The following is a 72,089-nucleotide window of genomic DNA, read 5'->3' as shown; positions in this document are numbered from 1 at the left end:
AATGCGAGGGTCTTGGCAAGAGGCGTGGAGTTAAAAGATAAAGAATCACACACAAAGTGGGAGTTGTCACAGCTGCTCTTTGCCGATGACACTGTGCTCTTGGGAGATTCTGAAGAGAAGTTGCAGAGATTGGTGGATGAATTTGGTAGGGTGTGCAAAAGAAGAAAATTAAAGGTGAATACAGGAAAGAGTAAGGTTATGAGGATAACAAAAAGATTAGGTGATGAAAGATTGAATATCAGATTGGAGGGAGAGAGTATGGAGGAGGTGAACGTATTCAGATATTTGGGAGTGGACGTGTCAGCGGATGGGTCTATGAAAGATGAGGTGAATCATAGAATTGATGAGGGAAAAAGAGTGAGTGGTGCACTTAGGAGTCTGTGGAGACAAAGACCTTTGTCCTTGGAGGCAAAGAGGGGAATGTATGAGAGTATAGTTTTACCAACGCTCTTATATGGGTGTGAAGCGTGGGTGATGAGTGTTGCAGCGAGGAGAAGGCTGGAGGCAGTGGAGATGTCATGTCTGAGGGCAATGTGTGGTGTGAATATAATGCAGAGAATTCGTAGTTTGGAAGTTAGGAGGAGGTGCGGGATTACCAAAACTGTTGTCCAGAGGGCTGAGGAAGGGTTGTTGAGGTGGTTCGGACATGTAGAGAGAATGGAGCGAAACAGAATGACTTCAAGAGTGTATCAGTCTGTAGTGGAAGGAAGGCGGGGTAGGGGTCGGCCTAGGAAGGGTTGGAGGGAGGGGGTAAAGGAGGTTTTGTGTGCGAGGGGCTTGGACTTCCAGCAGGCATGCGTGAGCGTGTTTGATAGGAGTGAATGGAGACAAATGGTTTTTAATACTTGACGTGCTGTTGGAGTGTGAGCAAAGTAACATTTATGAAGGGATTCAGGGAAACCGGCAGGCCGGACTTGAGTCCTGGAGATGGGAAGTACAGTGCCTGCACTCTGAAGGAGGGGTGTTAATGTTGCAGTTTAAAAACTGTAGTGTAAAGCACCCTTCTGGCAAGACAGTGATGGAGTGAATGATGGTGAAAGTTTTTCTTTTTCGGGCCACCCTGCCTTGGTGGGAATCGGCCGGTGTGATAATAAAAAAAAAAAAAAAAAAATATATATATATATATATGTATATGTATATATATATATATATATATATATATATACATACATATATATACATATATATACATATATATATATATACATTATATATATATATATATATATATATATATATATATATATATATATATATATATATATATATTATTTTTTTTTTATCCCCCCAAATTTAATTCAATCTTTTTTTTCTTTTTTTTCCTCCCTTTCTTTAATTTACATCCTTTTCTTTTACCCCACCATTTCCCTCCTTTCCCAGAATCTCCCGCTTGTCATCGCAAGCGGGTGTGCCCCCCTTTTTGTTGATTCTTTTCGCCCTCTTAAAATATTTTTTCCCTTCCCCCTCTTAAAAATTTTTAAAACAACCCCGCTATCTGGTTTTCCCCCCCTCTAACCCCTCACTATCTCTTCCCTTTTTTACTACCTTTCCCCCTTTTCCCCTCCCCCCATTTCTGCCGCCCCAAAATAAATGCACCGACCTCTTCCCTTTCTAAATACTGTTCTTTTATGTTTCCTGTAAAAACCGGTCCCCCCCTACCTTTCTAAAGCCTCCTTTTATCTGCTATCTATTTTTTCTCTTAATTCTTTCAATTTTAACTCTCCCTACATTTGGGACACTCAACAACTTATCCCCATAATTTTGCCTTCCTTTTTCCCCTTTTTCCTTTTCAAAAAACTATGCATCCTCTGCCAATCCCCGGTACCCCCCCATACTTTTTAAATTTGTCCCAAAATTCCCCCAACACTTCCCAATGGGCCTTTCCCTTTTTCCACTGCCCCTAATTCCCCCCAAACTTCTTCTCCCCCTACAGATGTTTTCCTTTATACTTTCCCCATCTTCATCCATTTTAAAAATTCCTCAAAATTTTCCTTCCTTTCCCATTAACTCTCCCTTTTAACTCTCCCCTCCTATTTTTTTTCGACAAATCCCTTTTTTCTCTGGCTTTTAACTTTTAACTCCTCCAAAACTTTTTTTTATTTTCAACAAAATTTGGTAAAATTCCCCTCTCTTTTTCTCTCTTTTTAATTGCCACTTTAACTTCCTCTTTTTTTTTATATCCCCTCCTTATCCTTCTACTTTTTAAAACTTCTCTATGTAATTTTCTCCTTTTTTTTTTCATCATTCCTTCCTCTTCCCCCCTTCCCCCCCTTTTGTAAACCCCTTTGCTAAACCCCAAAACTAATTTTTTCCTATTTTTTGTTCCATCTCTCAGGCCCTCTTTCCCCTGGCTTTTTCCCCCTCTTTTATTTTTAAAAATTCCCCCTTTTCTTCCCTTCCTTTCCTTTTCCCCCTTCCTTTTTCTCTCGTATAGCTACAACTAAAAATGTCTGAAAATCTGTGGCCCCCCTTAAACTGTCATCTGAATCTTAAAGTCACCAATCATAATCCAAACACTGTCTTTCCCTTACATCTTATTTATTTTTTTTTTAAAAAATATTTTTTAAAAACCCCCCAAAATTCAATCAAAATCCCTCTTTTTAAACCCCACCTCCTAAGTTTCTCTCTTTAAATTCGCCCCCCAAAATTTACTAAAAACCCATATTCACATCTCCCTCTTTCTCCGAATTTTTTATCCGCTTTATTTTAAAAATTTAAATCACTATTCTTGGAATTTTCACATTTTTTTCTTTTCCCCAACGATCATTTAACTACCCTTCCTGCTCTAACTCTCTCGTACTCGTTTCCCAACCCCCCTCTCTCCCCCCCCTTCGCTTTGTTTGAAAGGGGGCATCCCTTTTCATTCAAAAATCGCAATTCTGTTTTTTGTCATCCCATCCCCCGCCTTTCAACAATTTTTAAAATTTTCTTTTCTCTTTTGTAATTGTATCGGGGGGAAAGGTTTCAACATTTCCCATTTTATTTTCTTACCTGGTTTTCAAAAAATTCTTTTTCCCCGGAATAGAAAAAAATAAAAAACAAAAACTATTTGAAAAAAAAACCAGAAATTTTTATATTTGCTGTGCGTGCGTGAATTGACAAAATAAAAAGGAGTAAAATATCCCTTTTTTCGTGTTTATGAACGAAAAAAAAATTCCCTCATGCAAAAAAATTTTTTTAAGATTGAATACTTTCGGGGGGTTTCTACTACCCCCTAAAATATATTATATATTATATTATATATATATTATTTTTTATATTATTTTTTTTAAAATCGGCCTCTCCCACCGGACAGGGTGACCCAAAAAGAAAGAAAAAACCCCAAAAAAAAAATACTTTCATCATCATTCAACACTTTACCACACTCCACATTATCACTGTTTTGCAGACCAGAAAAAACAGTCAAAAAATACACATATAAAAATACGATACCCCCCCAAACCCAATATCCCAACCCCCCCTTTAAAGTGCAGGCATTGTACTTCCATTTCAGGACTCAAGTCCGACTATATGCGGGTTTTCCCCGAATCCCCCTTTACTAAAATTTTCCCTCCCTCCCCTCTCAGGTCCCAAGTACCATTCTCCCATTCCTCCCCATCTAACACGCTCACCCCCTTGCGATCCCAACCCCCTACCCCCAAAAACCCCCTTTACCCCCTCTCTCCCTATACATATATATATATATATATATATATATATATATATTATATATATATATATTATATATTTATATATATATACATATATATACATATATATATATATATATATATATATATATATATATATATATATATATATAATATATATATATAGGGAATCAATGTTTGTTGTATATACACTTTGGGGGGTTCCATTGATTCTGGAGAGGGGGCCCCTAATATAAATTGAACCTATGTTCCAATTCTAGAACAAATCTGAATGCCTACATCCCGGTTTATAAACCCCACAGGTTTAAGGTTTCCATGAATGTAATAATTTCCCTTGGAAGGCAGAGTGTTACTAGCAACACTGCCACACTGAAGTATTCTGTATTAATATATATTTTTTGTTAAATTGGTAACCTAGTATTGAAAGTTGGAAAGAAATTTAATTCTGACATTTAATTCTCTATAAATAATTTGAAATTTACATGTTTTGTGATCAAGCAAGCCTGTTGCTGCTTAATGTTATTTTATCAAATGTAATTTCAGGTATGGATAGTGGCAGAGCAAGGACATGAAATAACCGAAAAAGAGCTTTATCGGTTTTCTGTTCCCTTCTCTCGTACACCCACCACCGTTGACGTAGTGTTGGCGTCTTCCCTTATCGAAGTAAAATATTTTTTTTTTAATTTCTGTTCATTGTAAACTCTGCTACCAAACATTCTGATCAGGCGATTGTATTTGTTAAATATGGGTAGACATAATACAGAAAGAAAATGTTGCCACCATACAAATGCAAATTCAGTTACCAATAAGAGAGAAAAGAGTCTAGGAAAGGAGACACGCAAACCAACACACAGAGGCAGAAGGGGGGTGGATAAACCTGAGAACACTCCTATCGTTCGAAAATGCACCTATAGGCGCCCTAGTGTATTCAGTTTTCATGCTTTGGGAGGTAAAGACATATCCCAAGCAGGTTCATCAGTGACATCTACTCCTAGGCATCATGACACATCCAGTGACAGAAGTTCCTTAGGGAACAAAAGATTTAATCAACTGGATAAAACTCAAATTCAGACAACTTTCAAAGATTTTGGTATATACAAATCACAACACGCAGGCAGTTGTTCCATTGACACTGGTGTTCCTAAGATGCCTGTGCCGTCTTTGGTTCAAAGTATGACAAAACCATGCTCAGTCATTCTGGCGGACATCGGCAGCCTGAGTAATGACTTTCATCCACGTGATACTATAAATTATTCTTTTACTAATAGCCATGACGAAGGAGAATCGTTTTTATTTGGTATGCATCCCCACAGAGTTACACCAGAGAATGATCCTCAAAATTGTGTAGGTTATTCTGTTGATGTATTTTCTAATGACGTGTACACACAAATCACCACTAGTGGTGCAACACTGACAAATAATGATTTGTCTGAGTCCGCTGCCAGTGGTATATTCCTCTCTGGAGGTACTGGCAAGTTTGTATCATCAGAAATAACCCCCGGTGACGTTTCTTCTCCGAGGACCCTCGGTGATATGTTATCACAAATTACCCGTAGGAATATGCCATCAGAGTTAGCTGCCAGTGATGTGCCAGCTTTGAAGACTCCTGCTAATTTAGTATCTTTGACAAGCGATGTCAAAGTCCTGTCGTCAAGACCTGGTATCAGTAATAAAACATTGTCAAAAGTTAATTATAATGGTAAGCTATCAGTACCTATTATCAACGGTGAGTTGTGCTCAAAACCCTACTGGTACTGATTTATCATCGCCTATTTCCTGTAAAATATCTGCTCGGTTCAAGTCATCAGCACCTGGTAACAGTGACATGTCACCTAAGCACAGCAAAGTTGGTTCGAGAGCTTCTTTAGCTGCTACAGACAAATCCTTTGGAAGTGCCGCCTGGAATGATATTCTATTAAAGAGCCGAGATGCGAAGGAAGCTCCAAGTTCTCCACATGCTAGCAAAGGAAGTTCATCCTCCCAAACACTTGGGAATCATTCATTTTACATACAGGCCAAAGGGTACAATGCTTCAGAGACTGATTCCTTTACCATATCTGCTTCCTTGACCAAATATCGTGTAAACGAAGTGCCATCGGCTACACCTTCGTTGAATTCATTACCAGACAGAACGCCAGTGCAACAAAAGTCATTCACAGTGAGGAAGGAAAGTATGCCATTCGGGACTCCTCTAAATAATGTTTCTCTAACGAAATTATCATCCAAAAAAGAGTTACTACGTTGGTCACCGGTAACAGCAGATTTGCCACTCTGGGCACCGGTAAGTTTATCAACATGCAGGACAAAAGTAAAGGTGTCACCAAGTAAAGCACCAGTAAAGGTGTCACCAAGCAAGGCACCAAGGAAGGTGTCACCAAGCAAGGCACCAATGAAGGTGTCACCAAGCAAGGCACCAATGAAGGTGTCACCAAGCAAGGCACCAATGAAGGTGTCACCAAGCAAGGCACCAATGAAGGTGTCACCAAGCAAGGCATCAATGAAGGGGTCACCAAGCAAGGCACCAACAACAGCGTCACCATGCAAGGATTCAGGAAAAATAAAACCAGCAAAGAATAATTCAACAGGCAAGGCAGCATTGATGTCAGCAAGCAAGGTAACAGTAAAGAAGGTATCAAGCAATGCATCAGTGAATATTTCAGAAAACAAGGCACCAAGAAAGGTGTCAGAAACGAAGGTATCGCCAAACAAGGCAAACAAGAGACCAAGAAAGGTATCATCAAGCAAGACACCAGTAAAGGTGTCAGCACACAAGGCACCAAAAAAGGTATCATCAGATAGGGCATCAGTAAAGGTCTCATCTAGCAAGGCACCGATTAAAGACATCATACCAACCAAAACATCAATGAAAGATGTATCAGCACCTTCCGGGACATCACTGAAAGATGTACCATTTCCACCAGCCGAGACATCAGTGAATGATGTATCAGCACCCAGGACATCTACGAAAGATGCATCAGCACCCAGGACATCATTGAAAGTTACATCAACACCCGGGACATCAATGAACGATGACTCATTACCACCATCAGTGAGAGCTCCCTCGCCAATCAGTACATCAATAATGAAAATGTCATTAAAGTCACTATCAACCAAGGTACAATTAATCGGCATAACACCACCAGAAACAGCATTTCAGGGTGTAACACCATCCGTTGTGCTATTTAAGGACATGTCATCCAGTACACCAGTTAAGGTGTCATCCAGTACACCAGTTAAGGGCATGTCATCATCCAGTACACCAGTTAAGGGCATGTCATCATCCAGTACACCAGTTAAGGGCATGTCATCATCCAGTACACCAGTTAAGGGCATGTCATCATCCAGTACACCAGTTAAGGGCATATCATCCAGTACACCAGTTAAGGGCATGTCATCATCCAGTACACCAGTTAAGGTGTCATCCAGTACACCAGTTAAGGGCATGTCATCATCCAGTACACCAGTTAAGGGCATGTCATCATCCAGTACACCAGTTAAGGGCATGTCATCATCCAGTACACCAGTTAAGGGCATGTCAGCATCCAGTATACCAATTAAGGAGGTGTCATCCAATACACCAGTTAAGGGTATGTCATCATCCAGTACATCAGTTAAGGGCATGTCATCATCCAGTACACCAGTTAAGGTGTCATCATCCAGTACACCAGTTAAGGGCATGTCATCCAGTACACCAGTTAAGGGCATGTCATCATCCAGTACACCAGTTAAGGGCATGTCATCATCCAGTACACCAGTTAAGGGCATGTCATCATCCATACCAGTTAAGGGCATGTCAGCATCCAGTATACCAATTAAGGAGGTGTCATCCAATACACCAGTTAAGGGTATGTCATCATCCAGTACATCAGTTAAGGGCATGTCATCATCCAGTACACCAGTTAAGGTGTCATCATCCAGTACACCAGTTAAGGGTATGTCAGCATCCAGTACACCAGTTAAGGGCATGTCATCCAGTACACCAGTTAAGGGCATGTCATCATCCAGTACACCAGTTAAGGGCATGTCATCATCCAGTACACCAGTTAAGGGCATGTCATCATCCAATACACCAGTTAAGGGCATGTCAGCATCCAGTATACCAATTAAGGAGGTGTCATCCAATACACCAGTTAAGGGTATTTCATCATCCAGTACATCAGTTAAGGGTATGTCATCATCCAGTACACCAGTTAAGGGCATGTCATCATCAAGTACACCAGTTAAGGAGGTGTCATCATCCAGTACACCAGTTAAGGGCATGTCATCATCCAGTACACCAGTTAAGGGCATGTCATCATCCAGTACACCAGTTAAGGGCATGTCATCATCCAGTACACCAGTTAAGGGCATGTCATCATCCAGTACACCAGTTAAGGGCATGTCATCATCCAGTACACCAGTTAAGGGCATGTCATCATCCAGTACACCAGTTAAGGGCATGTCATCATCCAGTACACCAGTTAAGGGCATGTCATCATCCAGTACACCAGTTAAGGTGTCATCCAGTACACCAGTTAAGGGCATGTCATCATCCAGTACACCAGTTAAGGGTATGTCATCATCCAGTACACCAGTTAAGGGCATGTCATCATCCAGTACACCAGTTAAGGGCATGTCATCATCCAGTACACCAGTTAAGGGCATGTCATCATCCAGTACACCAGTTAAGGGCATGTCACCATCCAATACACCAGTTAAGGGCATGTCAGCATCCAGTATACCAATTAAGGAGGTGTCATCCAATACACCAGTTAAGGGTATGTCATCATCCAGTACATCAGTTAAGGGCATGTCATCATCCAGTACACCAGTTAAGGTGTCATCATCCAGTACACCAGTTAAGGGCATGTCATCATCCAGTACACCAGTTAAGGGTATGTCATCATCCAGTACACCAGTTAAGGGTATGTTATCATCCAGTACACCAGTTAAGGGCATGTCATCATCCAGTACACCAGTTAAGGGCATGTCATCATCCAGTACACCAGTTAAGGGCATGTCATCATCCAGTACACCAGTTAAGGGTATGTCATCATCCAGTACACCAGTTAAGGGTATGTCATCATCCAGTACACCAGTTAAGGGCATGTCATCCAGTACACCAGTTAAGGGCATGTCATCATCCAGTACACCAGTTAAGGGCATGTCATCATCCAGTACACCAGTTAAGGGCATGTCATCATCAAGTACACCAGTTAAGGAGGTGTCATCATCCAGTACACCAGTTAAGGGCATGTCATCATCCAGTACACCAGTTAAGGGCATGTCATCATCCAGTACACCAGTTAAGGGCATGTCATCATCCAGTACACCAGTTAAGGGCATGTCATCATCCAGTACACCAGTTAAGGGCATGTCATCATCCAGTACACCAGTTAAGGGTATGTCATCATCCAGTACACCAGTTAAGGGCATGTCATCCAGTACACCAGTTAAGGGCATGTCATCATCCAGTACACCAGTTAAGGGCATGTCATCATCCAGTACACCAGTTAAGGGCATGTCATCATCAAGTACACCAGTTAAGGAGGTGTCATCATCCAGTACACCAGTTAAGGGCATGTCATCATCCAGTACACCAGTTAAGGGCATGTCATCATCCAGTACACCAGTTAATGATGTGTCGTCAACCAAGGCACCAAGGAAAGATGTGTCATTCAACAAGGCACCGGTGAAGGATGTGTCATCAACCAAAATACGAGTTAAGGATGTAACATCAAGCACGTCACCAGTGAAGGATGCGACGTCAACCAAGGCACCAGTGAAGGATGTGACATCAAGCAAGTCAACAGTAAAGAATGTGTCATCAACCAAAATACGAGTGAGCCATGTGTCATCAACCAAAGTACGAGTGAGCCATGTGTCACCCAACAAGGCATCAGTGAAAGATGTGTCATCAATTAAGACACCAGCCAGGATTCCAGTGAAAGATGTATCATCAACCAAAGTTTCATTGAAGGACATGTCGTCAACCAAAATACCAGTGAAGAATGTGTCATCAACTAAGTCACCATTGAAAGATGTATCATCATCCAAGACATCAGTGAAGGATGTGTCATCAACCAAGGCATCAGTGAAGGATGTGTCATCCAGGTCATCAGTGAAGGATGTGTCATCTGCCAAGGCATCAGTGAAGGATGTGTCATCCAAGGCATCAATGAAGGATGTGTCATCAACCAAGGCATCAGTGAAGGATGTGTCATCAACCAAAGCATCAATGAAGGATAAATCATCAACCAAGGCATCAGTGAAGGATGTGTCATCAACCAAGGCATCAGTGAAGGATAAGCATTCAACCAAGGCATCAGTGAAGGATAAGCATTCAACCAAGGCATCAGTGAAGGATAAGCATTCAACCAAGGCATCAGTGAAGGATAAGCATTCAACCAAGGCATCAGTGAAGGATAAGCATTCAACCAAGGCATCAGTGAAGGATAAGCATTCAACCAAGGCATCAGTGAAGGATAAGCATTCAACCAAGGCATCAGTGAAGGATGTGTCATCAACCAAGGCATCAATGAAGGATAAGCATTCAACCAAGGAACCAGTGAAAAATGTGTCATCAACCAAGATATCAGCGAAGAATATGTCATCAAGTATGGTACCAGTGAAGGATGTGTTATCAAGCAAACCAACAATGAATGATGTATCGTCAACTAAAGGACCAGTGAAGGATGCTTCATCAACCAAGACACCAGTGAAGAACATGTCACTAACCAAAATAACAGAATGGACTTCAGTTAATGATCTGTCATCAGCCGAGTTACCAAAGTGTGCTCCAGTGAGAGATGTGTCGTTAACGGAGGTACCAGGATGGTCTCCAGCGAAGGATATGTCACCATCCAAGGCAAATGACAGGTCAACAGTTAAGCATGTATCATCAAGCAAAGCACTAGACATGACACAGGAGAATGATGTGTCATCAACCAAGATATCAGGCTGGTCTGATAAGCATGTGCCATCAAGCTGGTCTCCTGATAATCGTGCGTCGTTAACCAGGTTATCATACTTGTCTCCAGGTAAGGATGTGTCATCAACTATTTCATCAGGCAAGGCACCCGTGATTATGACATATAACCAGACTCACGAAGAACCTGTCTCTCAGGAAAACCACTTATCTCTTCCTGAGGATTACGATAACATCCAGTTCTTGAATACTGAAATAAAACAAGAAGTCATTAATTCACCCTTGATCAGTAGTACTTCTGGTTCACTTATAGATGATAGAGAACCTGTTCTTAGTCACTTGTTAGAAAATATTCGCACCGGCGATGCGAATAATTTAACGTTTAACGATAAAGCAATATCGTCTAGAAAACCAATGGTTATAGTGCACGTTGATGTCCACAGATATTTCCCACAACATATGCAGCAGGAAAATGACAGCCAACGACTTGCTCAAGTCAATGAAAATTCAATTACATCGGAATCAGTCGCTGGCCCCAGGGGAACTGATGTAATTGCTAAAGTGAAACATGAATGTGAAACTGGACAACGTTTAGAAGAGATATGTGAAGGCACATTTGTTAATAGTGACTTTAATAAAAATGACGGATTTCAGAGTGAATATGAGACAGCTGTGACCCTAGTAGGTAATGCATCTTTCGATGAGTCTTGCAAATCGAAAAATAAAAGATTACAGTTACAGAACACCGAATCTGTAAAGAAAACTAAATGCATTGAAGATTCGAGTGATGTATGCGAGATGAAGGAGGCAGTAAAAACAAGCATTACTGACCAAGAAGGGTCTAATCATGATAAATCTGAGAGAAATGTTTACTCAGTAAATAATAGCAATACAATAGACAGTATGATTTTGACAGCAAAGACAAACCAAAGGAACCTCTTTGAAAATTATGATCCAGGGTATCAGTTGGAATATTCTTCATTTCTAAATACTTCCGGAAGTGTGGCTGAAAAAGAAGCTTGCCATGTATCAAAACAAATAAAACCTCTTATGAATTCCGATATGCAACCTCCGGAACGACCTACGGATTCTGAGGAGGCTACTACAGAGCTTAAGGGCATTAAAAGAGATCCGTTGATACATTCTGAACATCAATCGACTACTACACAGGAGGTTCTTCAGAATATTGATGAAGAACCTTCAGAGTTGACAGCCGAGTCTTTCAGGAAGATGAACAATTTATATGAAGTGATTGAAAGTGTTGTTCGGGGCTACCCAGTATACAGCCAAGAGATGAAACCGACTCCAGTCTTTCAGGAAAGAAGTGGTGGCAAACCAGAAGTAAAAAAGTATGCAAAAAGAGGTAGATTCAAGACTAAACCTTCATCGTCAGCAAAGGATACAAGGAAAACTAGCAAAGTTAATGACACATATTTACATCACAATCTGCCAGCATCTGCCATAGATGGTATTAGAGAATGCCAGATTCCAGATCAAGATAAAGACATTTTGGAAAGAATTGCTTCCTGGAAGAAACAACTTGATGTAAGTAATAGTAGGCATATGACGGTGGTGAACAAAAATGAAAATAAAAGTTGCACCATCGAAAGTTATAATTCAGAATATCAAATAGAACATTTTTCATTAATACGCACGCCTAGAGATATGGCTGCCCTAGAAGCTAACAATGTTGCATCAGAACAAGTGAAACCTCTTGAAGTGGGATCGCCAGACCCAGCCAAGAGTTTTGTGGAGAATGGTAATAACTCGGAGGCGATGTTTAAAGTTCCATCTAAAGAATCCAAAAATGCTTGTGAGGTATGTTCAGAACACCCGTTGACTGCTTCACTGGAATCTCGAGAACCGATGAGTAATTTAGTTAAAGTTATTGATAGTATTGCACGGGGATACCCAGCCTATAGTCAAGAAACGAGAGCAGTTTCTGCCTTTCAGGAAGAAAGTGGTGACAGATATACAAAAATATATAAAAAAAGAGGTAAATCAAAGAATAAACTTTCATCAACAAATGATCAGATGAAAGCTGAACAAGTTAATGGCACCCATTTACCTTACAATCTTGGTGTGATTACCAAAGATAATGTGAGAGAATGGCAGACATATGCTCAGGATAAAGACTCACTTAGAGTATCACAGAAAAATAGAATAAAGACCATTAAATTTCAAAATGAGTTTTCACTGCAAAGTCTTCAAACAGAAGGTAAAAAAGATAAACAAAAACGTAACTTAAATGGCTGTCCTCGTGTGAAAAAGATAGCTGGAAAGGTAGATAAGATGAAAAAATATAGGAAAACAACTTTAAAGCATTCAGATTGTTTTGATATCACAGATACAGAAGATACTGTTGTATCAATAGGGGAACGAATCAAGCTGCGCAGGAGACGTGACAAACGCAGGGAAATCAATAAGAGTTTATCTTCGTCACCCAAGAACAATAATAGAGATGAAATTATTATCATCTCAAGTTCTTCATCGAACGAGTCAGGATTGGACGATGGCTCTGTCGCTATTAGCGCTTCCACATTGCAAAACATTCAGCCAGGAATTTTTTTGGAGACCTTACCTATCGCACAGCTGCATGACAACCTCACATCTCTACAGAGTCACGAGAACACTACTTCACATTACAGTACTAAAAGAAAGTTCTCTAGCAGTGGACCTGTTGATTCCCTTGTAAAGAAATTTAAACTAGAAGACAAGATAAATGAGTTTTCAGTTAAAAAAATCAAAGTAGACCTAAGTTCATCTCCTCTTTCAAGATCAACACATGATAATTCTGTTAATGTAAATTACCTAATTAAACAAGAGACGAAAAATAATGCAACTTGGCAAAATACTTGTCCAACCAAGGCATATAGTGTACTATCTCACCTTCCCCTGTTATCACGTAAGTTAAGTTTGATAGAAGCTGACAGCTTTCCACAGACATCTCAGGTACGTGATGAGAATTTTCCCAGTGCTCCTGACTTCATCGATTCTGAAATCGTGACCCTTCGTCCTCTGGTCATGAAATCAAACGTGGAATCTCGAAATGAAAATTCAGGCATTAATTTTACTAATGAATCCCTTCCTTTGGCTGTGCAGTCTAGTAGAGACTCGTTAAATTTAAACGTATATATTCCTTCTGATAGAAAAGCACAGGATAGTATATCAGATCTAAATTCGCTAACTGTTAATAAAGGCAGTGAAACCATGACTGAGAGTTTAAGTAGTTTTAGTCAGAGAAGTAGCGAATTAATTTCTAGTGAAATCTTGCTGAGCAGCGGTAGCATGGTCAAGGTTAAAGATAGTCCACCCCTAAGCCATCAAAGTTTTCTCACTAAAACATGCTGTTCAACCAACTACGATTCTGATACTGATGATTTTGACTTGACAAAGTCCTTCACATTATTTCCTAGTACCAAAAATAAAACAAGGGATCGAGTTAATGAAAATTATCAGAGTATGAAGAACAGTAAAAGGAGACAGCACAGTATGAAAATAAGTGGAGAAATATTGCCAGTAAACACTAATAAACTACAGTCACCAAACAAGGAAAACGCAGTCTTAATGAATGTGAAAGAAACTGGCAGCAGTGCAAAAAAAATTAGAAAGGTTGATATCACTAGAATACGGACTATTAATTTATGTAAGAATAGGTCTAGGACAGCAGAATTGAAGAAAGTTCAACGAAGCCTAAAGTTTGATGATCTGAGAAAGAGTCAACCAGAAAAGGAATTAATCAATTACATCAGAATTGATGTAAATAAATACACAAATCTCATTGCACAGAAACAGTCAAATGCTCTCAGAGGACGCAAAGATAAATCTCATCAGTTCAAATGCACGTAAATTATATTTATATAGCAATTTTATTATCCAGGACTAAGTAATTTCCCATTATTTGGCTTTACAACATCTGTATTACTGACTCCTCTTTTGTTATCCTTGTGGGATACGCTGAGCCATGTATACTATAGAATGAGGAAAAAGTTAGGTTAATTCATTCCATTCATTTATGTATTTCGTGGATGTGTCTCTTTGGAAACTATTTCATTATTGTAAAATAGTTTAATGATAATTATTGCTTAGATCACTAAGTATATTTATGTATGTTTGTCCTTAGGGAGATTTCTTTTATTGATTTAGGCCGATTGCTTTGTACACATTTTTTTAGGTTTCGTTGGTCATTTTCCGTTGATAAAATTAGAAATGAGTAGCACAAATAAACTAGACAAATATGGTTTTGGAATTAATAGATTGTTACCGTCTCGCTGAATAGCTCTCTTCTGTGACACAGTCAAAACACTGGTAAAGTCTTTTTTGCCAGCCTGTCCTCACAAAATCTTTGGCGACATATTTGTGTTGTTATAACAAAATTTGAACAGTTAGTATTAACCTAGGATAACTTGTAAAGAGAAATAGGATTAAAATCATATAGTTAAAAAAATGTCTTAAGAGTACACACTCAAGTACATAGCCAAAGGTCAGCATTGCATAAACCCAACTGAAATGAGGAGGTCTTTTGATCAGACTCAGTTGAAGGTCTGTCTGTCTTTGACTTTGAGCCAGCATTTGAGTTTCATTTTTCTGATTGACATGAATTCAGTATCCTCTCGTTTTAACTGTATAAGAATAACACAAAATTTGACTTATGGAGAATTAGTTACTAGCTTAATTATGTTGCAGGTATTAATATGGCTTTTTTTAATCAAACAGATTACTAATAATTATATATGAGTACAATGCTAAACTTGTTTATAATTTTTTCATAGGAAATTGGTAGTGTATGATATTTCATTTTTTCATCCTGTATTTTAATTAGGTTTACAAATTACAAAAAATGTGTAACTGTACTATTCAGTTACGCTTATTGTATATTATACTATTTTAGTTTATAAAAATGGAAATCTTAATTTATGTATGTAGGGCTTTTCCTTTGCTGAATATTTTGACCTCCGACTGATTTGATCTTCAGCAGATACAAAAGAATAAGAAGGAAACAGGTTAGGAAGCTTGAACAGTTCCTTACTGATTCTGGGATAATTTAAAAATTGGTCAATGGAACATCATATTGTGGAATGGTAATTTTAAACAGTATAATTACTAAATATGCACTAAAAAACAACTTCATGCACGGCGTTTAATTAGGCACGCCCGCAGCACTCACAGCCACACATTCCTAAAGACAAATAACTCAAGAGCTCTCATCAAAGCACTGTAGGCACTCATACAAAAACCCAGACACCCTCACCCTACTCAGATGTCATCAAAGTACCTAGAGAACCCAAGAAGCTCGGCCCTAATAATATGATGATCCACTCACATATTGATATACCATCGCAGAATTTGCCAGGGACTGTCCCTTCTTACAGCCCTCTACATATACATGTTCTCTAATTCTTTTGGATCTGTTGAAGTGGACCTAAGTTGCAGGTTGAAATGTACAAACATCCATTTTCCATTTTTTTATCTTCATTTGGGATTTTCTATCCCATTGACATGTGTTGAATACACTTTCATGCACCTATCCCCCAAACATGTTCATTTCTTTAAAAGGCTCCTTTTTATGTAGCTATATTATAATATTTGAATAGGTTTATTTAAATATTATTTCTTTATTTTTAGCAAGAGAGATAATGTGAGATAAGTTCATATAATTATATAGTTGTACAAGAATAATTATAGTTTATGATATAGTTATTTTATTAAAAAGAAGTGAAATATAGCATGTGTTATTTATAGCCTTTTATTTTCAATCCCTCAATCCAAAATATTTTATGGGATGCTATCATTCAACCCATTTTCCAATTTAAGCAGTGGTGAAACGTTATATCAGTAGACTCCTCTGCTCTTAATGTCTCTCTCACTATGCTGTCGGCACGTCACCATTTCTCTGGAACTGCCAAACGTGTCCTGTCGTTTTTATAATTTTCCTATAGGTGGTTAACTTTTTATCAGCTCCCGGTGCCTGGTTACCTTAGCGCTGTTGTCATGTTTGTGTGATATGTGCCCAGGGGTGCCACTCCCCTCAGGGTGCTTGACTAGGTACCCCGCTATTGTCACACTAGCACCCTAGTTGGAGTTGTAGCTAACAACAGCTTTGAGGGCATTTTCCTTATGTTTTCATAAGTTCTCTTTCGGCATAAATAATGAGGACATTTCCCCTTTCGTCTAAATTCTCCGATGACATGAAATGAGTTATGGATATGAATTGCAGAATGTGAAAATAGACTGGATCGTACCTGAGTTTCTCTTTTCACCCCCTAGTGCTGTATAGCCCCTATTGGTTTAGCGCTCCCCCATGGTCATATAAAATCATGTGCTGTAATATCGCTACAAGTTTGGTTCTTGTTTTTTAAGGAAATAGTCAGAGGAGAGCGTAATCGAAGCTGATGTAGTCGATGAGGTACTTAACAAGAAAGGCTTGTTTGAGATCAGTGTGCAGGAGGCCCAGGTAGTGTGCAGTGAAGTTGGAGGCGGAGGTGGGGTACATCTCCTGGGGCAGCAGCATCTCTCCCTCACTACCTAACCAACGTAGAACAGAAGTAGAGTCCTCACGCAGCCGCTCGAACTTGCCAATGAAGTCGTACTCGATGGCACAAGGATTACACAGCTGTGGTGACAGATGATGGTGAGTATGGTCTTTCGGGGGTAGTGTTTAGCAGTATATAATGCTGCTCAAAATCTCTAAATTCAGATAAAAAAAAATTCGAGCACAAGTTGGATAAATACGTGAGCAATGTTGGTCAATGTATAAATAGGTGCCTCGATTAACCACTAGGTATTACAACTTTCATAGTAAGTAATTTCTTGACGCTCTCCCTTCTCCACTCCCACCATCCTAGTCTATCCTCATACCATTATTAGTTATCCCACTCATTAGACATCTTCCTAGACTTCTCTATCGGAGTCTGTTTCTTTAATTTACTTAAAGAATAGAGCAACCATGGTGAATTTTGAATTTACTTTCTGGAAGGGGTACCAAGAGGCGAGAAAGGTGTCTGGTGCTCATCCAGTGGAAGAAGCGCCATTAAGTGTACAAGTACTGTACTTACCTGGTGTATGGAGCGCCAGTGTGGGTCCAACTGGACCAACTCCTCGTTGTCCTGCTCCACGATGAACCTGACAAAGTCCACGAAGCTCACCAGATCTCCTGGTGATGAGAGGCTAAAACAAAAACAACACGTTGCGAATACTGTACTCTATTAAATTATTTACAATCCATATAGTATTTTTTAAAAAAAATCGGTTTATAATAATGGAACTTATAAAGGGTACTGATAATTTACTAAACGTTGTATTCAAGCATTATCTAGTAGACGACAGTCTAATGCCATTTTCAACATGTGAAAATCAAATTGGTAAATCGGATTTAAAGAATATTGACTTTACACGGATCATGAAGACAGCGTGTAACCTGCTATTTCATAAGTAAATTTTTTTTTTAATAATAGTAATAATCCGTATACGATGCCATTTAAAACTTTTGTGTGCGCGCGTGATTTTTTTTCATGTAATTTAATTTACTAGGATTAAAGCCTATGGTATCAACAGCACGAAGGTCATTATAAAGCTGCAGGTCACGTTATTCAGCCAGTTTAGCTGAATAAACTGAAAATTTTTTTATGCCATAAATTTGCTAAAATCAGTCTGACCATAATTTAATATATATATATATATATATATATATATATATATATATATATATATATATATATATATATATATATATCTATATATATGGTTTAGAAAGACACGTAAGCAAACACTATAACATATTTATTAGAAAACGTTTCGGTCCTGGGACCTTGATCACTTCTAACATACAGAGGTAGAAAGACATTATATATATAGGCGGAGAGTGAGATGTGACGCACGTGACCTGAGGAATGTCATAAGAACATAAGAATGGAGGAACACTGTAGAAGGCCTCTGGCCCATGCGAGGCAGGTCCTTATCAAAACAACCTCTGCCTATGATGAGGACGGGTAGACGATGAAATCATGTGACTCCTGTGTTGTTGGGTTGGTGCTGCTTGAGTATCATGTATGCCAATGTTTTTGAAATTTTATAGTTTCCAGTGTTGCGTTCTATAGTGTCGGTGACGGTGATTAGTGAGGCTTCTAGGCACCGTCGGCGTCTGAGGTATGGTTCGGTGAGAACGAGTTGTGCCTCGTTCCAGTTCATCAAATGCCCCGTGGAGTCTCTGTGGAGGACACAGGCGTACCTTACATCGTCTCTGTTAGAGGCATTTCGATGCTCATTCAGGCGGACTGCAAGATCTCTGCCTGTCTCGCCTACATATTTCTTGGGACAGAACCCACAGGGGATAGTGTAGACGCCTGCTGTAGAAGTTAGAGGTGTGGGGCTGCGTTTAGTAGTGAGGTCTTTGATAGAGGATGTGTTTATGGTGGAAACGTTGATGTTACTCATGGCAAGTGCCCGGCGAGTATTCGTGGCAACATCGCCACATGGGAGTACTATGAACTGTTTAGGGGGCTGTTCCATGGGCGGTTTGTTGAGGATAGCTTGTGCCTTGAGTCTGCAATCTCGGATGAAGAAAGATGGGAACTGAAGACGTGTAAAGGCTTGTGTTATGTAAGTGCATTCTTCTAGAAAACAAGGGCTGGAGATGCGAAGAGCTCTCAAGAAGAAGCCAATGAGGACTCCTCTCTTAGTGCGGGTATCTTGGTGTGAATAAAAGTGTATAAGATCGTCCTTGTTGGTAGGTTTTCTATACACTTTGAAGAGAAGTTTGTCACTGTCGGGAGATCTGCACAGTAGAACGTCGAGGAAAGGAAGTTTGCCATCATTTTCGAGTTCAAGTGTAAACTTTATTGATGGTTCAACTGCATTGATCTTGTTGAGAAGGGCCTGGATATTGAGACGTCTCGGATAGAAAACCAATATATCATCAACGTATCTTAGCCAGGTAACGGTGTTGGGAATGAGGGTGCTGAATTTCTCTGTCTCCAAGTTTTCCATGAAGAGGTTGGCAAGCACAGCACTGAGCGGGCTGCCCATTGCCATCCCAAAGCATTGTTTGTAACAGTTGTCCTGATACTTGAAGAAGTTGAAATTAACACACAGTTCCACTAGATTGATGAAATCTAGAAGAGGTAAAGGGAGGTCGTGGTTTTCAGTGAGCCTCTGTCTCAGAATGTTGATTGCAGCGTCAGTAGGAACGTTGGTAAAGAGGGCTGTGACATCGAAGGAAGCCATGCTTTTGTTTTTGACATTCAGGTTGGAAATTCGGGAGAGAAGGTCACCTGAGTGTTTGAGGTGGGCTTGACTGATAGTGCCCAGAAGCGCTGAAAGGTATTTGGCAAGGTGGGCGGCTAGTCTGTGTGGTGCACTCCCTATGCCCGAAGTGATAGGCCGTAGTGGGATGCCAGGTTTGTGTGTCTTAGGAAGGCCATACAGGCGTGCTGGTTTCGGTTGACCTGGTAAAAGTTTAAGTAGTTTTTTGCCTTGTTCTGATTTTCGTAAGATGCTACGAGCCTTTTGAAGGAAAGTCTGGGTACTTTGAAGTAGCACTGATTCCGATACAGGCTGGTATGTGTTGGCATCGTTGAGAAGATTTAAGACTTTATTGTTGTAGTCGACAGTGTTGAGTAACACCACACCACCTCCTTTGTCAGCGGTTGTAATGACGATATCATCGTTGTTGGCCAAGTTCCTGAGTGCTTGGATGTATCTTCTGGGAATGACCGGTCTTGAAGGCTCAGTAGCTGTATATATATGTACATATATATATGTACATATATATATGTACATATATGTATATATATATATATTATATATATATATATATATATATATATATATATATATATATATATATATATATATATATATATATATATATATATATATATATATATATATATATATATAAATATATATATGTATATATAAATATGTATGTATATATATATATATATATATATATATATATATATATATATATATATATTATATATATATGTATATATATATATATATATATATATATATATATATATATATATATATATATATATATATATATATATGCAATAAGATCACATAGTTCCTTGATAATGTGAGTAGTCACGAAAGCGCTTGGAATTTCTCTATTCTTTCAGAGTGGTTGTTTTGCATATATATATATATATATATATATATATATATATATATATATATATATATATATATATATATATATATATATATTGAATTGATGAGGGAAAAAAGGTGAGTGGTGCGTTCAGGTATATGTGGAGTCAAAAAACGTTATCTATGGAGGCAAAGAAGGGAATGTATGAATATATAGTAGTACCAACACTCTTATATGGATGTGAAGCTTGGGTGGTAAATGCAGCAGCGAGGAGACGGCTGCAGGCAGTGAAGATGTCCTGTCTAAGGGCAATGTGTGGTGTAAATATGCAGAAAATTCAGAGTGTGGAAATTAGGAGAAGGTGTGGAGTTAATAAAAGCATTAGTCAGAGGGCAGAAGAGGGGTTGTTGAGGTGGTTTGGTCATTTAGAGAGAATGGATCAAAGTAGAATGACATGAAAAGCATATAAATCTATAGGAGAAGGAAGGAGGGGTAGGGGTCGTCCTCGAAAGGGTTGGAGAGAGGGGGTGAAGGAGGTTTTGTGGGCGAGGGGCTTGGACTTCCAGCAAGCGTGCGTGAGCGTGTTAGATAGGAGTGAATGGAAACGAATGATACTTGAGACCTGACGATCTGTTGGAGTGTGAGCAGGGCAATATTTAGTGAAGGGATTCAGGGAAACCGGTTATTTTCATATAGTCGGACTTGAGTCCTGGAAATGGGAAGTACAATGCCTGCACTTTAAAGGAGGGGTTTGGGATATTGGCAGTTTGGAGGGATATGTTGTGTATCTTTACACGTATATGCTTCAAAGCTGTTGTATTCTGAGCACCTCTGCAAAAACAGTGATAATGTGTGAGTGTGGTGAAAGTGTTGAATGATGAAAGTATTTTCTTTTTGGGGATTTTCTTTTTTTTTGGGTCACCCTGCCTCGGTAGGAGACGGCCAACTTGTTTAAAAAAAAAATATATATCTATAATATATATATGCAATATATATATATACATCTATAATATATATATATATAATATATATATACATCTATATTATATGTATATGTATATATATATATTTTTTTTTTCAACTAGTTGGTCGTCTCCCACCGAGGCAGGGTGACCCAAAAAAAAGAAAGAAAATCCCCAAAAAGAAAATACTTTCATCATCATTCAACACTTTCACCACACTCACACATTATCACTGCTTTTGCAGAGGTGTTGAGAATACAACAGTTTAGAAGCATATACGTATAGAGATACACAACATATCCCTCCAAACTGCCAATATCCCAAACCACTCCTTTAAAGTGCAGGCATTGTACTTCCCATTTCCAGGACTCAAGTCCGACTATATGAAAATAACCGGTTTCCCTGAATCCCTTCACTAAATATTACCCTGCTCACACTCCAACAGATCGTCAGGTCCCAAGTATCATTCGTCTCCATTCACTCCTATCTAACACGCTCATGCACGCTTGCTGGAAGTCCAAGCCCCTCGCCCACAAAACCTCCTTTACCCCCTCTTTCCAACCCTTTCGAGGACGACCCCTACCCCTCCTTCCTTCTATAGATTTATATGCTTTTCATGTCATTCTACTTTGATCCATTCTCTCTAAATGACCAAACCACCTCAACAACCCCTCTTCTGCCCTCTAACTAATGCTTTTATTAACTCCACACCTTCTCCTAATTTCCACACTCCGAATTTTCTGCATAATATTTACACCACACATTGCCCTTAGACAGGACATCTCCACTGCCTCCAACCGTCTCCTCGCTGCTGCATTTACCACCCAAGCTTCACATCCATATAAGAGTGTTGGTACTACTATACTTTCATACATTCCCTTCTTTGCCTCCATAGATAACGTTTTTTGACTCCACATATACCTCAACGCACCACTCACCTTTTTTCCCTCATCAATTCTATGATTAACCTCATCCTTCATAAATCCATCCGCCGACACGTCAACTCCCAAGTATCTGAAAACATTCACTTCTTCCATACTCCTCCTCCCCAATTTGATATCCAATTTTTCTTTATCTAAATCATTTGATACCCTCATCACCTTACTCTTTTCTATGTTCACTTTCAACTTTCTACCTTTACACACATTCTCAAACTCATCCACTAACCTTTGCAATTTTTCTTTAGAATCTCCCATAAGCACAGTATCATCAGCAAAAAGTAACTGTGTCAATTCCCATTTTGAATTTGATTCCCCATAATTTAATCCTACCCCTCTCCCGAACACCCTAGCATTTACTTCTTTTACAACCCCATCTATAAATATATTAAACAACCATGGTGACATTACACATCCCTGTCTAAGACCTACTTTTACCGGGAAGTATTCTCCCTCTCTTCTACACACCCTAACCTGAGCCTCACTATCCTCATAAAAGCTCTTTACAGCATTTAGTAACTTACCACCTATTCCATAAACTATATATATATATATATATATATATATATATATATATATATATATATATATATATATATATATATATATATATATATATATATATATATATATATATATATATATATATATATATTATATGTATATGTATTTATATATATATAAATATATATATATATATATATATATATATATATATATATATATATATATATATATATACATATATATATATATATATATATATATATATATATATATATATATATATATATATATATATATATATATATCACTGATTTTAAGTAATATTAAATAAATTTAAACGTATCTAAAATATATTCAGTAGAGTTCAACCTAAAGAATTATCTTGGGTTAAGCTAGGTTAGGTGAGAATTCCAAGTTAGGTTTGGTTAATAAATAAAAAAAAAAATACACCATTGTCAGCGGAAAAATATCAATCTGTAATTTTTTTTTTGGGGGGGAGAGCGGGAAAGTCCATTTTTTAAAGGAATTCGGATTATCAGGCACGACAAATACATTAAATATATATATACGGAACGGATAGGATTCGAACCCATAGCAATCAAATTTTAGAATTAGCATACCAGCGCTCTAACCACTATACCATGCCAGTTAGGACTCATTCAACTAGGTATAATGGTCCAAGCCGGACGAAACGTCTCTACAAGTTTCAGTCTCCTATTGTGCGGGTTATTTGTGTATATTTCTATATACTAGGAAGATTAGCATGGACCCCATTATGACTGCGAATATTAGGCTGCACAGACGATTCTGACACCAACATGGCTGTGGTCAGATCTAACTCAAGTCCCTTCCAAGCCGTTATCAATGATTTGTGAAATCTTAATAACATGCATAGTGGTGCTCTCAGTGTACACACATCCAGATATATACGCTATCTAATTAATTCAAAATAATTTTGATATAATTAACCCATAATTAACAGATTTAAGCAAAATAAATTCAGGCAAGTACATATCTAAAATGTATTTTACTTCAGGCAATACTACAGTTCCACTGGCGGTGTGAATCCATAGAGCAAATGTTGCATAATTAATATTTTTTAACGTTTTCAATTAAAAAAAATAGCTCACCCAAACTTTTCTTCAATTCTTTCTTTCATGTATTTACGGAAGTTTACCCTCTCACGTCCTGTGTATCCCTCCAGCTTATCCCTGTAGGTAGAGATGACCCGTTCGAGGGGATGTCGAACGATTATCATTTTTCTGTAGGAGGCTAACATGTCCGCCCTCGTGTCCTCGAACCTGGGATGGTACAGCGACCACAGGTACGGGTGGCTGTGGACCGCATCTCTAGGAACGAAATTGTGGGAATTGAAATGCTGCGAGTTATGAGATCATTCTCTGCTTTTCGCAAGAAAAATTAAATATGAAGGTACATAAGAAGAATAAAAAATTAAAACTTTTTTGCACGAACATAAAACAAATAAATATTATCACAATAGGTTAAAGGAATCATAATAACCCTTCAACAGGTCTATTTTACTCACATATTTATCTCCCCCCCCCCCCACACCGCATCATGGACATCATCCATTCAAGGAAGAGGAACACTGTCAGCCTTCCAATTAAATATTTAATTATGTGATTATTTAAAATATAATTGCCCTTCGAAAACAAATGTTAACCACTTAAAGGATATATGATAATTGAGGGTAGTTCATGCATGTTATCCCCGCCCTGTAATAGTAAGCAAACCCACCTGGTGAGCTGCGATGTCTTGTTCTCTGTGCTGATGGCGCCAGTTAACTTCAGCCACATTCTCTTCCAGCTGGTGCTGGCAGCCTGCTGGCAGTAATACGAAATCATCAATATGTGTAGATGTGTTTCGGTTCCCTGTGCAATCTGAAAAATATATTCTTATACCCCATAAGCCCAACCCCCTCTACCTCAATGCAGTGTGAGTTTGTAATTCAATTAAATATCAGCGTTCATGATTTGAAATCAATCAAAAGAGGCATTCACAAATTATCACATGGAAGCTAATATCCCAATTTCTTCAGTAAGTGGCAACTTAGTACCTATACAGCTCAAACCCAATTCAAACTTTCCACTAAATAAGATATACCAATTTTAAAAGTTTAAAATCGTTCAGAAAATACGGCATTCTCTAGTTATAACATGAAGATCAATATCCAAAAATATTCTGACACTTGGCACATAAATCCGGCCAGAAGTTACATTCGCAAGTTATCGGCATTCAAGGTTTGAAGGCAATTGGATGAACCATTCGCAAACTATCGCATGAAAATATTTCAGTTTTCCAGTTACTTGTTAAAAGCAAAATTGGTAAAGTGGCAGCTAAGTTTTTCTGACGCCTGTATTGGCAGAGAACCTGGATTTTCATGATGAGCCTGATTTATTGTTGAACTTTAGCTGTGATGATTCCGCTGGGCATTATTTCGGGAGTCCTGAAATTATACGAAACCTGTCATCTTGCTCATTGTCAAACACAGAACTGAAACCCTTAGCCTAGGATTCAAATCCACTACAGGCATACTAAAGCCACATCACTAAAAATTAAATATTGGGATAACTTTGACTACCAGAATGGCATGTTCGAGGCATGCATGTTAATGCATCTCTCTCCACACAGCTCTCCAGTCCTACCTCGTCGGTATTTCATTCCCCTCAAAACTGAAGAAGGCACTAATATCAGAGTTACCACAGCCGACAAAGGTGGTGTCGTCGTCATCTCGGATAACAGATCTCTAAACTTCACTCTCCTTGTCATATCATGAGAGATTGCATACATCTTCAACTCACCTAGACGAGACACCACTGATAAAAAAGATACATAGTCCTCCCTAACAACTCTGCTTTTAAACACCTTCAGCATTCTTTCCAACACGAAATTGCAAGTGTCCGCTACTTCCTCTACTGCGATCAAGAGTATCACCATGGTTACGGGATATTTACAATCCCTTGCAACGACTGTGACGAAATGTACGTGGGAGAAACATCATGAGACCTTCACACATGCATTTCTGAACACCAATATGCCATCAGATTGGACCACATGAATAATCCTTGTATTTCACACGGAAACTCCCACAACTATTTGGTTAATTACTACAGTGTAAAACTCACTGTCAAAAAAAAAAAAAAAATCCTGGAATCATCAGTCATCACCAAATTAATTTCATTTAGAACCATGGCGTCTGCAACATACCTGAGCCTGTTGCCAGTTAGTTTCAGATCGGGTTTCCCTACATAACAGAATGAAAAACTGCGGTAGGCCCACTGACCCATGCTAGACAGGTCCTTCTCACATTCAACTCTGTTCAATCAAGCATTTGTCTAACCATTTTTAAAGCTTCAGCACACCTAACATGACTACACCTCACTACGTTCTCTACATTAATGCTCATCTAGGTTTCTCTGATTGTGACTTGAAAAAGTCCACGGCATAAGTGAGTTGTCAGTGAAGAATCGCATTATACTACATTTTTGCCTCTATCCACCGTGTCGGTGAAGACAAATGGTTTTTAATACTTGACGTGCTGTTGGAGTGTGAGCAAAGTAACATTTATGAAGGGGTTCAGGGAAACCGGCAGGCCGGACTTGAGTCCTGGAGATGGGAAGTACAGTGCCTGCACTCTGAAGGAGGGGTGTTAATGTTGCAGTTTAAAAACTGTAGTGTAAAGCACCCTTCTGGCAAGACAGTGATGGAGTGAATGATGGTGAAAGTTTTTCTTTTTCGGGCCACCCTGCCTTGGTGGGAATCGGCCAGTGTGATAATAAAAAAAAAATAATTCTTTCTTTCAGGCCTTAATTGGATAAATTTTTGGGTGTTGGGCTGTGTAGATGCACTCTGCCAATTTTATTGAAGAAATTGTGAAAATATAAATATATTGTTCATTATGCAAAAATTCGTAAACGCCTCATCCGGCAGCTGCAAACTTGATTGCTATTGAACGCTTTCTGTGTGTGTGGGGGGGGGGGCGAGGTGTTGCAGTGTTCTAGTTTCAGCTCCTGGCAACGCCTCTTCGCTGGTCGTTACTACATAGGTTCACTTTTTTCTGGCTTCGAGAGCCTTTTCGTACCTCTCAAAGCTATACATAGATCCTGCCTCTACTACTTCATAGACCAGGTCGTTCCACTTCCTGACTACTCTAAGACTGAAGAAATACTTCTTAATGTCCCTGTGACCAACCTAAGTATTCAACTTCCAGCTGTGCCCTATTGTTCCTGTTTCCCATCCCTCAAACAGCCCGTGCCTATTTTCCCTATCAATTTCTCTCAGAATTTTGTTATCATATCACTCCTAGCCCTTCTGTCCTCCAGTGTCATTAGGCTGAGTTCCCTCAACCTCTCCTCATTGGACATACCCCATAGCTCCGGGACTAGTCTCGTTGCAAACCTCGGCCTGCACTTTCTCTAATTTTTTGACGTGCTTGACTAGGTTTGGGTTCCATACTGGTGCCGCATACTCCAGAATGGGTCTGATGTACAAAATATACAATGTCGTGAATGACTATTTTAATAATTGTCTAAAATCTAGTCTCATTTGTTCTGTGTGTGTGTGTGTGTGTGTGTGTGTGTGTGTGTACTCACCTATTTGTGGTTGCAGGGGTCGATTCATAGCTCCTGGCTCCGCCTCTTCGCTGATTGCTACTAGGTCCTCTCTCTCCCTGCCCCATGAGCTTTATCATACCTCGCCTTAAAACTATGTGTGGTTCCCGCCTCCACTACGTCACTTTCTAGGCTATTCCACGGCCTGACTACTCTATGACTGAAGAAATACTTCCTAACATCCCTTTGATTCATCTGAGTCTTCAACATCCAATTGTGACCTCTTGTGTCTGTGTCCCCTCTCTGGAACATCCCGTCTTTGTCCACCTTGTCTATTCCGCGCAGTATTTTATATGTCGTTATCATGTCTCCCCTGACCCTCCTGTCCTCCAGTGTCGTCAGGCCGATTTCCCTCAACCTTTCTTCGTAGGACAATCCCCTTAGCTCTGGCACTAGTCTTGTTGCAAACCTTTGCACTTTCTCTAATTTCTTGACGTGCTTGACTAGGTGTGGATTCCAAACTGGTGCTGCATACTCCAGTATGGGCCTGACGTAAATGGTATACAGTCTTGAACGATTCCTTACTGAGGTATCGGAACGCTATCCGTAGGTTTGCCAGACGCCCGTATGCTGCAGCAGTTATCTGATTGATGTGCGCCTCAGGAGATATGCTCGGTGTTATACTCACCCCCCAGATCTTTTTCCTTGAGTGAGGTTTGGAGTCTTTGGCCATCTAAACTACATTGTGTCTGCGGTCTTCTTTGCCCTTCCCCAATCTTCATGACTTTGCATTTGGCAGGGTTAAACTCAAGGAGCCAGTTGCTGGACCAGGCTTGTAGCCTGTCCAGGTCTCTTTGTAGTCCTGCCTGATCCTCATCCGATTTGATTCTTCTCATTAACTTCACATCATCTGCAAACAAGGACACTTCTGAGTCTATCCCTTCCGTTATGTCATTCACATATACCAAGAACAACACAGGTCCTAGGACTGACCCCTGTGGAACCCCGCTTGTCACAGGCGCCCACTCTGACACCTCGTCACGTACCATGACTCGTTGTTGCCTCCCTGTCAGGTATTCTCTGATCCATTGCAGTGCCTTTCCTGTTATGTGTGCCTGATCCTCTAGCTTTTGCAGTAACCTCTTGTGAGGAACTGTGTCGAAGGCCTTCTTGCAATCCAAAAAAATGCAGTCGATCCACCCCTCTCTCTCTTGTCTTACTTCTGTCACCTTGTCATAAAACTCCAGTAGGTTTGTGACACAGGATTTTCCTTCCCTGAAACCGTGCTATTCTCAGGTTTGCCAGGCGCCCGTATGCTGCAGCGGTTATTTGGTTGATGTGTGCCTCCGGTGATGTGCTCGGTGTTATGGTCACCCCAAGGTCTTTCTCCCTGAGTGAGGTCTGTAGTCTTTGTCCACCTAGCCTATACTCTGTCTGCGGTCTTCTTTGCCCCTCCCCAATCTTCATGACTTTGCATTTGGCTGGATTGAATTCGAGAAGCCAGTTGCTGGACCACATGTCCAGCCTGTCCAGGTCTCTTTGCAGTCCTGCCTCATCCTCGTCCAATTTAATTCTTCTCATCAACTTCACGTCATCTGCGAACAGGGACACTTCAGAGTCTATTCCTTCCATCATGTCGTTCACATATATCAAAAATAGCACTGGTCCTAGAACTGACCCCTGTGGGACCCCGCTCGTAACAGGCGCCCACTGTGATACCTCTTCACGTACCATGACTCGTTGCTGCCTCCCTGTCAGGTATTCCCTTATCCATTGCAGTGCCCTCCCTTTTATGTGCGCCTGATCCTCCAGCTTCTGCACTAATCTCTTGTGGGGAACTGTGTCAAAGGCCTTCCTGCAGTCTAGGAAAACGCAATCTACCCACCCCTCTCTCTCGTGTCTTACTTCTGTTATCTTGTCATAAAACTCCAGGAGGTTTGTGATACAAGATTTGCCTTCCATGAACCCATGCTGGTTTTCATTTATAATCTTGTTCCTTTCCAGGTGTTCGACCACTCTCCTCCTGATAATCTTCTCCATGACTTTGCACACAATACATGTCAGAGACACAGGTCTGTAGTTTAGTGCCTCGTTTGTGTTTCCTTTCTTAAATATGGGGACTACATTAGCTGTCTTCCATTTCTCAGGTAGTTGCCCAGTTTCAAGGGATGTGTTGAAGATTGTGGTTAGAGGCACGCACAGCATCTCTGCTCCTTCTCTAAGGACCCATGGGGAGATGTTGTCCGGTCCCATTGCCTTTGAGGTGTCAAGGTCACTTAAGAGCTTCTTCACCTCCTCCTCAGTTGTTCGTATGTCATCCAACACTTGTTGGTATATTCCCTCTTGATGTTCCCTTCTGTGCTGTCTTCCCACAGCCCTTCCTGTCTCTACTGTAAAAACTTCCTTAAATCTCCTGTTCAGCTCCTCACATACCTCCTGATCATTTCTTGTGAGTTCTCCACCTTCTGTCCTTAATCTGATCACCTGGTCTTTGACTGTTGTCTTCCTCCTGATGTGGCTATACAACAGTTTCGGGTCAGTCTTGATTCTCGATGTTATGTCATTTTCATACTGTCGCTGGGCCTCCCTCCTTACCTGTGCGTACTCATTCCTGGCTCTGCGACTGATCTCCCTATTTTCGTGTGTTCTCTGCCTTCTGTACTTTTTCCATTCTCTATTGCATTTTGTTTTTGCCTCCTTACAACGTCGGGTAAACCAGGGGCTCGTTCTGGTCTTCCCGTTGTTACTGTTGCCCTTGGGAATAAACCTTTCCACTGCCTCCTTGCATTTTGTTGTTACATATTCCATCATTTCATTTACTGGCTTTCCTGTCAGTTCTCTTTCCCACTGGACCTCCCGCAGGAAGTTCTTCAACCCTATGTAGTCCCCTCTTTTATAGTCAGGCTTTTCCCATTCAACTCCTGTTATTCTCTCCACTTGCAGCTCTACTATGTATTCAAAGCACAGAACCACGTGGTCGCTAGCTCCTAGGGGACTCTCATACTTGATGTCCTCAATATCTGAGCTGCCCAGGGTGAACACAAGGTCCAATCTTGCTGGTTCATCCTCCCCTCTCACTCTGGTAGTGTCCTTAACATGTTGGTGCATGAGGTTTTCCAGCACCACGTCCAACATCCTGGCTCTCCATGTTTCGGGACCCCCATGTGGCTCCAGGTTTTCCCAGTCAATCTCCCTGTGGTTGAAATCCCCCATAACCAGTAACTTTGCTCTGCTGGAGTGAGCTCTTCTTGCCACCTCAGCAAGTGTGTCCACCATTGCTCTGTTGCTCTCTTCATATTCCTCTCTTGGCCTCCTGCAGTTCTGTGGTGGATTATACATCACTGCAATGACCACTTTGTGTTCCCCAGACTGAAGTGTACCTGCTATGTAGTCTCTTTCTCCCGTCTCATCTATTCCTTCCATTTTCTCGAATTTCCATCTGTTTTTTACGAGCAGAGCAACCCCACCTCCCCCCCTGCCCCTTCTATCTTTCCTCATGATCTGGTATCCTGGTGGGAAGATTGCATCTGTTATTGTCTCCATGAGTTTTGTTTCTGTAACTGCTATGATGTCTGGGGACTTCTCATTGATTCTTTCTTGCCATTCCTCATGTTTATTCGTTAATCCATCTGCATTTGTGTACCAAACCTTCAACTTCTGTTCTAATACTGTAACTGTGGTGCGGGGGGTGGAAACAGAGGGATCGGTGTGTGATGGTTGGTTTGGATTGTTCAGTTGCCTTGGGGGTGTCGTGGCTGGAGTCCTTCTGCAGGTGTTTCTGGGGGGTGCACTTGTCCTTCCATTTGATCCTGGATTATTCTGCTCTTTTTCATTTCCTCCCATGTGTGTGTGTGTGTGTGTGTGTGTGTGTGTGTGTGTGTGTGTGTGTGTCTGTGTGTGTGTGTGTGTGTGTGTGTGTGTACTCACCTAGTTGTACTCACCTAGTTGAGGTTGCGGGGGTCGAGTCCGAGCTCCTGGCCCCGCCTCTTCACTGATCGCTACTAGGTCACTCTCCCTGAGCCGTGAGCTTTATCATACCTCTGCTTAAAGCTATGTATGGATCCTGCCTCCACTACATCGCTTCCCAAACTATTCCACTTACTGACTACTCTGTGGCTGAAGAAATACTTCCTAACATCCCTGTGATTCATCTGTGTCTTCAGCTTCCAACTGTGTCCCCTTGTTACTGTGTCCAATCTCTGGAACATCCTGTCTTTGTCCACCTTGTCAATTCCTCTCAGTATTTTGTATGTCGTTATCATGTCCCCGCTATCTCTCCTGTCCTCCAGTGTCGTCAGGTTGATTTCCCTTAACCTCTCCTCGTAGGACATACCTCTTAGCTCTGGGACTAGTCTTGTTGCAAACCTTTGCACTTTCTCTAGTTTCTTCACGTGCTTGGCTAGGTGTGGGTTCCAAACTGGTGCCGCATACTCCAATATGGGCCTAACGTACACGGTGTACAGAGTCCTGAATGATTCCTTATTAAGATGTCGGAATGCTGTTCTGAGGTTTGCTAGGCGCCCATATGCTGCAGCAGTTATTTGGTTGATGTGCGCTTCAGGAGATGTGCCTGGTGTTATACTCACCCCAAGATCTTTTTCCTTGAGTGAGGTTTGTAGTCTCTGACCCCCTAGACTGTACTCCGTCTGCGGCCTTCTTTGCCCTTCCCCAATCTTCATGACTTTGCACTTGGTGGGATTGAACTCCAGGAGCCAATTGCTGGACCAGGTCTGCAGCCTGTCCAGATCCCTTTGTAGTTCTGCCTGGTCTTCGATCGAGTGAATTCTTCTCATCAACTTCACGTCATCTGCAAACAGGGACACCTCAGAGTCTATTCCTTCCGTCATGTCGTTCACAAATACCAGAAACAGCACTGGTCCTAGGACTGACCCCTGCGGGACCCCGCTGGTCACAGGTGCCCACTCTGACACCTCGCCACGTACCATGACTCGCTGCTGTCTTCCTGACAAGTATTCCCTGATCCATTGTAGTGCCTTCCCTGTTATCCCTGCTTGGTCCTCCAGTTTTTGCACAAATCTCTTGTGTGGAACTGTGTCAAACGCCTTCTTGCAGTCCAAGAAAATGCAATCCACCCACCCCTCTCTCTCTTGTCTTACTGCTGTCACCATGTCATAGAACTCCAGTAGGTTTGTGACACAGGATTTCCCGTCCCTGAAACCATGTTGGCTGCTGTTGATGAGATCGTTCCTTTCTAGGTGTTCCACCACTCTTCTCCTGATAATCTTCTCCATGATTTTGCATACTATACATGTCAGTGACACTGGTCTGTAGTTTAATGCTTCATGTCTGTCTCCTTTTTTAAAGATTGGGACTACATTTGCTGTCTTCCATGCCTCAGGCAATCTCCCTGTTTCGATAGATGTATTGAATATTGTTGTTAGGGGTACACATAGCGCCTCTGCTCCCTCTCTCAATACCCATGGGGAGATGTTATCTGGCCCCATTGCCTTTGAGGTATCTAGCTCACTCAGAAGCCTCTTCACTTCTTCCTCGGTTGTGTGCACTGTGTCCAGCACTTGGTGGTGTGCCCCACCTCTCCGTCTTTCTGGAGTCCCTTCTATCTCCTCTGTGAACACTTCTTTGAATCTCTTGTTGAGTTCTTCACATACTTCACGGTCATTTCTTGTTGTCTCTCCTCCTTCCTTCCTTAGCCTGATTACCTGGTCCTTGACTGTTGTTTTCCTCCTGATGTGGCTGTACAACAGTTTCGGGTCAGATTTGGCTTTCGCTGCTATGTCATTTTCATATTGTCTTTGGGCCTCCCTTCTTATCTGTGCATATTCGTTTCTGGCTCTACGACTGTTCTCCTTATTCTCCTGGGTCCTTTGCCTTCTATATTTCTTCCATTCCCTAGCACACTTGGTTTTTGCCTCCCTGCACCTTTGGGTAAACCATGGGCTCATCCTGGCTTTTTCATTATTCCTGTTACCCTTGGGTACAAACCTCTCCTCAGCCTCCTTGCATTTTGTTGCTACATATTCCATCATCTCATTAACTGGCTTCCCTGCCAGTTCTCTGTCCCACTGAACCCCGTTCAGGTAGTTCCTCATTCCTGTGTAGTCCCCTTTCTTGTAGTTTGGCTTCATTCGTCCTGGCCTTCCTGCTTCTCCCTAAACTTGTAGCTCTACTGTGTATTCGAAGCTTAAAACCACATGGTCACTGGCCCCAAGGGGTCTTTCATATGTGATGTCCTCGATATCTGCACTACTCAAGGTGAATACTAAGTCCAGCCTTGCTGGTTCATCCTCTCCTCTCTCTCTTGTCCCTTACGTGTTGGCACATGAAGTTTTCCAGTACCACCTCCATCATCTTAGCCCTCCATGTATCTTGGCCCCCATGTGGGTCCAAGTTCTCCCAATCGATCTCCTTGTGGTTAAAGTCACCCATGATCAGGAGCTTTGCCCTGCATGCATGAGCTCTTCTGGCCACTCTAGCCAGTGTGTCAACCATCGCTCTATTGCTCTCGTCGTACTCTTGCCTTGGCCTCCTGCTGTTCTGTGGTGGGTTATACATCACTGCTATTACCACCTTGGGTGTGTGTGCGTGTGTGTGTGTGTGTGTGTGTGTGTGTGTGTGTGTTCGTGTGTGTGTGTGTCTGTCTGTCTGTGTGTGTGCGTGCGTGCGTGTGTGTGTGTGTGTGTGTGTGTGTGCGTGCGTGCGTGCGTGTGTGTGTGTGCGTGCGTGCGTGTGTGTGTGTGTGTGTGTGTGTGTGCGTGCGTGCGTGCGTGCGTGTGTGTGTGTGCGTGCGTGCGTGTATGTGTGTGTGTGTGTGTGTGTGTGTGTGTGTGTGTGTGTGTGTGTGTGTGTGTGCGTGTGTGTGTGTGTGTGTGTGTGTGTGTGTGTGTGTGTGTGTGTGTGTGCGCGCGCGTGCCTGCCTGCCTGCCTGCCTGCCTGCCTGCCTGCCTGCCTGCCTTTGTCTGTGTGTTGTACTCTATGAGTTAGGACACTTGAAAGATCGTGGTGTAATTTCTGTATTGAAATACTGAACGACCTTAGCAATCCAATTAGTAATTTTGAAGGCCTTTATATCTTCAGTGACCTTGATGATAATAACAATGTGACCTTAATGACCTCTGTACTGACCTTAGGAATACTGCAGTAGAGGAGACGTCGCCCTTCGTCCACGAAGATAGTGCTGAGTTGAAAGTTGGTGACAGGCGTGGAGATATTGAAGGTCTTGCACACCTGACGCACACGTTGCCTCAGCCGCTCACTTAGCTCAAATGCACCTACACATACATCATGTGGAGGTTATTATCGCAGACAGGCGATCTTAACAATGCAAGACAAGCCACGGGGGCTTTTCTAGAATATAAATATAATAAATAATATACATTATATGTATATATATATATATATATATATATATATATATATATATATATATATATATATATATATATATATGTATATATATATTTATATGCAATAAGATCACAGTAAACAGGTGATTTCAGAATATGCTCCATCAAGATAGAGTCAAACTGTCTGTTTTCTTTATCAATGTTTTTGAGAACTTTACGAATCCTTGGGGTTCATAGATGAGGAAATATCCAAAATTTATGAAATAGGTAATGATTTAAAATACCCAAGAAATGTAATTGATAAATCTTTAAAGTTCTAGAAATACTTTTTATATCCAAAAAGGACAACCAGCCTTATTCAACTAAAAATATGTTGGTTCTCCTTACCATGAAAACTTGTTTGATATGCCTTCTTCTTAAGACTTTAATATTAAAGTTGTATTCAAAAATCTTGATACAGTAAAAACTTTGATAAAGAATTCCCAAAATGCTGATGGATGTGTCTATAAGATTCCTTGTAAAATTTGCGATAAAGTTTATTACGGTCAAACTGGTAAAAATCTCGAACTAAGTTTTAAACAACATAAATATAGCATTAGAACTGGACAAGATTCCAATGCTCTATTTATTCATGTAAGAGATTTAACCATCCAATTGATTTTCAAAATGTTGAGAAAGTAGTATCAAGCAAGTCCATGGTCGACAGGAATATAATTGAATCTTGTTTCATAAAAAGCAGTTTTGACAATAATATGAATATTTCCTTGGTTTATATAAATTAGATCCATTTATAATTAATAGAATTTGGGAAGAATTTAATAATACACTGGGCAAATAATAATTTTAAATTTTCTTGGGTAGAATAGTTTGTTGGTGAGTTGTGCAAAGGACCTGTCCAGTTGGGCGGCGCGTCAGGTGTTTAACCGTTGTGGATCTGATAGTGAGGTGTTGGCCAGACCCTTATATAGCTTCCTTGGATGCTTTACTTTCATAGTTCCTGATAATGTGAGTAGTCATGAAAGCGCTTGGAATTTTCTATTCTTTCAGAGTGGTTGTTTTGCATATATATATATATATATATATATATATATATATATATATATATATATATATATATATATATATATATATATATATATATATATATATATATATATATATATATATATATATATAATGTGTGTGTGGGGGTCAGTTACCATGTCGATTAGACACCAGGCTCTTTATATGCATGCGTGTGTGTGTACTCACCTATTTGTACTCACCATTTGTGGTTGCAGGGTCGATTCACTTTCTAGGCTATTCCACGGCCTGACTACTCTATGACTGAATACTTCCTAACATCCCTTTGATTCATCTGAATCTTCAATTTCCCAAAGTGACCTCTTGTGTCTGTGTCCCTTCTCGGAACACCCCGTCTTGTCCCCCTTTTGTCTATTCCGCTGCAGTATTTTATATGTCGTTATCATGTCTCCTGACCTCCTGTCCTCCGGGTTGTCAGGCCGATTTCTAACCCTTTTCTTCCAGGACAATCCCTAGCTCTGGGACTAGTCTTGTTGCAAACCTTGCACTTTCTAATTTCTGACGTGCTTGATAGGTGTGGGTTCCAAACTGGTGCTGCATACCCAGATGGGCCTGACGTAAATGGTATACAGAGTTAAACGAACCTTACTGAGGTATCGGAACGCTATCCGTAGGTTTGCCAGGCCCGATGCTGCAGCAGTTATCTGATTGATGTGCGCCCGGGAGATATGCTTTGGTGTTTTACTCACCCCAGGTCTTTTCCTGAGTGGGGTTTGCAGTCTTAGGCCATCTAAACTATATTGTGCTTTGGTCTTTGCCCTTCCCAATCTTCATGACTTTGCATTTGGCAGGGTTAAATTCAAGGAGCTAGTTGCTGGACCAGGCTTGTAGCCTGTCCAGGTCTCTTTGTAGTCCTGCCTGATCCTCATCCGATTTGATTCTTCTCATTAACTTTGCATTATCTGCAAACAAGGACACTTTGAGTCTATCCTTCCGTTATGTCGTTCACAAAACCAAGAACAGCACAAGCCCTAGGACTGACCCCCTGTGGAACTCCGGCTTGTCACAGGCGCCCACTCTGACACCTCGTCGCGTACCATGACTCGTTGTGCCCCCCTGTCAGGTATTCCTGATCCATTGCAGTGCCTTGTTATGGGGCCTGATCCTCTAGCTTTTGCAGTAACCTTTTGTGAGGAACTGTGCGAAGGCCTTCTGCAGTCCAAAAAATGCAGTCCATCCACCCTCTTTTCTTGTCTTACTTCTGTCACCTTGTCATAAAACTCTAGTGGGTTTTGTGAACAGGGATTTCCTTCCCTGAAACCCGTGCTGGTTGTCAATTATACACTTGTTTCTTCCCAGGTACTCCTCCATCTCCTCCTGATGATCTTCTCCATGACCTGCATACATACACGTAGTGATACAGGTCTGTAGTTAGGCCCTGTCTGTCTCCTTTAAAAATTGGACTACATTTGCATTTTCCATACCTCAGGGAGGCCCATTTTCAAATGATGTGTGAAGATCTTGTTAATGGCTCACATAATATCTCTGCCCCTTTTTAAAGGACCCATGGAGAGATGTTGTCTGTCTCACCGCCTTGAGGTGCCGTTCGCATAGCAGCTTCTTCCCCTCCCCCTTTGGTTATATGTACCTCATCCAGCACTTGCTGGTGTGCCCCCTGTTCTGATTTCCTGAGTCCTACTGGTTTCCACTGTAAATACCTTTTGAAATCTTGTGTTGAGCTCCCGACATACCTCTCGGTCGTTTCTGTGAATTCCCATCCCCCTTCCTCAGTCTGATTACCTGGTCCTGACTGTTTTCTCTTGATGTGGCTGTACAACAGTTTCTGGGTCAGTCTTACTTTGATGTATGTATTTTCATATTGTCTCTGAGCCTCCTTCTTATCTGTGCATATCTGTTCTGGCCTTCGGCAATCTCTTTATTTCCTGAGTTCCTGTCTTCTGACCTTTCCTTTCTCTAGTAACCTAGTTTTTGCCTCCTACACCTTTGGGAAAACCCAAAGGGACTCGTTCTGTTCTTCCCATTATTCTGTTTCCTTGGGAACAAACCTCCCTCTGCCTCCTGCATTTTGTTGCCACATAGTCCATCATTTCTTGTACTGGTTTCCTGTCATTTCCTCCCCCACTGAATGTCTTGAAGAATTTCCTCATGCCTGAGTAGTTTCCTTTAGTTTTTTTTTTCCCCAGCCATTCCTGCTATTTCTCCATTTGGGAGCTCAATATGTAGCAAAGCACAGAACCACATGATAATTAGCCCTAGGGGCCTTTTTGTACATGAAAACCGGGGATGTCCGAACTACTCAAGGTGAATACAAGGTCCAGTCTTGCTGGTTCATCCTCTCCTCTCTCTGGTAGTGTCTATAACATGTTGATGATGAGGTTTTCCAGTACCACATCCATCATCTTGGTCTCCATGTTTCGGACCCCAGGGGGCCCCGGGTTTTCCCAGTCAATCTCCTTGTGATTGAAATCACCCATAACTAGTAACTTTGTCCCCCCATATGTGCCTCCTGGCCCCCTCGGCTAGTGTGTCGATCAATGCCTGTTCCCTCTCATATTTTCTCTTGGCTCCTGCAGTTCGTGGTTGTACATTACTGCACTATCACCTTATGTCCTCAGACGGGATTGTTCCTACTATAGTCCCTTTCGCCCGTGCCATCCATTCCTTCCATTTTCTCAAAACCCCACTTTTTTTAATGAGCAGTGCAACACCTCCTCCCCTCTCCTCCTCTGTCTTTCCTGGGGATTGATATCCGATGGAAAGATGAATCTGTTTATTCGGGAGTTTTGTTTCTGGGGAGTGCTATTATGTCGGGGGATGTCTCCTGATTCTTTCGGCCACCTCATACTTGTTTGTTATTCCATCTGCATTTGTATACCACACCTTCAACTTCTTTCTAAGTGTTGTTAGGTACAAATAGCAACAGGTGGGTATCTTTATTATGAAACGTTTGCCTACACAGTAGGCTTCTTCAGTCGAGTACAGAAAAGTTGATAGAAGCAGAAGATACTTGAAGACGATGTAATCAGTCCATCACCCTTAAAGTTTTGAGGTGGTCAGTCCTCAGTCTGAGAAGAGCATTGTTCCATAGTATGAAACAATATGGAGATGAAGGACAGGGATGGATTATATGGGCCAAGAGGTGAGTAGGCCACCAGAGAGATAAGAATCTGATGTTGAGAGGTCAGGTCCCCCCTCAAATCCAGCCCCCTCACTAGTGGAGTTGTCGAAGGATTGCAGGTCTGTACCAAGATACTTTATGTTGCAGTGTTCGATAGATTGAAATTAAATGGGATAGAAAGAAGTTAGGAAGACAAGGCAATAGTTAGGATCTTTTTTATGAAACGCTCGCCTCACAGAGGCTTCTTCAGTCGAGTACAGAAAAGTTGATAGAAGCAGAAGATACTTAAGACGATAATCAGTCCAGACGTTTCATAATAAAGATACCAACTGTTGCATAGTGTCTTACCTAACAAAACCCGTCGGTATTTTATACCATTTTAATGTTCTTTCAAGACTGTGGTCTGGGAGGGTGTATTGGGGTTTGGGGGAAATGGAGACTGGTAAGGAACTATGGGTTTTAGATGAATGGTTTTAGAGAACCGACATGTTGATAAATTAGGGCACAAGTGTTTCACTTGTGTCTGAACTATGGTTGTTGCTGTAATGTAATGTTTTAATGGTGGGTAGGGGATTGGGTGTGGATGGGTGTTTTTATTAGAGTGTTTGGTTTCACTGGGGTTGACTTGGTGGGAGGCTTCTATAGGAAGTTGTGAGGGAGGCTGATTTGATCTTCTCCTGGGTCTGGGATCTCCTGTCTGTCTTCTCCATCCCCCCTCTTTCCTCCTTCGCCTTTGTACCATCTCTCTCTCAGTTTCTGCCTTCTTCTGTGTTCTGTTGCAGTCAAGATAACCTTTTTGTATGCCGGCATGTCCCTTTAATCGTGCCCTGCAGGATCCTCTTCCGAGAGCTTCTGCCTTGAAGGTCACTCACTGGGGTCTAACAAACCCCTATTCTCCGAAAATTTTCCAGCTGGCCATGTCGTCTTCTCCTATTGCTTTCATGCTTCAATTGCTTTTTTTCCCCTTTTTTTTTGCTTCTATGTTTCCTTTAACTTCCTGAGCCATACACAAAGACTGACCTCACCTTTCATTCTCCCATTGCAATCCCTGGTATCCCTCATTAATTTGGTCTCCACTGCAACTTTCTCTTCTTCAGTTTCACTGCTGTACTTGGGCCCCAGTGGCCTGCATTTTCCTCCGGGTTTCCTTTGGCCAAGTTGTCTGTTAGGCCTCACATAAAGCTTAGTCTTTCATTTACTACAGTCTCCCCTGATAGAGCCTCCCATGCAGTGTGCTCTTCTTTCCCTACTGTCCCCTTTTTTGTGGCTGAGGTAGCAGTCTCTTTTTCAATCCCAAAATGTTCTTTTGTTTTTTAGGCTGTTCAGATTTTTTAGTTCCTCTTCAAACCTGTATCCTGGCCCTGCTGCTTGACATGCACCTCCCACTTCCTGCTTTTCCCTATCTATCCTCTCTTCCATTCTCATGCCAAGTTCTTCTAGTTTCTTTCCCATTCATGATCCCTTTATGAGCTCTGCTGCCCATCTTCCGCAGCTCCCCCTCCTGTCCCTTGGTTTTTCTTGTTTCTCTCTGACAACCCATTTTTGTTTTATCCTGATTTCCCAGAGTGGGAAACCTATGTAGTTCTGTTTTTATGTTAGTGTGTGTATGTCAGAGTGTGGGGAGGCAGGGGGGAACTGTGTATGTGGGAGAGGAGTGGGAGGGGCCGGGAGGGTCTGGGTGAACAGGAGGGGGGGAGCGAGGTGTGTGTGTGTAATTTTGTGTGAAATTATGTGTGGTTTATTATACTGAAAGGTAGGTGGCTTGTGGTTAAATGAGAGTCCCCAGGGTCCTTTGGCTGCCCACAACTTGTGACCTGACCCCAACCTCCTGGGACTTGACCCGCATGACTTAGGTGTGTGTGTGTGTGTGTGTGTGTGTGTTTTGTGTGTTGTGTTGTTGTTGTGTTTTGTGTGTGTTGTGTGTTTTGTGTGTATTTGTTGTTTTGTTGGGTTGGTGGGTGTGTGGTTGATCCCGGCCTCACTTTTAGCCAGGTTTTGGCGTGAGCTTGCCCGCCCCTCATAAAGCTATGTATTTGGAGTGTGTTTACATATTTGTTGTGGTATTGTGATGTGTGTGTGTATATAGTGTGTGAATGTGTGTGTGTTGGTGGTGTGTGTGTGTGTGTGTGTGTGTGTGTGTGTGTGTATTGCCTAGTTAGTTACTATTTTGTCCTAGTACAGGTGTGTGTGTGTATGTGTAGAGGGGAGATACTGTTAATACATACCATAAGGGTTATAAAAAGGGGAAAATTTCTACTAGGGTCTAAAGCTATGAGTGCTGCCCTTTTGTGTATGTGTGTGTGTGTGAGGGAGGGATTTTGGGGGAGGTGGGGTGTGTGGTTTTGTGTGTAATATTTTCGAATTATGTGGTTTATTATGTGTCTGAAAGAGGTGGTTGGCTTGAGTGTAATTTGGGTTCTCAGTGGTCGCTTGTGTCCACAACCCTTGTGACCTGACTCCACCCTCCTGGGACTTATGCTCACCTACTCTCAATGTTTCCATGCCTGACCGCCCCCTAGCTTTATAGTAAGTTAATCGCCTGTTCAATGGATTACCAATTGCTATTCCCCATTGAATACTTGAGTGTCTATTCTTATCGTGCATGAGAGTTAGACCATTCACATTCAGCTTGGCGGTTAATTGAACTGGAACCCCACACCCAATTTTATGTCTGTGTGTGTAACGCGTGTCTGTGTCTGTCTCTATGTACTCACCTATATGTGGTTGCAGGGTCGATTTCCCTTGGGTCATCACCGGCTGCCTGACCCCCAGAAGTTCTCAGATGAAAGGAAAACTTGGAATACAAGTATTAAAAAGCACAGAAAATTAAAGATAACAGTTTTCTGAAAGAAGAAATTTGTGTGATTTACCCATTATTTTACATTATATAGACATTAGAAAATGCAGGTAATCCTGAAAAAGTGCAAAAGGATTTAAAAGCCGTTCACACTCATATAACTAGGTTGTAACTCTCTGACTTTTTTATCTAGCAGCCCGTCCTGCCACAAACACATCCATGGGTACTACGACATAACAGTCTTCCTACTCTTGCTTATAATGCCTATACCCATTTATAAAATAACCACTTTCCCAAGGTTAGATAGAGACGAAGAGGCAGTTTTGTGGTTGTTTTGAGGACAGTCTGTATACCCCATTGTAATACTGGGCCAGTTCATATCAGAATCTGTAGTTCCTTTGGGTTTGCGTGGGGAAACTCAGTGCTATTTGTTTAGGCGTATTATTGATGAATATAATACTGATATAATTATTTCAATAATAAAACAAATATCTGAATTGACAGGAAAAAAACCATCTTGCCTTTTTATTCAAGAGGGACCACCTGGTAGGGATGAGTCAACAAGAGAGTCACACTTTATCAGCAATGTCACAGAGTGAACATCACCGAATCGTTGCCGACAACATTAACGTCACCCTTTTAAACTGCCACCAAAAGGCTTCACACCATGATGTCTACTCTGTAAGGTAAGCAGGAGAACGTTAGTCCCAGACATTTGTCATCATCTGTCTCACTAAATCACAATAACACACTCGACATAAATCAGGAAGGGATGGGGTCTGAACCGATGCAGTGAGTTCTCAAGCTTCAGGAGCCCATCCGTTCCCGATTTATATCGTTCAGTAGAGAAGCCTTTCAAGGGTGGGACACAGCTAAACAAGGACAACCAATGGTGATTCAATAAAGCAACGGCCATATAATAAAACAACGATGAAGCAACAAAGCAAAACTAATACAGTAATGCCAAAGTGATACTAGAAAAACGAATATTTATGGCCAGAGACAAAAAACTTTGATCCAAGGAATTGAGCTACAACCCCTCTCCGTCTCCTCGAAACGGACCTGATTACCTCCCATCCCATATTCTAAATTATATTTACAACTTATAATAATGTTTTGATTAAAAATCGAATGTCTTTCCAGTGCTCTTCCACTCTTGGAGGCCTTGAACCACTGTCTCCTAGCAGTTTTATAACAACTCATTCCTTCTCGAACAGTATTTGATTATTATTCTGAAGCGCTAAACCCGTGGGGATCGTGGGAAATGAGAGGTAATCAGGTTTGATCCGAGGAAGGAGGTATTAAGAAAAAAACAGGTGCACTACGCTTGCATCAAACGGAAGGGTTAGATCCAATTCCCAAATCAAGACCTTCACTCAACATCAAGGCATCACCATCCCCTTGAATGCCGGTGCCCTGTATAAATAGCAGTCTCTAATCTGAGATTATTAAACCTCAGAGGACGGAGAATTGAGCCTACTAGTAGTAGTAATAATAGCAGTAGTAGTAGTAGTACAGTAGTAGTAGTAGTAGTAGTAACAGCAGCACTACTACTACTTGTCCCTCAAGGGGGGTTCCTTGACGCTGGTGAGGGCCTTTAATTAAGCCTGAATATCTTCCACCCCTCCTCGCAGGCGCTGTATAATCTAACGGGTTTAGCGCTTCCCATGATTATAATAATACTAGTAGTAATAGTAGTAGCAGCAGTAATAGTAGTAACTTTTAAGACGAGTGAGCAAATTATTAGGATATATTTATTTTCTAATATATCCTAGTTTTTCCTCACTTGTCTTTTTTTAAACTACGTGTCAGTATCACTTGCCAAAGTGGTAGTATTGCCTAACAAAACAATAGTGTTGCTGTGAGTTCGGCAACGTCTACGTCACCACCTTTCAGACAAAAGTGCGAGATAATGATCTTGCACCATTAAATCTTTCAGGCTCGAGGCTGCCATAATGACTCAAATTGATTTCTGATCTACATTACCGCTTTAGCGCTGCAATGATTGTAAAATATGCTACCTGCCTTTTTATTCTTCCAACAACGCGACCAACAGCCTATAAAAGCAACAGAGCGCCACAATATTTTCAGCGGCCCTATAATGTTGAGTATATCAGCACAGACTAAAAAATTTTAACACCTGTGCAATACTGAGGATAAATACTGTGTATAGTGTGTGTGTTTATTTCGGGGCCTGTATTTTCCTTCTTCTCCCACAATTATCAGCCACACTGTCTACATTTAACTTAAAATTTCCTTATTTTATTTACAGTAAGTACTTGTTATTTTTTGTACAACATAGATTTATATTAATGAATAATTCTGAAGAGCCCTTTGGGTATTTTCCATTAAAATACTAAATTCACGATACTTGCAAAGGATAGAGACTACAGCCCCAGACTTAGTCACCTGGTTGTGCTACGTCGATATTTTGGTCATTTTTGTCCAAGAGCCTCAACGTGCAAAGCATCCCCCAACTTGGAGCTGACCATAAAATTCACACTTACAGTTCCATTCTTAGACGTGATACTCACACTGGCAGGGATAAAGACTCCTATTCAAAGTAGATGGAAAACCTGCTTACAAGAACGACTTGCTTTCAAACTACTGCACTTCTCTCTTCACTTCATCGCCGACTGCAGAAAACGTACAGTACATATTCTCAACAGGCACAACTACAGAGGAAACACTAAATATATTGTTCTTCCTGCTAGCAACGTATCGCTGACAGTGAGTTTAAAATAGCTACAAACCACTATTAGCGATCTGGTAAGGACTAGATAGACAACACACCCACCAGTGCTGGCGGGTGTGTTGTCAGTGTGACAAGAACTTTCCTGAAGAAGGTTTCGGGGATCAACGCCCCCCGCGGTCTGTGGGCGAAACAGAAGGATCCTTGGAAGTAAAAATACGCAAACATAAAAATACGAGGAGACGCGATTACCAGAAAAATGCGTGCCCAATACAGACGCAAGTAGGGCCACCTAACGAAATTCGAAATGCTAAACTAATTTTACGTGAAAATGACCAACGCCGTCGAGGGTGTTGATGGGGGCCACCATGACAGCACTAACCAGCACCACAAAAAGTCCGGTTTCTATACAATTTTTGTCTTAACAAAACGCTTACTACCCAACCTGGACACTGTCATTAGTTAACACCAGACATCGACGTCACCTCTGCTCAAGGAAGCATTAAATTTTATATTTTACTCCGCTGCTTGCAGGTCTTTCACAAACCCGACCTACCACGCCTCAACATCACTACTACAGCTACCTCTGCCCTCTCACAGCTTGCCACTTGCCACGTAACTCCCGCTACTATATATATTTTTATCTTAATTGGCTCTACTAGCACTGTAAAAGCCACTCTCGGCGAAACCTTTCCTTAATAAATTATTATTATTATTATTATTATTATTATTATTATTATTATTATTATTATTATTATTATTGTTGTTGTTGTTGCTGCTGTTATTATTGTCGTTGGTGTTTTCATACAGTTTCGGTGTAGCCAAAAGATACACGAGAATATGTATGTCGTGCCGAATAGGTAAAACTGATCAATTAGCAAGAACTCATTTAAAATTAAGTCCTTTCTAAAGAATTTTCTTATACGTTTAAAGATTTTTTTCATTTATGTTAATGTAAAAATTAATAATTTTGTTGTAAAAGAATCTTAGAAAACTTGCCTAACCTTATTATAACAAGCGCAATTTAATTTGGCCTAATCCAACTAAATATATTTTTGATAAGTTTACAATAATTTAATAATAAACAAACACAATGAAATGTTTTTTCGTTAGGCTCAGAATGATTTTTGCGAAATTACTGCATACACAAATTTTCGCTCGCCTTATTCGGCAAGAAGAGCGTTGCTATTTAAGCCAAAATTGCAAGTTTTACCTATTCGACACGACACACACGCACACACACATTATATGAGTGTATATATATATATATATATATATATATATATATATATATATATATATATATATATATATATATATATATTATATACATATATATATATATATATTTATTTTTTTTTTTTTTATTATCACACCGGCCGATTCCCACCAAGGCAGGGTGGCCCGAAAAAGAAAAACTTTCACCATCATTCACTCCATCACTGTCTTGCCAGAAGGGTGGTTTACACTACAGTTTTTAAACTGCAACATTAACACCCCTCCTTCAGAGTGCAGGCACTGTACTTCCCATCTCCAGGACTCAAGTCCGGCCTGCCGGTTTCCCTGAATCCCTTCATAAATGTTACTTTGCTCACACTCCAACAGCACGTCAAGTATTAAAAACCATTTGTCTCCATTCACTCCTATCAAACACGCTCACGCATGCCTGCTGGAAGTCCAAGCCCCTCGCACACAAAACCTCCTTTACCCCCTCCCTCCAACCCTTCCTAGGCCGACCCCTACCCCGCCTTCCTTCCACTACAGACTGATACACTCTTGAAGTCATTCTGTTTCGCTCCATTCTCTCTACATGTCCGAACCACCTCAACAACCCTTCCTCAGCCCTCTGGACAACAGTTTTGGTAATCCCGCACCTCCTCCTAACTTCCAAACTACGAATTCTCTGCATTATATTCACACCACACATTGCCCTCAGACACGACATCTCCACTGCCTCCAGCCTTCTCCTCGCTGCAACATTCATCACCCACGCTTCACACCCATATAAGAGCGTTGGTAAAACTATACTCTCATACATTCCCCTCTTTGCCTCCAAGGACAAAGTTCTTTGTCTCCACAGACTCCTAAGTGCACCACTCACTCTTTTTCCCTCATCAATTCTATGATTCACCTCATCTTTCATAGACCCATCCGCTGACACGTCCACTCCCAAATATCTGAATACGTTTCACCTCCTCAATACTCTCTCCATCCAATCTGATATTCAATCTTTCTTCACCTAATCTTTTTGTTATCCTCATAACCTTACTCTTTCCTGTATTCACCTTTAATTTTCTTCTTTTGCACACCCTACCAAATTCATCCACCAATCTCTGCAACTTCTCTTCAGAATCTCCCAAGAGCACAGTGTCATCAGCAAAGAGCAGCTGTGACAACTCCCACTTTGTGTGTGATTCTTTATCTTTTAACTCCACGCCTCTTGCCAAGACCCTCGCATTTACTTCTCTTACAACCCCATCTATAAATATATTAAACAACCACGGTGACATCACACATCCTTGTCTAAGGCCTACTTTTACTGGGAAAAAATTTCCCTCTTTCCTACATACTCTAACTTGAGCCTCACTATCCTCGTAAAAACTCTTCACTGCTTTCAGTAACCTACCTCCTACACCATACACTTGCAACATCTGCCACATTGCCCCCCTATCCACCCTGTCATACGCCTTTTCCAAATCCATAAATGCCACAAAGACCTCTTTAGCCTTATCTAAATACTGTTCACTTATATGTTTCACTGTAAACACCTGGTCCACACACCCCCTACCTTTCCTAAAGCCTCCTTGTTCATCTGCTATCCTATTCTCCGTCTTACTCTTAATTCTTTCAATTATAACTCTACCATACACTTTACCAGGTACACTCAACAGACTTATCCCCCTATAATTTTTGCACTCTCTTTTATCCCCTTTGCCTTTATACAAAGGAACTATGCATGCTCTCTGCCAATCCCTAGGTACCTTACCCTCTTCCATACATTTATTAAATAATTGCACCAACCACTCCAAAACTATATCCCCACCTGCTTTTAACATTTCTATCTTTATCCCATCAATCCCGGCTGCCTTACCCCCTTTCATTTTACCTACTGCCTCACGAACTTCCCCCACACTCACAACTGGCTCTTCCTCACTCCTACAAGATGTTATTCCTCCTTGCCCTATACACGAAATCACAGCTTCCCTATCTTCATCAACATTTAACAATTCCTCAAAATATTCCTTCCATCTTCCCAATACCTCTAACTCTCCATTTAATAACTCTCCTCTCCTATTTTTAACTGACAAATCCATTTGTTCTCTAGGCTTTCTTAACTTGTTAATCTCACTCCAAAACTTTTTCTTATTTTCAACAAAATTTGTTGATAACATCTCACCCACTCTCTCATTTGCTCTCTTTTTACATTGCTTCACCACTCTCTTAACTTCTCTCTTTTTCTCCATATACTCTTCCCTCCTTGCATCACTTCCACTTTGTAAAAACTTCTCATATGCTAACTTTTTCTCCCTTACTACTCTCTTTACATCATCATTCCACCAATCGCTCCTCTTCCCTCCTGCACCCACTTTCCTGTAACCACAAACTTCTGCTGAACACTCTAACACTACATTTTTAAACCTACCCCATACCTCTTCGACCCCATTGCCTATGCTCTCATTAGCCCATCTATCCTCCAATAGCTGTTTATATCTTACCCTAACTGCCTCCTCTTTTAGTTTATAAACCTTTACCTCTCTCTTCCCTGATGCTTCTATTCTCCTTGTATCCCATCTACCTTTTACTCTCAGTGTAGCTACAACTAGAAAGTGATCTGATATATCTGTGGCCCCTCTATAAACATGTACATCCTGAAGTCTACTCAACAGTCTTTTATCTACCAATACATAATCCAACAAACTACTGTCATTTCGCCCTACATCATATCGTGTATACTTATTTATCCTCTTTTTCTTAAAATATGTATTACCTATAACTAAACCCCTTTCTATACAAAGTTCAATCAAAGGGCTCCCATTATCATTTACACCTGGCACCCCAAACTTACCTACCACACCCTCTCTAAAAGTTTCTCCTACTTTAGCATTCAAGTCCCCTACCACAATTACTCTCTCACTTGGTTCAAAGGCTCCTATACATTCACTTAACATCTCCCAAAATCTCTCTCTCTCCTCTGCATTCCTCTCTTCTCCAGGTGCATACACGCTTATTATGACCCACTTCTCGCATCCAACCTTTACTTTAATCCACATAATTCTTGAATTTACACATTCATATTCTCTTTTCTCCTTCCATAACTGATCATTTAACATTACTGCTACCCCTTCCTTTGCTCTAACTCTCTCAGATACTCCAGATTTAATCCCATTTATTTCCCCCCACTGAAACTCTCCTACCCCCTTCAGCTTTGTTTCGCTTAGGGCCAGGACATCCAACTTCTTTTCATTCATAACATCAGCAATCATCTGTTTCTTGTCATCCGCACTACATCCACGCACATTTAAGCAACCCAGTTTTATAAAGTTTTTCTTCTTCTCTTTTTTAGTAATTGTATACAGGAGAAGGGGTTACTAGCCCATTGCTCCCGGCATTTTAGTCGCCTCATACGACACGCATGGCTTACGGAGGAAAGATTCTTTTCCACTTCCCCATGGACAATAGAAGAAATAAAAAAGAACAAGAGCTATTTAGAAAAAGGAGAAAAACCTAGATGTATGTATATATATATATGCATGTGCGTGTCTATGAAGTGTGACCAAAGTGTAAGTAGGAGTAGCAAGATATCCCTGTTATCTTAGCGTGTTTATGAGACAGAAAAAGAAACCAGCAATCCTACCATCATGCAAAACAGTTACAGGTTTTTGTTTCACAGTCATCTGGCAGGACGGTAGTACTTCCCTGGGTGGTTGCTGTCTACCAACCTACTATATATATATATATATATATATATATATATATATATATATATATATATATATATATATATATATATGTCGTGCCGAATAGGCAGAACTTGCGATCTTGGCTTAAATAGCAACGCTCATCTTGCCATATAGGACAAGTGAAAATTTGTGTATGCTAAAATTTCTCCAAAATCATTCTGAACCTAACGAAAAAAACATATTTGATAGTGTTTGTTTAGTACTAAATTATTGTAAACGTATTTAAAATATATTTAGTTGGGTTTGGTTAAAATAATTTGCTCTTGTTATAATAAGGTTAGGTAAGTTTTCTAAGTTTCTTTTGGTGCAAAATTAAAAACTTTTACATTAACATTAATGAAAAAAATATATCTTTAAACGTATAAGAGAAAGTTTCAGAAAGGACTTAATTTTAAATGAGTTCTTGCTAATTGACCAGTTTTACATATTCGGCACGACATATATATATATATGTCGTGCCGAATATGTAAAACTGGTCAGTTAGCAAGAACTCATTTAAAATTAAGTCCTTTCTAAAATTTTCTCTTATACGTTTAAAGATATATTTTTTTCATTAATGTTAATGTAAAAATTTTTAATTTTGCACCAAAAGAATCTTAGAAAACTTACCTAACCTTATTATAACAAGAGCAATTTATATTAACCTAACCCGACTAAATATATTTTAGATTTGTTTACAATAATTTAATACTAAACAAACACAGTGAAATATATTTTTTTCGTTAGGTTCAGAATGATTTTGGCGAAATTATTGCATACACAAATTTTCACTTGTCCTATATGGCAAGATGAGCGTTGCTATTTAAGCCAAGATCGCAAGTTCTGCCTATTCGGCACGACATATATATATATATATATATATATATATATATATATATATATATATATATATATATATATATATATATATATATATATATATATACATATGTATATATATATATATATATATATATATATATATATATATATATATATATATATATATATATATATATATATATATATATATATATATATATATATATATATATATATATATATATATATATATATATATATATATATATATATATATATATATATATATATTAGGGATTAAATTATTCTTAACAGGCTCTATACCTTATTAATATCCTAACCAATTGAAGATATCTGTAAATAGCCATAAATAACTAGGACTCACCAGAGAGCAAGAAGCAGGACTTCAAGATATTTAAAGTCAAGAGATGCTTAGTACTTTCAGCTTTCGCCAAAATTCCCCAAAACACCTGAAGACGTTGCGGAGCTGGATGTGTTCAGCGTGGTGTTCTTGTGCCAAGTGACGTGGACTGAGAATTTAGCTTCTCCGATGATTCAAGTAGCAAAACTATTCTCGACTTTCGTACCAACTTTCCTGGTTTAACCCTGCGAGAAGACACTTTTTCGAGGGTTAAATTACTGGTTCTTGAGTGAAGTTTTCAAAAAAGAAGCGCTTTTGTCGGTACAACTTTTGGATCTGTGTAGGATATTTTTTGAAGTTATGCTTGAAAAAGATCGAAACTAATTGACAATTTTTCTTCAATATTTTCAGCAACGCCATGTATTTAAGAGCCTTCGGGCTTCTGCTTCAACTCGGTTCAAATTGCAGCCCTGAGGTAAAGTACCATCTTCCTTACCTGGTGATGCACAGCATTCGACTAACACTCCTATTCTTGTCCACGGTTAGGTGAACAATGGCGTCCGGTGTAAGGAGACGTATATGCAACTCCAATTTTACCATGTTCTTCCATGTGGGTCTTGTATCATATTTATTAATATCATCATATCACTGCCTGTGGTTTCCTTGTTTGTGTATTTTCTTTATTTACTTGTAATATTTTATGTATTTTTGTATCATTTGTAATTACTAAATACATAATTGTTACGTTGACAAGTGGCTCTAGGCAATTTTTTTTCACAGTTGGACGCTCCATGCACTGCTTAAATGTGTGATAAATTGTTTTGAAACCCGACAAGTTGAAGATTGAGACACTTATGCTTTGTACTGGACTGATGAAGTCACTGTGTGGCGAAACGTTTCCTTAATAAAGATTCCCATATGTTGCATAAGTGTCTCAATCCACAACCTAAATATGTTACTCTAGTATTTTCAGCGTCTCGGAGGTTGGTTGGTTCATTGGGTTTAAGGTTTGTCAACTAAGATAGATTTACTACTCTTGGCTTTATCAGTCCAATACAGAGAATAACGAAAACTGGAAAACATGAAAAAAACTCTTTTGAGATAATCAGTCTCTCAACCTTGGTAACCCTTTTGAAGACAGTGGAAGACGTGAGGTAGTTTGAGATGAGCAATTCTTCAGCCTTGAAAGGTGTTCAGTTCATTAAGTCTTGATTGACTGTATTGGATTGATAAGCCACTGGTTGGTGCAACGTCTCCATGTTAAAGATATCCAAGTGGTCAATATGTGTCTTATTTACCTCCTTGTCGGTTCTGTTTATTATTAATATATTTTAAGACCTGTCGGCTAAGATCACATGTCGCCTGCACAACACTAGTCGAGAATGTTTTTAACCTTTTAGAATAAGAATTAATAAACTATTAGTGTTAATACACCGACAGATACAGACTTTTCGGTGTATATGACCTTGAGTGTCACTGGTGCGCGTACATATCGTTTAAATTATGTTTTTTTAATGTATTGCAGTTGTAGTGAACCGTATTAAGCCTTGAATCATTTGTTACATTAACACAAATCTTTCGTATGCTAATTGTCTTGTTCACGTAACTAAACAAATATTAAAAAATATATATTGATATCCGGAGTCCGGTATTAATGAGAGGATGACGGTGCTCAAAATCTGGGACCGGCGAGCTACCTGCCAAATTTAGCCAAGAGGCGCAGACTCTGGGCTACCTTAGATGCCAACTCATAAACAACTAAAATGCAACACAACACAATAAAACAAACACAGTGAAGCACTAAACTCGCACTGGTCATACAGAACTTCGGGGAATGGTAGGTGTTCACGTGTTTTTAAGATATATAAACCTTCAGAAACATATTTAGCAACAAACAAGCAACTTAAAGAAAAGAAAACAGGCTGTAACTCGTCCGGCAACATGGTTACTGAACATAACCTGTAATTATTTAAATCTCTCCGGGCATAACCAACTCGTGATGAGAATAACTTCCATTACGGTGATAACAGGGGCTCTCAGACATCTGCGAGATTTCAATACAGGATTTACATGCAGACTACAAGAAACAAAGACCAAAAACACTACTATAAGTTAACTTTCATGACACTGCAGATGCTATGGGTCATGAGCAACAATATATGACATTTTATTAGTGATAAGGTTGGTTGTCGACGCTTGAAAAAATTGGGAGAAAGTGCCTTAGTTGCAGCATTGTAAATCTTCAGTCAGATTTTGTTGTAGTTTTGGTTGTTACCATCAGTGAGCCAGCAGTCGCCTCTTGTCGCCTCTGGTTGTAGATAAATGGTTCAGAAAATCGACAGGTTGATGAATAAGACACTTGTGAAACACTTGGGTATCCTTATTGGGGAGGGACTGATTACCTCAAACTCCTGATCTTCAACTATTCTTCTCTTTATTGGACTGAGGAAGCCATTAGCTGGCGAAACGTTTCCCCGGTAAAGATACCCAAGTATTGCACAAGTATCTCATTCCTCGGATTTTATGGTAGCAGGCCAGTAGGTCTGCTGCAGTGTTCTTTCTTTCTTATGTTCTTGTGTTAATTTAGTGGTAGGTCTTATGGCAGTCCAAATGTGATGTGTTTGTCCCCTAGAGTTACCTTCAGTGTGTTCTGAGGTGCTAATAATCTCAGAGTTGAAGCACCTAAAGTAGTAACGAAGAATTATGCTCTGATAAGCGATTGTGACCACATTAGAATTAAGTTTATCTAATGATTTATTTATAAATCATTGAAGGAATTTACATTTGCCTTGAAGACAAATGTAAATTCCTGTGGTATTTCGCTTAGGATTTCATGTTATGAAAATTTAATAACTTAAAGATAATAATCATACCTGTCGTACTGTGATTGATTTTTAAGTATTTTTAAGTATTAAAATAAATAAAACTTTTTTTAAGTATTTGATTTTTTAATATTTTTAATTATTATGTTAAATGTCCTATAGTAATCCCCTTCAGTTTTTGTATGTTAATAGGCCTAATTAACAAACATCCCCTGCTCTACCGGAAGTAGGTTTTACCCTATTTAAAATTGGGCCATTTTATATGTACTGTTAGAGGTGTCATACAAGATACAAATATTTAAAATATTGAGATATGATGTCTTTAATACACTCATCGGCCACTACATTAGTAGTACACCTGCTCTTTGATGCAAATATCTAAATCAGCCAGTCTCGTGGCAGCACCTCGGTGCCTGTAAGCACGCAGATATTGTTAAGAGCTTCAATTGTTCACACCAAACATCAGAATGGGGAAAAAATGCGATTATTGGTGCCAAACGGTGGTTAGTGTATCTCAGAAACTGATGAAATGGGATTTTCACGCACAACAGTCTTTGGAGTTGACATAGAATGGTGCGAAAAACACAAAACATCCAGTCAGCGGAAGTTGTGTGCGAAAATACCTAGTTAATGAGAAAGAGGAGGGTGGCCAGACTGGTTCAAGCTGACAGAAAGGCGACTGTAACTCAAATAACCACACGTTACAACAGTGGTAAGCAGAAGAGCATCTATTGATCGCATAACATGTTGATCCTTGAAGTGGATATGATACATGAGCAGACCATACTGGGTTCCACTTCTTTCATACAAGAAATTGAGGCTATAGTGGACACAGGCTAACCAAACCTAGACACCTGAAGATTAGAAAAACCTCGCCTGGTCTGACGGCTCGCGATTTCTGCTGCGATATGCAGATGGTGTGGAAGTGGTGGAACGGGATAACTGCAGCATGAATGTGCAGCCGGCAAATTTGCAGCAACTGCTTGATGCTATCATGTCAGTATGGAACCGAAATCTGTAAGGAATGTTTCTAGTACCTTGTTGAATTCAAACCACGAAGACTTCAGGCTTTTCTGTGGGCAAATGGGGACTCTACCCAGTGCTAGAAGGGTATACCTAAAAACAGTGGCCACTGAATAGTACTTCTGTGACTCCACTTCCGTCTTGGTGCTTGTGTAGGATCATCTTTAAAGTACAGATATGGAGAGTGTGAAAATCAGCCTATATAAGCTTAACTCTCCCACCGAGGTTTAAGGGGCACTTAAGTTTCCCCCGTCTTCTAATAACATCCTCATTTTTCCACTATAATCTACCTTGTATAGTATTATAGTGGAAAAATGAACATGTTATTAGAAGACGGGGGAATTTACGTGCCTCTTAAATGTATCAGATCTTTGCCTTAGTGAGTGATATTAATTGACATCAAAATGTATAAATCGTGGTCCAACAAAGGTTTGATTGAGGCATTTATCAAAGGGGTAAATATCCAGAATAGGCAAATTTGAAAATACCAATTTTGTCAGTTAACCTGGAATATAATATGAATTAATTATTAACCTTGCCTTTAGGCTACTGCTCTCTCTTTTAATCAATATTTGCAAGTAATCGATCATCTTGTAGCACGGGGATTTGCTCCTAGACCAGAAACTTTAGGATCAAACTTGCTAGGTGGTAGTCAACTGGAAAGACCTTAGACAGAGACGATCTCCCCATCAATAGTAAGTCTATTTCTTTGTGCACGAGTAACTCTGACCCTGTTGGTTCTTCATCATTTTATCCACAAAGGTTAAGTGCAGAGGAAATTTGTACGGTCAAAACCATCACCTCGTATCCAAGAACCCCTCACAAGTTTATACGGTGTCCACATTGATATTCTGGAGGTTTTGGATAATAATGTAAAGTGACCAGTGAAGTAGCGTCCACTGGTGATAAATACTACGCTATTCTCGAGTTTAAATTCTGTGAAATCAATGTTTTCTTGTCTTACATAACAATTATTTTTCCCTGAATAAAGGTATACTGGACAACTTAAGTGGATAAATAATGTATATACTAATAATTTGGTATATTTTTTGGTATACACTGTGATGCCATTAAAACGAGAGAAGAAACAAGTAGTGAACTATTTATTTACATCAATGCCAATGTCAACAAATACTATTGACCGTAATCACAGCCAGACTTGATATCATGGTCATGGTACCACCAGGATACAATGACACCATCAGTCATGGTACCACCAGGATACAATGACTCACCATCATGGTACCACTAGAATACAATAACTCACCATCACAGTCATGGTACCACCAGGATACAATGACTCGCCATGACAGTCATGGTACCACCAAGATACACCACAGTCAAGATACCACCAGGATACAATGACTTACCATGATAGTCATGGTACCATCCGGATACAATGACACCATCATGGTACCACCAGAATATAATTAACAAATTAAACTAGTATTCACACACTAACAACAATAACAAAATACAGCACTATATAGTTAAATATATGAAATCATGTGAGTTTAATATAATCGAAAATTATATATATTATACTCCAGATTATATATCCGTCAGTGATAAATTATTGAAGATTATCTCTCTTAAGTCTATTGATTATGCACCAGAGTGCAGCATCGCTTCAAGGAAAGGAAAGGTGCCTTGGTACTCATGGAAGGCTCTTGATCTCAGGAACTGGGGGTTAATCTACCCTTCCTCGGATCAACAGCTGTTAATCCCCATAACTCCCATTCCCCAGGCGCTGTGGGATCCTTACGGATTTAGCGCTTCAACCTAAATTTAGCGATAATATATTTCAATTCTCGTAGATTGAACAGAGACCGGGCTGCGGTTAGCGGACAGTGGATCGAGCTTCCGCCATTCCTTGTGCTGAATGACCCCACGCGGGTTTAGTACTTCAGGGCGTTGTTGTTGTGTCTAGCTGGTTCAGTATACAGCTACGAGGTTGTTCTTGAAGTCAGTGACGACTACGTCGAGTGTCTTGGAGAGTCCCACTCCTGATACCCAGCCCAACTCTCCGTGGCTGTTACCTCTGGTGCCCAGGTACCTGCAAATAAGGTATTTACATTGTGGTGATACCCAGATACCTGTCAATAAAGTGTTTACAGTATGGTCACTCCCAGATACTTGCAAATAAGGTGTTTGAAGTGTGGTGGCACTTAGGTATCAAGCAGTCAGGTGTTTATAAAGTGGTAGTACCCAGATACCACCTAGTACGATGTTTACAGTGTGGTGGTACCCAAGTACAAGCACATAGGATATTTACAGTGGTACCCAGGTATCAGCAAGTAAGGTGTTCATAGAGTGGTGGTGCCCAAACAACAGACATTGTACTATCTGTAAAATCCTTTGTAGAGTTCCTGAATCAAATTTATCCCAGTAACGCCAGTTTCAACAAACAGTCCTGGCTATTGTCACTTTTAAGTTTCATTCTTTTTTATTCCTATAAACAAAGTGGCTTTAATGTTTGTCTTTTATGTGTACCATTTCACCATTTTTTATTGTTTTAGTGATATTTGCTGTCTGGTCTTAAGTTCCCACTTCACATGCTGTTCACCCCTTCATTTCCCAGGAATCCGAGACCTACCTGACGAAATTGCCGTTGGGCCTGAAGACCTGAATGCGGCCGTTGCCGGAGTCGCCGACGACGATGAAGCCCTCAGGGTCGACCACGATGCACTCCGGGGTTTCAAACTGACCCTTATGGCGGCCTCGAGACCCAAACATCAACACTCGCTCTCCACTCGTTCCGTTGAACACCTGTGAGAGGTTTGACGCTAATCACATTTTTCAAATATATTTTAAGAATACATAATATAGCATTACCAAGGAAGTAGTTTTTTTTGTTGTTTACTAGTACAACGCGAAATTAATTCTCTAAATAAAATAACATATTGCTGTTTACTTCGTTTACAGACGCAGAATTATACCCAACAGAAAATACATGAGCTCTTCTCCTTTTTCTAGACTTCAAAAAGCTAGAAAACTTGAAAAACCTCATGTAGGAAAATGCCGTTTGTAAATTTAGCTCTCTACCCATCCTGAGAGTGAAGACTTCAGTGCGATGAGTGTATGTCGTAGCAGTGACCGCTGGCATATTTGTGCCGAACTTAGTGGTCTGAGTTTGAGTGTTGAAATATGACCTGGAGTGAGCTACCTTGATCCTGTGGTTGCCTGCGTCTGCCACGTACACCCGGGAGCCATCAAGACTGGCGGCGACGCCAGTGGGCTCATTGAACTCGCTCTTCGTGTACCGACGACCGTCCTGCAGCGTCTCCGAGGACACAACGCCCACCTCCCTCAGGAACACCCCGTCTCCGTCTAGGATCTGACGGAGGGGCGGCAGGCAAGGTAAAAGATGATTTTAATAACAACCAAATTTAATTAAATTTGGTTGTTGGACTATTTAAATTGACAATCTTATATCGTCTGTCTGCGATCTTAACAATGTAAGACAAGCATTTTTTCTCCAAAAATTCCTTCCGATGTTGACCATAATAAACAACTAAAATGCTTGTTGAAATTACTATTTCGTATATTCAATAATCACACCTCATTTCATGAAAAAGTAATATATCATTTTGTATGTTGGTCACGATGGAGTAATAAGTGAGTTTACCAATTGATTAAAAAGTAAATACAGTACTACAGGTCAAAATCCCATCACTCCACCTAATTTGAAGACCCAGAAACCAGGAGCTGTAGTTTAATCCCGCAAACACACACTAACACTAACCTGCACACGATGATTACAGGTGTCAGCCACATAAATATTGCCGTGGCGATCCGTGGCGATGCCCTCCGGGGAGGAGAAGTGTCCAAACCCTTTGCCTTTACGACCCAGCTGTCGAATAAAGTTACCATCCGTGTCGAAGACGTGGATGCAATGCTTCCACTTGTCTGTGTTAGAGAATACACTTGTTGAGTCTTTAGAACGCAAGGATATAAGTATTCCATTGTAGGAATTAGAAGGAAAAAAGTAGCTGAAATTTTTAACGTGTGTGTGTGTGTGTGTGTGTGTATATATATATATATATATATATATATATATATATATATATATATATATATATATATATATATATATATATATATATATATATATATATATATATATATATATGTATATGAATATTTTATTACATAATATGGTACAGAAGATTTAAGAGATACATTGTTGATATAAAGGTGGTGGCATATAAGGTACATGTTGTTACGTGTGTAACACCGATTACAAGGCGAAAATCTTATCCAGCTCCTCAGAGCTGGGGCGTGTGCCCAAAATACAGCAGGCATTACCCCTTTGAACAGCCGCACTGAGCCACTGGAACAGAAAACTAGCTGCCCTGGGATCCCTAGTTACTCTGATGAGTCTTTTTCCCAGCTCCTTAAGGAATTTAGATGCACTCTTTCCCCATGAGCCAAGGGTCTCCGAGCCTATGGGAACAAACATATAATGATGGGCAAGTTCTCCATATTTTCTAGACTTTTGGGACTCCCTGAAGCTGGCAGCTGCCCCTCCTTCCTCCCTGGTGTAGTGGAGATAGGTATCAGCCAAGGTAGATGCACATGTATAGTCCCACACCACCTGCTTCCCATCTGTCCAAACTTGAAGGGTGATACCATCTGGACGCTTCTGGCTGCCATCAGATCTGCATAGTTGGGGTGGCTCCCTTAGTGCTGGGCATCCAGCTGTTGTGAGGCTCCTCTTGATAATGTTATTAACCTCCTCATGTCTTGCAGTCTTTCCCTCGGATTTACGGCACAGAAGACCATGGTACCCGAATCGGTCTGCTGCTTCACTGCCACAAATACACCTGTGTTCGGCGAGAATAGGGGCGGTAAGTCGAAGGGCAACACCGATGCGGATAGTCTGTGGGTCGAGGCGTGTGCCAAGGCTGGAGTTGGCAACAGCCAACAGAAAGTCCCCAGCATGAGGGGCTCTCACTCCCAGTGCGATTGTTTGTAGTTGTTGGGGGGAGCAGGTCTGGTTTCAGAGCCCGTTAGATTATCCCAGATCATTGCTCCGTCAATGAATTTTTGGTCCTGGACTCCAATCTTGTTCCTAAGATGTTCAGGGAGAATCGCTGCTACAAGCTCTCTGGATGCAATACACGAGGACAGAAAAGCAGGTAACGCAATCTGTGATAACTTGCGGACACCAATGCCTCCTAGTCTGACTGGAAGTGTAGCTTGGTTCCACTTCCCGTCTTCTAGAGTAAGGTTATGTACTTTCGTAAAAATCTGCCTCAGAATACTGTCATATTCGTGCAGTATAGGGTTATCATATGAAGGTGCACATCTTAGGACATATGTCAACCTGGGCAGACTCAAGCACTTTGTGAGAAGGTACAAGGCATCGTAGGTGTCCTGTGTAAGGGCAATGTGTGGTGTAAATATTATGCAGAAAATTCGGAATGTGGAAATTAGGTATGGAGTTATATATATATATATATATATATATATATATATACATATATATGTATATATATATATATATATATATATATATATGTATATATATATATGTATATATATATATGTACATATATATATATATACATATATATATATATATATACATATGTACATATATATATATACATATATATATATAAATATATATATATATATATATATATATATATATACATATATATATATATATATATATATATATATATATATGTATATATATATATGTGTGTGTGTGTGTGTCGTGCCGAATATGTAAAACTGGTCAATTAGCAAAAACTCATTTAAAATTAAGTACTTTCTAAAATTTTCTCTTATATGTTTAAAGATAAATATTTTTCATTAATGTTAATGTAAAAAAATTTCATTTTGCACCAAAAGACTCTTAGAAAACTTACCTAACCTTATTATAACAAGCGCAATTTATTTTAGCCTAACCCAACTAAATATATTTTAGATTTGTTTACAATAATTTAATACTAAACAAACACAGTGAAATATATTTTTTTCGTTAGGTTCAGAATGGTTTTGGCGAAATTATTGCATACACAAATTTTCACTTGTCCTATATGGCAAGATGAGCGTTGCTATTTAAGCCAAGATCGCAAGTTTTGCCTATTCGGCACGACATGTATATATATATGAAAGGGGGTAAAGCAGCTGGTACTGACGGGATCATGACAGAAGTGTTAAAAGCAGGGAGGGATATGGTGTTGGAATGGTTGGTATTTTTGTTTAATAAATGTATGAAAGAGGGGAAGGTACCTAGGGATTGGCGGAGAGCATGTATAGTCCCTTTATATAAAGGGAAGGGGGACAAAAGAGATTGTAAAAATTATAGAGGAATAAGTTTACTGAGTATACCAGGAAAAGTATACGGTAGGGTTATAATTGAAAGAATTAGAGGTAAGACAGAATGTAGGATTCCGGATGAGCAGGGAGGCTTCAGAGTGGGTACGGGATGTGTAGATCAAGTGTTTACATTGAAGCATATATGTGAACAGTATTTAGATAAAGGTAGGGAAGTTTTTATTGCATTTATGGATTTAGAAAAGGCATATGATAGAGTGGATAGGGGAGCAATGTGGCAGATGTTGCAAGTATGTGAAATAGGTGGTAAGTTACTAAATGCTTTAAAGAGTTTTTATGAGGATAGTGAGGCTCAGGTTAGGGTGTGTAGAAAAGAGGGAGAATACTTCCCGGTAAAAGTAGGTCTTAGACAGGGATGTGTAATGTCACCATGGTTGTTTAATATATTTATAGATGGGGTTGTAAAAGAAGTAAATGCTAGGGTGTTCGGGAGAGGGGTGGGATTAAATTATGGGGAATCAAATACAAAATGGGAATTGACACAGTTGCTTTTTGCTGATGATACTGTGCTTATGGGAGATTCTAATGAAAAATTGCAAAGGTTAATGGATGAGTTTGGGAGTGTGTGTAAAGGTAGAAATTTGAAAGTGAACATAGAAAAGAGTAAGGTGATGAGGGTATCAAATGATTAAGATAAAGAAAAATTGGATATCAAATTGGGGAGGAGGACTATGGAAGAAGTGAATGTTTTCAGATACTTGGGAGTTGACGTGTCAGCGGAGGGATTTATGAAGGATGAGGTTAATCATAGAACTGATGAGGGGAAAAAAGGTGAGTGGTGCACTGAGGTATATGTGGATACAAAAAAACGTTATCTATGGAGGCAAAGAAGGGAATGTATGAAAGTATAGTGGCACCAACACTCTTATATGGGTGTGAAGCTTGGGTTGTGAATTCAGCAGCGAGGAGGAGGTTGGAGGCAGTGGAGATGTCCTGTCTAAGGGCAATGTGTGGTGTAAATATTATGCAGAAAATTCGGAGTGTGGAGATTAGGTGTGGAGTTAATAAAAGTATTAGTCAGAGGGCTGAAGAGGGGTTGAAGTGGTTTGGTCATTTAGAGAATGGATCAAAGTAGAATGACATGGAGAGCGTTTAAATCTGTAGGGAAAGGAAGGCTGGGTAGGGGTCTTCCTCGAAAAGGTTAGAAGGAAGGGGTAAGGGAGGTTTTGTGGGCGAGGGGCTTGGACTTCCAGCAGGCGTGTGTGAGCGTGTTCGATAGGAGTGAATGGAGACGAATGGTATTTGGGACCTGACGATCTGTTGGAGTGTGAGCAGGGTAATATTTAGTGAAGGGATTCAGGGAAACCGGTTATTTTTGTATAGCCGGACTCGAGTCCTGGAAATGGGAAGTACAATACCTGCACTCTAAAGGAGTGGTTTGGGATATTAGCAGTTTGGAGGGATATGTTGTGTATCTTTATACGTATATGCTTCTAAACTGTTGTATTCTGAGCACCTCTGCAAAAACAGTGATTATATGTGAGTGAGGTGAAAGTGTTGAATGATGATGAAAGTATTTTCTTTTTGGGGATTTTCTTTCTTTTTAGGTCACCCTGCCTCGGTGGGAGATGGCCAACTTGTTAAATATATGTATAAATATATATATATATATATATATATATATATATATATATATATATATATATATATATATATATATATATATATATATATATATATATATATATATATATATATATATATATGCAAAACAACCACAGGGGGAGCTGAATGATAGCTCTATCTTTTTTCATCACATTTCGTTGTATAGTAAAACTATTATCAAGAGGTGAGGGAGAGAGAGCAATCACCTGTGATGAAGACCTCCTTAGAGACGTGGCTGAAGGCAAGGCCAATGGGACACAGAAACTGTCCATCAGCATGTCCTCTGGAGCCGAAACTTGACACCTGCCGCCCACTGCCGTCGAACACGTTCACCCTGTCATCATGGACAATCATCTGGATAATTTGACAATAACGTGAAAATAAAATAATAATGACGGCTCTAAACAGACCCAAAATCAATTATTTAAGCATTTTATCACATAATAGTGATAGTAGGACTATCTTAACATTGCTTTTTTTAGCCTTACTACCCATATCACACACAGACAGGACAAAAGAGGGATGAATTTATTGTCCATAATGACGTACTGAAACAGGGATCAGTGAACTAAGGAACCAGATTCTAGAGGTTGTCAAAAAAATTCAGTTTAACAAGGACAATTTTGATTTAGTAAAGACGTGCTTTTATTTAGTAGCTACTTTTTCTTTTCTACAGGTGAGAGCTGGGTGCTGGTACCTGCAGGTGTCGCTGCCGGTGACGTAGATCTCAGAGGTCCAAGGGCTTACAGCTACGCCCGCTGGCCGCTCCCCGAGGTGCTGACCCCACCGCAGTCTAGTCAAGGATCCCTTGCTCCTGGCAGAAGTGCAGGAAATTAGTGCTTCTCTTAAAGACTAATGACTACAGGTGGGTCGTTGTAAATGCTGAAGTTCCTAAAACAGGGATTAAACTCGTTGTATATACATTGCGAGATACACACAGCTCTCGGTGTATACCTTGTGATACTTTGTCGTACATACACTGATACACACTTGGTGAAAATACGCAGAGACGCACACTTATCGGCGCACATACACAGAGACGCACACCTCTCAGTGTACATACACAGAGACGCACACTTCTCGGCGTACATACACAGAGATGCATACCTCTCGGCGCACATACGCAGACGCACACCTCTCAGCGTACATACACAGAGACGCACACCTCTCGGCGTACATACACAGAGACGCACACCTCTCGGCGTACATACACAGAGACGCACACTTCTCAGCGTACATACACAGAGACGCACACTTCTCAGCGTACATACACAGAGACGCACACTTTTCAGCGTACATACATAGAGACGCACACCTCTCGGCGTACATACACAGAGACGCACACTTCTCAGCATACATACACAGAGACGCACACTTCTCAGCGTATATACACAGAGACGCACACTTCTCAGCGTACATACACAGAGACGCACACTTCTCAGCGTACATACACAGAGACGCACACTTCTCGGCGTACATACACAGAGACGCACACTTCTCGGCGTACATACACAGAGACGCACTCTTCTCAGCGTACATACACAGAGACGCACACTTCTCGGCGTACATACACAGAGACGCACTCTTCTCAGCGTACATACACAGAGACGCACACTTCTCGGCGTACATACACAGAGACGCACACTTCTCGGCGTACATACACAGAGACGCACACTTCTCAGCGTACATACACAGAGACGCACACTTCTCGGCGTACATACACAGAGACGCATACTTCTCGGCGTACATACACAGAGACGCACACTTCTCAGCGTACATACAGAGACGCACACTTCTCAGCGTACATACACAGAGACGCACACTTCTCGGCGTACATACACAGAGACGCACACTTCTCAGCGTACATACACAGAGACGCACACTTCTCAGCGTACATACACAGAGACGCACACTTCTCGGCGTACATACACAGAGACGCACACTTCTCGGCGTACATACACGGAGACGCACACTTCTCGGCGTACATACACAGAGACGCACACTTCTCGGCGTACATACACAGAGACGCACACTTCTCGGCGTACATACACAGAGACGCACACTTCTCGGCGTACATACACAGAGACGCACACTTCTCAGCGTACATACACAGAGACGCACACTTCTCAGCGTACATACAGAGACGCACACTTCTCGGCGTACATACACAGAGACGCACACTTCTCAGCGTACATACACAGAGACGCACACTTCTCAGCGTACATACAGAGACGCACACTTCTCGGCGTACATACACAGAGAAATCCAACTCGTTACTGAACTTAATTTCTCTTACTACATTGTATCTTCATAAACTACTCTCGTTGAAAAAAATAATGCACACTATAGCATGGCTGCCTTACTCAGTATGACCCGTACGGGTTTAGCACTCGTTATCGAATGTAATAATTATGCAATAATCGCGAACAAGCAATACAAGGCGCAAAACAACCACAGGGGAAGAGCTGATTGATAGTTGTAGGCCTTTCGTGTTGTAATCAACACATCTTCAGGAGCTTGCAGTGTTGCAGAAATGAGGAGGAAGTCCAGGTAGATTCGTTCAGGGAAACGACTCTCTTGGTGATGTTCTGATTACAAAACGAAAGACCTAGAGCTATCATTCAACTCTCCCCTGTGGTTGTTATGCATAATAAATCAAAGGTGGTTAAACCGCTACTGAAAAACTTACAAAGAGTTTAGTTGTTCGTGTTCATCACAAATACACAAAACATAACCTTGTTAAAGCTATATAAAACTTGGGGAATTTCAATACTGTAAGTGAACCTATTTGTACGTTTACTTGAGGCTATTTGCCCGTGTGGGTTATGTAGCCCTAGTTGTGGAGGCTCGATCCTCCGTCTAGTAATGACGAGTGATTCACTCGTGTGCGAGTTGTTTTATAGACCAAGTGATAAGGGATATTATTATCTTTATATCCGACAGGAAATGCTAAAACCATCTGAGTCATACAGCGCCTGGGAAGGTGTGATCCAAGGAAGATAAAAACAGCTCCAGTTCCTTGGAGAAAGAGGTCTTCACCAAGTTCAACGCATTCCCCAAGAAGGAACTTAGACTGGAGATCCTCACAAACCTGGGACTCTCAGTGAAGGTTTCTTGACATCGAGAAAAAAAAATTTTGGTCCAAGGAACTGGATCTGTCCTCTCCCCTCTCAGCCGAACCTGACTCTTTATCAAGGGCGCTGCAAGACACCTACGGGTTTAGCGCTCCCTCATGAATATAATAATAATAATAATAATAATAATAATAATAATAATAATACCTGTAGAGGAGGCTATGGTCCTGCGACTGAAACTGCTTCTCCTCCTCTTCCTCTTCCTTCCCCTCCACCTCCTCTTCCACCGCCGCCGAGGACGGGCTACTGAGGGTAAGGCTGACCTGGTCAAGTGTGACTCTAGGACCCTTGGCTGTGGAGGCTGCCTTCAGGAGGGTCAGCAGCATGGAGTGTAGACGTCCCGCCTCCTCCAGCTGCGTATGATAAACGGGTATATGGAGAGGATCAGCATGGATTATGCTTCACCTGAGACACGACGCCTCAGTCGGTACACAAGTACACGAGAGAAACCCCGTATATATATATTGCCTCACTCAAGGAAGACAAAGTGCAGTTATTAAGTAAATTCACGAAGGAATGTAACCTCACCAAAGAGAGAAAATGTTTCTGTCTCTCCCTGGCAAGGACTGGATGACAGAGAAGGTTATAGAGCTTTGCCTCTCCCTTACAGGGACTGGATGACAGAGAAGGTTATAGAGCTTTGCCTCTCCCTTATACAGGGACTGGATGACAGAGAAGGTTATAGAGCTTTGCCAGGGAGAGGCAAGGAAGATCAGAGAACTTATCTAAGTCGGTGTCTACCTTTATTGAGGAGGAAATAAGACAGAGGTCAGGGAAGGCTAAAGAGGCAAGGCAACAAGAAAGAAAATCTCACCTTGGTTTCTTGTTGCCCCTGGCTAGAGCTGGTCAACACCTTCTCTATGTCTTGAGAGAGCTTGTGTGACCTTTCCTGGCTCTCCTTCCGCAGCTCTTCCACCTGATTCATGTGAAATATTTGTACTAAAAGTGTATAAAATGCATTTCAAAATACAGATTTTCTTAAATGTGCTACACAAAGTTATCAATAATAACACGGTTATAATCTATATACTTTCAGTATAGTTATTCTGCATTTCTCTTTCGTACATAAATATTTAAGAGCAAAAGAAGTTAATAACTGCAGTATGCTGCGGCGAAGTCACGAGGGAGGACTAACGAGGCTAAATCTCCAGATGCAATTTTTTTTTTTCATTTTTTTTAATTAATGGCTAATTTTCATTGTATTATATTGACCAGTGACTATGAATGCGCGATGGTTTAAGAAATATCACATATTAAAAATCATATTTTTTTCAGCATCTGATTTATGAGTTCTCCAAATGGAAATCTTGGCTGCGCCACTGGCAGAAGATCCACCGTTGCATGTGAAGCAGTAGTTATATACCCAGTCATTATCATTCAAGCAACTCTTCAACTCTTCGTTCCTAAACTTGCCAACATCACTGCCTCCAGCAGCGAGGTAGACAACAGAATTACTCCTTAAGTGATGTCATTTAACCTGCCACAGGAAAGCACACTTATGTCTCCCGTTTATTACCTATTTGTCTCTTTCTGTACATTTTATTCCCTCTTCCTGCCTCTCCCTCTAGTCTCTCCATCCCCTGCTTTGCTTGTATGTTTAGATTTGCTCCACTCCCAGCTACATCATATTTTAAACATAAATAAGACATAAATAAGATATAATTTTCGTCACGTGCCAAGGTGGTCAAACACAATGGCCAAACTCTGGGATCAGGTTCTGGTGTCAGACTCACCTGAGCTGTGAGTTTCTTTCCTTCTTCTTGCAGGTTGGCCACTCGCTCCTCCACAGCCTCTCCAATCTTCTCCTCCAGTTTACTGAGCCGCATCTGTGTGAACTACGAGGTCAGGCTAGAGCTTAAGAATTGTTATATTATCTCTAACGAGTAAATTTAGAACACTATTTTAATATTTAGATTATTATTTTTATTGTCAATGCTTCCAAATAACCTTGTTTTACTTTTGTTCATGTAGTCTTAACGATACTTAGAGCTCCGTCATAAAGATAGACAAGCTTTACTACGTTAACTTTTTCAAGCGGGTAAATTAGTTATTACTAGGTTACCGCCTAGAATGGTGAAATTTAGGGCATTTTTCCCTTACAATGCAGTCCAGAGTGAATTTAATAAAAAAATGCACATTTAAGCTATTTAAATGTGGGCTGTCCCTGAAGAAGCTGTGAAATAATTTACACTGAGAATATTTTTTTTTTATTTAGTAAACTTGGATACTTCACTAGCGTGCTAAACGGAAGAGGAAGGGAAAGAAAGATGAAGAGACAATGGGAGAGAGTGAAAAGGAACAAGAATAACAGTAGCTGGAAGTGTACTTGCCTCGTCCTCCTCGCTCCTACAGGAGAGAGTGTTTCTGGCACTAGCCAGTCGCTCCCTCAGCTCAGCCACGTCTGCCTGCACTTGCTGCAGGTGTCCTGAGCTACACGTCAGGCACCACGCCGCCTTACAATGGCCACACGCCTTCACGTCCAGGGAGGTATGGCAGGCGGCACAGACAAGAGCTCCGGGTCTTCCTTCACGTCGCTCCCGGAGGAGTCTAGCGCCCTTGGCCAGGGTTGTGTTGGAAGGCAGACCCACCACACCCTCGCTGGGCACTTGGGCTGCTCCCCGACACGAGGGGCACGTGAACAGTGTCCTGTGGCAGGTGGGCAACACCTCACTATACTACAACAGAATAAAACTAAGGCAAAAAAGTTCCACTACTTGAAGAAAATGTCAACAGTTATTGAAAGAATCACTCCACAGACAGCTCTTAATCAAATATCTTTCTGCCTAAAGAGTGGCAAAGACTCGAACCTCCGTCTGCCAAGTACAGTCTCTGACCAATGTGTTTGTGCATGAGTGGTATGTGTGTGTGGAAAAAGGATGTAATGTATATATAAAACTGTGAACGTTAAGTCAAACATTTCCGAGTCCCATTATCTATGTTACCTGCAGGAGTTGACGTAGTTCTGGAGGCAGACGAGGCAGAAGGTGTGGCCACACGGCAGGGAGCGAGGGCGGTGCAGCAGATCCAGGCAGATGGCACATGTTAACTCATCCTCGTCTAGCATCTCTGTCCCTAGTAATGTCGTAGACGACGAGACTTCAGACGGCGACGAGGCTCCCGTCGGCGTCGAGGGTCTAGTGGGACGACGAGTCGAGGAGGTGGAGCGTGTCCGTGTCTGGCGAGGAGGTTGGTCGAGTGGAAGCGACATTTCTGTGGCCGGCGAGCTGGGGGACGCGCCGCGGACAACTCTAACTCTCCCTTCGTCTGAACAGTCACTACGGCGGAGTCGCACCTCGCGGCTAGATTCGCTCCTGACGGCGGCGGCGCTCTTGGTCCTGGGAAGGTTGATGGAGGGAAGAGGCGGGAGGTCGGCGTCGAATGGCGTATAACCGGTGATGACAACATCCTGACGGTCCCTCTGCAGGCTGCTGGCTGACGACGCTGACCTCTTGGGCAGGTGGCGTCCCCCTGTCCGTCGCCCTCCTTCCTTGGGCACACCTGCCTTGGGCATCTTCACCTGCCGATACAGCACAAACATTACACTGCTTGTAGATTGTAAACATACATGTGTACAAAAACTAACACAAAATCGGTGAGTAAAACTGTGTGAGTACGCACACAAACACTCCGTAACCACACACACATTTACATAGACAGACGTGACAAGAGTCACGGCTCTTATCACTGAGGTCCAGGGATTGAGATCCCTGGCCGGAAAAGAACAAGCTAAAATCTTGTCAATAAAAAATTGGCAATTGCTTAGATATATGGAAAACAGCAAATGTATTCCCGTTAATTATAAAAACTGTGACAGACAGGGAGCAATAAACTTGGGACCAGAATCATTGACATGAATATTTTGTAAGGCAATGGAAAATATAATCAGAAGAGTGGAAGAGCAACTGGAGAGAAGTGTTTTTTTTTTTAAACAACGACCAGCATGATCGTTATCTCACAAACCTGCTGGAGATTATGAGTAGGTAGTAGGAGAGAAGAGGGACGAGTGGAGTGCATATTCTTAGGCTGCAAGTGGGTGGGTGGGTGGTAATGGGTGTATTTAGAAGGACATTTTATGAAGAAAAATAACAGTGTCGATATTGCTCCTAACTGCTCGCACTGACTTGAAGTCAGAATTCATTAACCATTCATAAATCAGATGCAAATCAGTAATTATGTACTAGGCTTTGTAATCTAGACTTTGTAACCCACCGCTGCCAATTACTTTGTCAGACCCTAAGTTAGATGACCCCCCCCCAAAAAAAAACTCCCGGTCTGACTTAAATGATATTAATTAATGCTTGATAAATACTCGCACACTTGACAGGGGTCATCACTTCACCCTGATCTATATTCCCAGATTTCACTTCACCCAACCGCTCTTCCACACCCAGCAACTGCAAAACTGAGAAATAGAATATAGGAATAATCCAGATATTTTTCTTATAAATATATGTGTGACATATATGAAGTTTAGGGGAGATTTATGGATCAGGTTAATGGAAGGATTGAAAGGCCAATATTACATTATGACTCCTGAATATAAGAATACAACAGTACAAGATTTTAATCCAGTATATATTACTGAAGGGAAAAACGAATGCAGGTTGTAGTGTTCACTTAATATTATATTCTTCACCCTTAACTTTGGATCACCAGTCGGTCTTCGATCTCAGCTCACCAAGATTCGACTGTCTCCTACTCTTTTCCCCTACTTCGCCTCTTCCTGTCCCTCCTTCACCTCCAGTATCCGGCTAAAATAAAAAAAAATCATATGACGCTGCTTACAAGTCTAGAAAGAGTCGTGACCTATCCCAGATAGCCGAGGGTCAGGACACCTGAGGTCATAACTCAGTGTATATCTTAACCTCTTAAAAAAATATTTCTGACAGGATGATAAACATCCAGCAATATATTAAATATTCAAGGAGTATTAAATATTACAAAGTGTGTAAGTTACAGTGAGTATACAAGAATATATTCCTCGCAACATGATGTACAATGGATGACCACATAGCAATGTACAGTGAGGGAGCACATTGCAATGTGTGTGACGTGTCAGCATATTACAATGTATACATATATAATGAGTCAGTACATTGCATTGTTTGATATTGGAGAGGAGGAAAATATCTTAGTTTAAGCATCACAGATAAAAAGAAAATATGCACAGGCGAAGGTATAGCTTTAATTTTTTTTTTTGGCTTTTTTATTGTAAAGTCCAAGGTGTACAGGTGCCCTCTGCTCACGCCATGTATTTCTCGTGTAACATACTGCTCGTGTTCCACCATAACTCCAGTTGGGACTCTATACAGACTCCTATTACTGATGTCTTGTTTACATGTGTATTACCCTTCAGCATTCACAAGTACTCATTACACTATTATCATGAGAGTGTAGTCGTACAGTTTCCAGTATATAACTTCTATATATTATTATTATTATTATTACAGTCAGAACTAAGCGCTAAGGTGTTCCATACAGTATAGTGTAGCAGAACACTGTGGGTGTATTGTCTAAACTCTAGTTAGGTATAGTTTTCTAGGATGCATGACAACACGATATTCGGTTGTTTCCCCTAGTTTATGCCATGGCTGCGCATCTTACAGAGTTCATACCTTCGATGACACTCTGGTGACCAGGGTGAGTGAGGTTAAGCACTCCACCTACAATCAATCTCCAGACAACTGTAAGTATCTCATCCTGTGACCCTTTTAGGTATTGCTTGGTACTACTGTGTGCACTTCATCATTCGCTTGTGCTGTGACGTTGCAAGCACTGACTTTACTCTTGGCTGTAGAATAATAATTATAACTTTTTTTTTTTACACAGGGTTTAACAAGGTTAGGTTAAGGATCCCTAGCTCTATTGACAAGCTATTTACATGTTGAGGATTCCTAACTGTTGTCATCCTATCCTTGTTATTAATCTTCATGTTCATCTCTTTAAGGAGGGATTTTTAGTTGTATTTATTTTTCATTATTTAATGTAATAGCTATGATTTTAATTTATTTAAACCCTTATCCATTGGTATTTTTTTTTGGGGGGGGGGGAGTATTTGGTTTTCGTTCTTTATTTTCATAACGGAAAAGATTTGATTTATGTTCCAGAAAAGTGGTTGAGCCATTTCCCAAGACAGGGTTGTTTCTACACTGTAACTGCCATTGAGAATAGGGAAGCAGCAGCACTGCAAGTGTTCCTAGTTAGAAAAAGTTTGTGAGGAGAACCTATAAGACCTGCTGCTGGTACGTTGACCTGAACAAGTCTCCCTCAAACATGTTGATTGCGGCTTCCCGTTAGCTACACTGTGTTGAGACCGGCGGGGCAGACATAGCAGCATGCGCCAGCCTTTTTTTTTTGTTTTAAGCAAGACTGGTTAGCACTGCAGTATAATACTTATATTTATATAATGGGAACAACT

At 40.6% G+C, this 72,089-nt stretch overlaps 2 protein-coding genes across 10 annotated transcripts in view; both read right to left on the bottom strand.

Annotated features, from left to right (window-relative positions):
• Positions 1 to 16,445: 16,445 nt before the first annotated feature.
• LOC128702778 (carbohydrate sulfotransferase 14-like) lies at positions 16,446 to 34,881 on the bottom strand. 2 transcript variants are annotated; one of them, XM_070091792.1, is made up of 5 exons: positions 34,739 to 34,881; positions 24,822 to 24,907; positions 24,194 to 24,412; positions 17,613 to 17,724; positions 16,446 to 17,170 (listed from the first exon to the last, which is right to left on the bottom strand). In XM_070091792.1, the coding sequence occupies exons 2-5, from the start codon at positions 24,878 to 24,880 to the stop codon at positions 16,925 to 16,927; spliced, it is 636 nt and encodes a 211-aa protein (XP_069947893.1). In that variant the 5' UTR covers positions 24,881 to 24,907; positions 34,739 to 34,881; the 3' UTR covers positions 16,446 to 16,924. The 2 variants fall into 2 exon arrangements, with proteins under 2 accessions (XP_069947893.1, XP_069947891.1); XM_070091790.1 differs by having other exon boundaries at positions 24,822 to 24,904; positions 34,739 to 34,862.
• Positions 34,882 to 55,662: 20,781 nt separating this feature from the next.
• LOC128702794 (tripartite motif-containing protein 3-like) overlaps positions 55,663 to 72,089 on the bottom strand; it is a 61,138-nt gene continuing 44,711 nt past the window's right edge. For 4 of the 8 annotated variants that reach the window (XM_053797228.2, XM_070091772.1, XM_070091779.1 and 1 more), the window contains exons 2-12: positions 68,614 to 69,188; positions 68,002 to 68,317; positions 67,405 to 67,497; positions 66,486 to 66,587; positions 65,819 to 66,024; positions 63,235 to 63,351; positions 62,744 to 62,871; positions 58,324 to 58,487; positions 57,745 to 57,915; positions 57,175 to 57,347; positions 55,663 to 56,634 (exon numbers count right to left, since the gene is read on the bottom strand). In XM_053797228.2, coding sequence (XP_053653203.2) covers positions 56,514 to 56,634; positions 57,175 to 57,347; positions 57,745 to 57,915; positions 58,324 to 58,487; positions 62,744 to 62,871; positions 63,235 to 63,351; positions 65,819 to 66,024; positions 66,486 to 66,587; positions 67,405 to 67,497; positions 68,002 to 68,317; positions 68,614 to 69,188 — 2,166 coding nt within the window. In that variant the 3' untranslated portion in view covers positions 55,663 to 56,513. Of the gene's footprint in view, positions 56,635 to 57,174; positions 57,348 to 57,744; positions 57,916 to 58,323; positions 58,488 to 62,743; positions 62,872 to 63,234; positions 63,352 to 65,818; positions 66,025 to 66,485; positions 66,588 to 67,404; positions 67,498 to 68,001; positions 68,318 to 68,613; positions 69,189 to 70,307; positions 70,423 to 72,089 lie in introns of all 8 variants that reach the window. The other 4 variants (XM_070091775.1, XM_070091773.1, XM_070091776.1 and 1 more) reach the window with 3 other exon arrangements.

This window comes from Cherax quadricarinatus, chromosome 37, assembly GCF_038502225.1.
Source record: "Cherax quadricarinatus isolate ZL_2023a chromosome 37, ASM3850222v1, whole genome shotgun sequence".
NCBI lineage: Eukaryota > Metazoa > Arthropoda > Malacostraca > Decapoda > Parastacidae > Cherax > Cherax quadricarinatus.
This window is presented reverse-complemented; position numbering and strand designations above follow the sequence as displayed.

What these genes read in the sequence shown, in the direction of transcription:
- LOC128702778 (XM_070091792.1), bottom strand. Translation starts at nt 24,880, where the DNA reads ATGTGGCTGAAGTTAACTGGCGCCATCAGCACAGAGAACAAGACATCG. An exon ending in AAGACATCGCAGCTCACCAG is followed by an intron (nt 24,413 to 24,821) that starts GTGGGTTTGCTT and finishes TTTCGTTCCTAG; the next exon opens with AGATGCGGTCCACAGCCACC. An exon ending in AGAATTGAAGAAAAGTTTGG is followed by an intron (nt 17,725 to 24,193) that starts GTGAGCTATTTT and finishes TTTTTGTTTTAG; the next exon opens with CCTCTCATCACCAGGAGATC.